Raw genomic sequence first — 54813 nt, forward strand, 5'->3', positions numbered from 1 at the left:
TTTACATACATTTCTCACATACAATGCAAAGAACTTCAAACTCCAGTAGAGCACACTTTACATCTAAAGAAAATATAGTACCAACATACGAAAATTTTAAAGCAAAAGAATTATAAAAATTTAAATGAACAGTAAACAAATTTTGTTATAAGCTGAGAAATATAACTGAGATAGGTACGAGAAATATCCCAGAAAGAGCATTCAGTTACTGCACAGCACAACACAGAACAGAAGCTAGCTTCAAGTGGTCTCCTAAGTGATGTGGTGGGGCATTGACCAATGGGAACCTATTTGTTGGGACTCGCCTCCCTGCTGAATTTCAACATACAGTACAAGCATCTGATAGCCAGCGCGGTCGAGAGTGCGAACGCCAAAACTAGGCAGCGGGCCTGCTAGAAAGTTAGTTGAATAATAGCGAAATAGAATCGAAGCAACTAGCAAACAGAAACTGGTAATAGAAGACAACAAAAACACCAGAAATTTAGTAAAAGCAACCATCAACATAACTGGCAGGCAATATGTCCGCGTGAAGTACTGCACAGAATGATGACCCTTTTCAAAAGAAATCAACTGGGTACTGGGCAGTCATTTCGGTGCAGTCTAAAAGCGCTGCCCTTACAGGGCAAAAGAGGGAGGGCAGTCTGCAGCGAGCCGTTTTGTCAGTCTGCCTGGCTTGTTAGCTGCACAGTTAAGACCTTGAAGATTTTTAGCACCGTTTTGAAGTCAATTCGAGGTTTTTTTTTTTTTAATTACCGGATTATCAGCGCAATCTGAACATAGACTACGTGCGAACGTAGTTTATGCGGAGCTTGCGTGAATAGGTTGGACTCCGATCTTTTTTCGGATAATATCAGACTCTTACTGACGCAATATAGTTGCAATATATTGACAGTTGACATCATGATCACACTAGGGCTTTGAAGAATGTTGTGTCGCTATAATAAATGACCAGATAGATCGTTTGTTAATGACAGAGTGAACATTTATCGTTTATTATCACTTGAAATTATTTTCCGTCCACATAGAGTTAGTGCTGCCTAGCTTTTCCCACTAGATTTTCACCTCAGTAAAATCTGAGGACATTTAGAGTTTGAAGAAGTAAAAGCGAGTAGTGCAGACCTGTAAACAATGAGCCACTGGTTTCGCAAGTCCCAGTACAGGGCAAGAAACATGTTGATTACAGCTCGTATTAAGAATATGGAACTAAAGTTGTAGCATATTTGTACGTTAATGTTGATATACGAATAAAAATTAAAATGAAAATCAGATGACATTCGTTAATAATTTTAAGGAAGCTTCTGAAAATATTAAGTAGCAGGAAGAGTAGTGATGACGCTAAGCTTGAATATGTCATGCAGCCCTAATTTAGATTTCCCATGCTTTCCTGAACCAAAGGCGAGGAAGATTCTATCAACGGGAACTTACATTCTCCTCGACTGCCCAATCTGAACCAGCTAAGCCGTTGACATTAATCACGTCCTACTTGGTCTCTCCGACATCTCCGCTCAAAATCTAAGAGGACACAGCTCGCCACAGGAAACTGTTAAAAACGTTGGCATAAAGCACGCAAGAAGACCCAAGAAGCACTACTGAGTCATAAACTGGGTAGACACTCCGACTCGGAGAGTGGTACGGAGTACACTTGAATTACGTAAATTACACAGACAAGTTTTCGGAGGTTCTTCCGTGATACTTTCGCAGTTTTTTTATTTTTTATTTATACTTAATTTATCTATTTGTTTTTGATTTTTTGAAACCTCATTATTTGTAACATCGTATACGGGGTCGTTCGCAGTCCTCTGGTTTGGAGCAGGTGAAAAGTGCAAATCCGAGGCACAGTAGATTCTGCAATAGTATTGGCTGCGGTTTTCGGTCTCTGCTTTCGGATGGAGGATTGTAGTGTTCCCCTTAATAGGTCAGGTGTAAGGTACATACAAGAAGTGGCCACTAGAGTAGCGCATTACGTGTGAAGTATACATGTTTTTTTAAAATTATTATTATTTCTTTTAGGTAGGAGGAATCCATCCTTGGGATCAGAAACGAATTAACTGACAAAATCGATGATACATCAGCCACAATGTTCTCCAAGATTGTTCGCCCTCGCAAATCGGATATAGAAGAGATGAATATGATACTAGCAAACTGCAGATGCATCCAAGGAAACATCTCAGAATTAGTAGCGCTTATTGAACGTTAAAATTTCCAAATAATATTAGGAACAGGAAGTTAGTTCAAACTGGAAGAGAAAAAGATCGAAATCCTAAATTCGTATTGGAATATTTACCGTAAGGATAGATTATTCGCCGATAGCAGGAGCGTATTGATTGTAGTAAAAAATTCGATAATATGCAGCGAATTCTTTTACGGATTCTGCATGTGAATGACTTTGGGTGGTATTAAGCATCAAAGGTCGGTCAAAAATGTAATAGGATGCTTTTATACACCGCCTGAGTCAGATGCTACGGTAGTAGAGTGCTTCAGAAAGAAATTGCAGAATATCGTTGGTAACATTCCTGAACGTGCAGTTGCCTTGACTTCATCTTGCCAAGCACTGATTGGGAGAGTCATGCTATCAAAACTGTTACCATCTACAATTATCCGTGTGATACTGTTCACAATATCTTGTCCGAAAATTATTTCTAACTAACCCGAAAAAGTAAAGTCTTGGACCTCCTGGCAAACCAATATTCCTGCACTTGTCGAATCAGTTAACGTAGAGGACGGTATCAATGATCATAGGGCTGCGATAGCAAGTTAGACAAAAGTTAGACAACATGTATAACAAGGGATGTTAAGAAAGGTAGGAAAATACTTTTGCTTAGTGACAGGATACTGAAAGGGTACAGTACCGCCCGAAATTGAAAATAGGTACAACATACTTCATTATTATTGTCAGAACAACAATTTTTTTTTGTAAAATAACTCAATTTCAATTAATACAGCGAAGCCGGATACCGGTGTGGGAAAGAATGACAATTTATTTATTTAATTGATCACATGTGCACTCCCACAAAATAAATCCCTACATCCAGTTTGGTGAGATCTGTGAAATGAATGAATGTATGGTCGTCTGCTAACCGCATATAGCAAATGTGAATATATGATCATCTTTGATACGATCATTTGGCCACCTTTTGTGGAACCAAAGAGATGAAACTTACCGGAGCTTTGAGCGCCTGAAATGTGGCTGACCAATACGGTAGCAAGGTGCTCCCCCACTTCGACAGAGGTGCGAGAGAACCTGAAGAATGGCCATGTTTTAGCACTCTGCCACTGGATCTTGTGCTGTTGAGACCTGTCTTAGGTGTGCTCCGTAAAGACAAAAGAGTGGAGACATGGTATGCATGTGGAATATTTAAGAGTAGTTTGAAATAATAATTTCTCTATTTCAGGAACTTTTGTGGGGAGAATTAAATGTCAGGCAGGTAATATTAATGGGATCGTAGTAATCTTCAGAAGTGACCAACGGTCACAATGAAACCACGTGTAGCAATAAGTTGAAATACTTCCGTGTGCTTAAGTTAAGCTGAATTACTAGCGTGTGTACAATAAGTTGAAATATTTAAGAAATAGCGTGTGTACCATAAGTTGAAATATTTAAGAAATGGCGTGTGCAGGACTTGAAATTAGAGACGAGTACTTCCACGTGGTGAATACTGTGTGAGTCTCAATCTGTGTATGAGACAAAGGATAAAGAGAAGTACTCGTCCATGATATCAGTTGAGGACTCGTGTGTGTGATGAATATGTTCTTAATATTACTTTGCGTGATATGATTCCGTGTGACGCTAGATTCAAACTCTGAGAGAGAAGCAAGGTGAGTATTCCGTCTATCCAGCAACGCCACTTGGCTTGCATTGCACAGGAAGACGTGCATATATCTCCAGAGTTCATAGTAGGAAAGTAGAATTACAAAGTGGGGCAGTGTCGTGTGAAACCGGGATAAATACTAATTGAAGTGGGAAAGCTGAAAGTGATAGTGTTGTGACTATTTATTGTACTGTATTTCATGTTGTAGTGTGGTGTATGTCATGTAATTTAAGTATGTGTGGTTTGCATGGGAGAGTAGCAAGATAGTTTCAGAGGTAGTGGGTTATGCGTGTTCCTTTTGTACTGCTCGGTCTGGAGGAAAGTTTCGTGATGATGATTGTGAGAGTCGAAGTGCGAGAAATAATAAAAGATCCACCATCCTATCCAGAAAGTGCACTGTAGCGTTAAATAATTACGAGACCATAAGATAGAGATTCACCAATGTAAAGCCATGCCCACTGGGCGGAATTTCTCATGTGTTATTGTTGTAGGTTATAGAATTTGTGTGTTTAGGTTATAGAATTTATCGGAATAAATAAGATAGTGAAAAGAAAAAGATTGGTGGACTTTTCCTTCGAATTGTATGTTGTCATGATGTCCCGAATTTATAATGTGTGCGCCATTCATATTCAGTGCGGTGGCCACGTGTTGATAAAAGCCGTTAAATAAAAAAGAAAGAAAATGTGGTATTGCCAGTGCGTAGTGAACACTCAGAGTTCTGTAAATTACTGATAGTCAGATGTGCGTTTCCGTTGCGTATTATTCATACAGGAGGATAATTTGTAACTTAATTGTGAGTACGAGAGTTCATGTTACTCGATAAATAAGAATGAATCCACTCGCTTGGCAGACCACTCATCTTGCAGGCCTGACTGCTTGATGCCACAGTATGAGCAAGGCATGTGGGCACCTCTCAATACAAACTGCAAAATATCTGAGTAGAGAATATCAAATAGTGCTGAGAACGAAGATGTGGGGCACTTATTAAAAAAATTCCAAAGCATCGTTCGGTATACCTTAGACAAGCATGTTCAGAGCAATCTGATGAGGGTTGGGAAAGACCCACCGTAGTTTAAAAGCATTGTAAGGAAACTATTATGTATACAAAAAGATTCATCACAAATTCAATAGAAGTAAAAACCAAAGTGACAAATAAATGCTGAACGAAGTGAAAATGAGCGTAAGGAGAGCAATGATGGAAGCGTTCAATGACTTTGAAAGTAACATTTAGTCTACCGACTTGATCAAAAACCCATTTAGTCATACGTAAAATCAGTAATCGCTTAGAAATTATCTTTTCAGTCACTCAGTGTCCACACTAGCAGATACTGAGCTAACCAATCGCGGAATAGAAAAGAAGTGAGGATCACTTAATAGTGGAAAGGCATCAAGACTGGTTTGAGATACCGATGAGATTCTACAAGTATTACGTGAGACAACTTCCTCTCCTTCTACCAGCAGTTTATCGCAGTTCGCTGGAGCACCAAAGGGTACCTGGCGACTGGAAAAAAGCCCAGATCGCTGCCGTTTCCAACAAGGTCCGTAGGACAGACGCACATAATTACGCCCGTATCGTTGACGTCAGCCTGTTGTAGAATAATGTAACATGTTCTGTGGTCAAGAACAATGTCGGTTTTGGAGAACGAAAATCTGCTTTATAAACATCAACATGGATTCCACAAACAGAGATCTTGCGAATCCTCAGCTTGCTCTGTTCCTCCACGAGGTTCGTAGCACTCTACACAACGGCGCTCGGGTTGATGCGGTGTTCCTTGACTTCAGGAAGAAATTTGAAACCAATCCGCACTGCCGCTCAGAGAAGAAAAAAAAAAAAAAACGAGCTTACCGATTATAGGATCAGATTTTCGACTGGATTCAAGACTTCCTTGGCGGTAGAACTCAACATGTTGCTCTTAACGGAACAGAGTCGAAAAATATATTGGTAGTTTCGGGAGTACGCGAGGAAGTTTGGCAGGACCGTTACTGTTTACAGTGGATGTAAATGGTCTGGTAGAAATCGTCGGGAACTCTTTAAGACTTTTCACAATGATCAGATTGTCAATAAGAAAAGAGTAACGCCAGAAGGCAGTATCGATTTGCGGAAATACCTACAGAGGATTGATGAATGGTGCAGGCTCTCTCAGCTGACCATGAACGTAAACAAATGCAAGATACTGCGCATACATAGGAAAAAAACCCACTTCTGTACAGATACACTACTATTGGAAACAATATCTACTGCAAAATGTGTAGGGGTAACTTGAGTATTGTTCACCTCCACCTCTCTGGGGCTCTTATCAGGTAGAGCTGATAGGAGAGAGAGAGGAAAATGAAGGAAGAGCGCCACTTTTCGCCATGGGATCGTTTAGTCAGCGCGGGAACGTTACAGAGATGCTCAACAAACTCCAGCGGCAGACGCTGCAAGAGAGGTGGTGTGAGTCGCAGTGAGCTGTGTTACTGAAATTTCGAGAGAATACTTTTCCTGAAGAGTCGGACAACATATTCCTTCGAAATGCATCTCCCGTAATGACTACGATGAGATAATTCGATAAATTAGAGCTTATACTGAGACTTACTGACAATCAATCTTTGCAATCTCAAGTGGGAAAGGGGAGGCGGATCAGTTAGTCAGAAGTGTTCTCCGCCATATACCGTTAGATGGCATATGGAGTATTGATGCAGGTGAAGAGTAGCGTCGTTTGGTCTCCGGTCGATTATTACAGAATAATTGCATTTCGTTTGATTTGGAGTGCATTGTATTGCTGTGAAAGTATATATACAGTATTTTATGTATCGACTGTGTGACTTGTGTAGAAGGAAACTCATCTACTGCCTTGCCACACTATATTGCACTTGGCGGCCCATGGCCATTACAGAAAACATGTGGTGATGTTACAGTAAATAACTACAGTGGCGACTGAAGAAAATGCATCGCACTGTGAATACTGTCAGAACATTTGTGAATGTACTATCAAGCGGTTCACCGTGTTCTCAGAAAATATCAAGTTAAAAAATCATGATAAGTTGACAGAAGCGTCCTCGCAAGTGCAGTCGCGTTGTGGTCTACTAATACATCTTCGAACAGAGAGCGACGAAAACGAACACATAAACTTATTCCATTCACTCGTGATACTTTTTTTTTACATTGCATTCTTTTCCTGCAAGGGTCACTTGTCGTCCTACCTTGCTCTCTCCATTTCTGTCATCATCGGCTAGTTTCTTGAGCTTTTCCGTTTTCAAATGCAATGTGATGTAGTGTTCTCGGTCAAAAATATCATGTTGTGCTTAAATTAATTGTCTTTGTCATTAAATAATTATGAAAGTAATTTTCCGTTGCAGCTACATACCAATGTTTGTGTTATCTGCCGCGTAATTCGTCTCATCGTAATTGTTACAAAGCAGTCGTTGAATTACTGTAAATTAAATGCGTTCTCTACCCCTCTTATTTGTATGTCATTTTTTCAATAAAACACCTAATTACGACATATTAACGTTTACATATGTCTTTGTAAATAAACGCAAGTCCCTGAAAAATCAGACAGTAAGAAAGAATAAAAAGTAAATGATCAATTTTTGAAAGAGCCTAATGCTTCTTTTGTCATGAGATACTTAAAATTAAAACTCAGTGAAGTTCATTCAATTAAAACCTGAAGAAAATCTCTCTCTTGAGTTAAAACTTGACAGCTGAAGGAATTCGTGGCCGTGCTGTTCCATCTCAGCATTGCAAAGGGCTTATATGTAAGCGCATTCTCTCTTTCTTTATGGCCGAATATTAAAGTTCTTAAGGATACAGATAGAATAAATAAATGAATAGTTGTACTAGTAAGTACTAGAACGCTGTGCTCCTATATATTTAGATACATATCTCTTTATATTTTCGATTCTTCCACAATTTGTCATGCGGTGTTGCGATTCGATATTTGAATTCCAAGAGCTCTGATTTGTCGATGCTCATTCTCTAATCTGACTAGGTAGAGGTTAACCATATCAGGCTTTGGGATTGGAAATTGGTTTGATCTTGCCAGAGTTCCTGTTCTGCTTGATTTTGCTGTATCGCCGTTCTCAGTATAATATGAAGTCTTCCCTGAAATTACTGCCATACTCTGTAGACTGTACAGCATGTAAATTTCTGCGTCAATTTGTCATCTTTGTTGCATTTTCCAACAGTTGGGCAAGTAGGTGAATAGTACATGGCCTACCTCGTGCTGCAAGGATTATATTGACAATCTTGTACTGTGTTATAAGTACAATAATACCTACTTTACTCTTCAGCATCAACTTTGCATTCAGTAATACTGGGTTTTATATCGAGTTTGTGTTTTCTATCAGTTTTATTTGCTAGCTAAGACCAATACACTGATTTATGGATAGGTCCAGCAATGAAGAGTTGGCTGATACCTCGTATGCGGTTCACTGAACACATGTAAGACCAGTACAATGACGTTTTGCCTATCGGTTCCTGCAACGACACAAAGAAATCACAGGTGTTTTGTATCTGTACATGGGTACCTACGAGAAACCGCATCTTGCATTTTACAGAATTTTACACTGTTGTGAAGATATTTTCACAGAAAAAAAGGTAGTTGTGGTAAGGAACCAAATAAATCGGAATTGCATTATTACTCTAAATGGAACCACCTGCGACCAAGTTTCCTAATACTAAAATTTCAGAAAATTACCCTAAAAATCATCTAAATTTCAGATTCGACACGTACAGAGCAGCTACCAAGTCATTACGTCATGTTTCCACATGCCCGTTGAGTACTCTAGGATCATTGCGTTGTATCGTATTATCTGTGTGTCCATAGTTACTGCCTGAACTGCTTAACCATCATTAGCTTCCAATACAGATAAATATTCAACATAGCAGTCTTTCTACAGTACTGGGTGACTGCGCCACTTACGTGATTTCGCCGCCTACCTCCTGAAGTTTGTTGTTTCCTGTTCGAGGTTTCACGATTTATATTAGCTTAAGAAGTAACAGTGTTTTACCATTGCTTAACTACGATTTAGGACAACTACAGGACTGGAGTAATGGAAAGAAGGAATAGCGAAGCATATATTAAATATATTCTGTTTATGATGTCTTTATTAAATAACGATGAGTCAGAATGAATGATACATCACTGACATTTGCCCTTCTCAGTGCACCTTGAGGATGGGAGCAGCGACAGCAGGGGCGGCGTAGGCCAGAGGGGCGTGGACAGCGGGGGCGGCATAGGCCACGGGGGCAGCGTAGGCCACGGGGGCGGCAGCGACGGCGGGGGCGGCCAGGACGCGGGCCGTCTGCGAGATCCTGTACGTGTTGGCGATGGAGGAGGCGGCGGGCGCCACGGCCACGGGGGCGTGGGCCACAGCCACGGCGGGGGCGGCCACGGCAACAGCGGGGGCGGCGTAGCCTCCCAGGTAGCCGGCGTGGGCGGCGGCCACGGCGCACAGAAGGATCACCTGCGACAACGCGTATTTCAGAGCTCGACAGGAGGCCGTGTTGGCAGTGGTTGCAAGAGGAGCTATTCACTTGCAACATGGTGGGACTAGAGCTACAAATACATGAAGATAGTCGTCTGTGTAGAGGGAAGCCAATCAAAATAAATCGATTGATACGCGACCTCGGCTGTGATCTGTGCATTACATCACCAAAATTGAATGTCTTGATTATGAATGACAATTACTGTAAGAGGCAAGAAACTGCATTGAACACAGCTGTTCAAGCTTTTATTTCGTCTACAACTGTGGATTTGTTCCAATGGTATCAGAAAGGAGAATTAGAGGCAGTAACCTTAAATAAAGATAATGTGCACCACACAACTGAGGTAAGTTACTCGATAGAAGAGGGATGAAGTAAATTAAGTAAAATGTAAGTAGGCCTGCTGAATACAGAATTTACAATTTCTTATATATATAACAAGTTATCTATACTGTTTTTTATGGTTGTGTGAGTGTGGATTGGGGGTTGAGGGGTGTAAGGAACGGTGCTAGAGAAACAGAGAAAGACAAAGACATAGAGAGAGAGGGGTGGGAATGGCGGATAAAATAGAGATCAGAATATTTCTCCAGCAAAAGAAAAATCCTAAAAGTACTTTGAATACTTTCAATGTCGTAAAATTGTGACACTCTGAAATCTCTCTACTACATCATTTCATTTGGAGACTAACTAGATGATATCAGCTCCCAATTACAGAACGTGAAATGTGCTTGTCATGTTATAAGTATTGTCACCAATGGAAAACTCACTAAAAAGCAATTAAAATCATTGTTCTCCTAATAATTTTACAACCAGAACATTCCTGAGTTATTAACTTCTAGAAATGTACTTCCCGTTCATAGCGTTGTGGCTGTACGTGAATCGTGGACGAGGCAGAATACAGCTTCCAATTTTCGGGAGTGTATGAAATTATTGGCTGCGCCTACTCTTCAATACGGACAGCATTTTCTCACGGAGACTTCGCCACTAACTGTTCTAGGTCCTACAACCATCATCATAGCTACTAAGCCGCTACTGTCAATCTGTATAACTTGGCCCAAAGGACGCTTTGTAGGAAAATAAATCATCTGGTGAATAGCGGTTTTATCACTCGGATCGCATTGCATGAAATGTTTCGCCATTCCCATTTTATTATTCTGCAGAAGCATCAAGACTTAGACAAACAACAGACTGCGATCCGATCCTGACATCCTGCTTTTATATAACGCTAGCTAGCGTAAGATATCAACTGAACTCCAGGAGCAATACATACCGACACATTCCACTTGCTACACCTTGTCTTTTGTGCAATTCTTCGTTCTTGCAACTACTCCTAAACAATTTTAAAGTTAAATACTATGGAAAGATACTCAAAGAGACACCCCCCCCCCCCAACTTGATTCAACTATCCTCGCTCACAGCAGGAAAGACGAAATATCTGTCAAATTGAAATTACGTGTTAGACGGCACGAAATTTGAATTTTAGAATAAATAAAGTGGAAATCATACAACTAGCAGGTAGAGCAGAAAGCGATAAAGAACGTACCGTAGTGCACTGGCGCAGGCATTGCACTGTGCACCAAGGCTGGGTACATTAATTATGTAACTTTACTCCTTTAGGAGGTGATAGTTTGGATTCCGTAGAAATGTTGGAACACGTGAGGCAATACTGACCCTACGACTTATCTTAGAAAATAGATTAAGGAAAGGCAAACCTACGTTTCTAGCATTTGTAGGCTTAGAGAAGGCTCTTAACAATGTTGATACTTTCTTTCAAATTGTGGAAGTGGCAGGGGTAAAATATAGGGAGCGAAAGGCTATTTACAATTTGTACAGAAACCAGAAGGCAGTTATAAGAGTTCAGGGGCATGAAAGGGAAGCAGTGGTTGGGAAGGGACTGAGACAGGGTTGTAGCCTATCCCCGATGTTATTCAATCTGTATATTGAACAAGCAGTAAAGGAAACAAAAGAAAAATTCGGAGTAGGTATTAAAATCCATGGAGAAGAAATTAAAACTTTGAGGTTCGCTGATGACATTTTAATTCTGTCAGAGACAGCAAAGGGCCTGGAAGAGCAGCTGAACGAAATGGACAGTGCCTTGAAAGGAGGATATAAGATGAACATCAACAAAAGCAAAACGAGGATAATGGAATGTAGTCGAATTAAATCGAGTGATGGTGATGGTATTAGATTACGAAATGAGACGCTTAAAGTAGTAAATGAGTTATGCTATTTGGGGAGCAAAATAACTAATCATGGTCGAAATAGAGAGGATATAAAATGTAGAGTGACACTGGCAAGGAAATCGTTTCTGAAGAAGAGAAATTTGTTAACATCGAGTTCAGATTTAAGTGTCAGGAAGTAATTTCTGAAAGTATTTGTATGGAGTGTAGCCATGTATGGAAGTGAAACGTGGACGATAAATAATTTAGACAAAAAGAGAATAGAAGCTTTCGAAATGTGGTGCTCCAGAAGGATGCTGAAGATAAGATGGGTGGATCACATAAGTAATGGGGAGGTACTGAATATAATTGGGGAGAATAGAAATTTGTGGCACAACTTGACTAGAAGAAAGGATCGATTGGTAGGATACATTTTGCGGCATCAAGGGATCACCAATTTAGTATTAGAGGGTAGCGCGGAGGGTAAAAACCGTAGAGGGAGACCAAGATATGTATACACTAAGCAGATTCAGAAGGATGTAGGTTGCAGTAGGTACTGGGAGATGAAGAAGCTTGCACAGGATATAGCATGGAGAGCTGCATCAAATCAGTCTCTGGACTGAAGACCACAACAGTTTAAACTTTATGACTAATCTTCATTTGTACCGACTATTCAATAGTCTGTTGGGTGTCGTAATTTGTTCTGATAGAAAGAGTGCCATAGCAGAGGTAACAGTTGAAGAAGCAAGAGAAGGGAAGTAATGGCCTGAGTCACTCGGAAGTGTGTGTCATCGCGCAGGCAACTCACCAGCTTGTACATGTTGTGATGGGAGTTGTTGTCCGGCGAGAGCAACAGGTGCCGCAGCCAGGTTCGCCGTCGGTATATATAGCGGGCGGTAGCTGTGGGGCCTGCGAGCCACGCCCTCGTCCTCTGCCCGCGACACGGCCACAGCTCCCTCAGACGGTGCTCTTGATCCACTTTGCGCTCTGGTTCAGCGTTTGCAGATTGCGAATCCGAAGCTGACCGCCGCGGCAGACTAGGTCAGCCCACCGCGTCTGTGTTAATTTGTAACTGTACGCCCACCTTGCCCTTGGTCGCGTGCTGGGTATACCACAACCTCGTGACCGCAGAGAAGTTAGTGGGCGTTACTGATGCTAATGAGGTCTTTGGACGTGTTCTGTTGGCCATACTTGCGACATGATTGTGATGCATAAGTTGAAACGTCCCCTTTGAACAATTATACATAAGACTGTGCTTAACCTGACACACAATATTTTTAGCGCAACGCAATCTGACTTTCAAAATTTCCTACTAAAGAATGGCCCTGACAAACATTAAACTATACCTTTCACAAATCACTTACCTCACAAAAATCTTCGCTGCTCAAGCTACTGCAATACAGCGAGCGCCACTACTGCCAGCTAAATAAAGGATTCAAACTACTGAAGGCACTAACTACTGATAGGGATAGTTAGCAAATGAAAGATATTAATAGAGAACAAACAATGTATTTACCTTGATATCATCACAAGTCATAATATATATATCAGTTCATGACAAATTAGAAACCTCCGCCATCTCTCTCCCCACATCCACCACTGCTGGCGGCTCACCTCCAACTGCGCAACGCTACGCGCTGTTCACATCCAGCTGCCGCTGCCCAACACTACAATGACAGACAACAATGCAAACTAGCGACAGACTGCACACAGCACAGCCAGTGATTTTCATATTGAGCGCTACGTAACGTTGCCAATAAGAAAACATAAACAGCCTACTTACATAGCCCCCATGCTCCCCACAAAAATTTTTACAAATTGGATGGGGCAGTGGCCAATACAGATTTGAAAAAAATTTTTCATAATTACAATAACAAAGAAATCAAATGCACACACTTATTGATACAATGTTGGTCAAAAGCTAAAAATTTCTCACAGTCCATAAAGACAGTCTTGATCATTCATCACAGTGAAACTGCCGTTTCTTTTCTCAAAGTCTGAGCAGTAAAAGACAATGCACACAGAAGTAGTGGATTTCCATGCAGTCTTGAAGAAGTAGTGTTGTCCTTCCAACGGAAAGACAGTGCTGACTCTCGACATGCTGACAGGTAATGGGCCACAATGGAGCAAACCCACAGCAGAGTCATTCGAAGTTTTGATGAATATTGGTAGGTAGGTCATCACAGAGCAGACCCACTGTAGTCCTGGTAGAGATTACGGTATTGGTGGGCCACCAGAGGTGCAGACCCACTGTAGTCCTTGTAGAGATAATGGTAATGGTGGGCCACCAGAGGTGCAGACCCACTGTAGTCCTTGTAGAGATGGCCAGCAGCCATCTGTTGCGATTGTGCAGGTGCACATTCACCATCAAAGAGTCTTGCAGAGAATATAGCAAGTCCATAAACCACCACTTGTGCACTCACAAAGTTTTTGGAATTGTCCTTAGAACGAGCAATGCTGTTATCCAGTCCCTTGCTGAATCATTAACACACATGCAAACACTATCAGTCCCTACTTCTCACATATTGTCCATATACTATGACCAACAGAAACGTGTGCAGTGAAATGTAACTAACAAGTTAATAATATCATGAACTGGTGACAATTACAATTTTATAACATAAGAATACAATAACAAAGGTACAAAATACATCATTAAAGAACATAACAATACAGATAACATTTGTAGTACAGGCTTTACAAAAGAATAGATATAGACATATACATCAGTGTTACAGGAATTATGACATGAGTACATACATAGAAGATCCGAATAATTACTGAAACATCAACTTCACACATGAGCATTTAAACAGAATAAATAATGTGTAAGCATATTTATAAGGTAAATAACATATTATGAATGCCAATTATATTTGAGGATAACAGTATTCCTCATCATAGTGAATGTAGCTTAATATTAATAGAAGAAAAAATTCTATGAAACTGCACAGAGACAGGAAGAAAACAAATACACAAGGGTACACAAACATATAGTGGGATAACACAAAAGGGAAAGGATAGGGTTCGTTTTCAGTGTAACATGTGGTACTGCAGTCCAACCCAAAACTTCATATATCTTTCCTCTTATTTCATCCTTTGTTTCCACCCAAAAAATTCTATCTAAGCATGCTTTCTGTATTTATATGTTCATACATTTCTTACCTCAACATTTATTTCCAAGAAAATCCTACCTAAACCTGTTTTCTCAATGCATTTCTTTACCTATTCTCCATAGTCAGTTTCTTATATAGTCTACCCCCTCTTAAGCTAACTTAAATCTACTGAGCTCAGATGCTAAACTAAGGGACGAGGCAATGCAGCATCACATAACAATTAACACAAACAGCAATGAGAAAAAAAATGGAAATTTGCAAAGCAAGCTACAGTAAATCTAAATTAACAAGCAATGCAACATTACAACTAATATGAGCCAATGCGCAGTAAACAAAAAATTAAATCTGGCTTAGCAGAGTAACACAAATTAAAATTCAGTAACACGATGCCTGGCAAACAGCAGTATCTTATACCTAAACATGACATAGCTCAAGCAGAAAAAATAGTACACTAAAGATAACCATGCAGATAAGGGAAATGTATAATCACATCTTAATATCTATGTAATTAAAGTGGTGCACCACAAGAAGTTATTCTACCAAAAAGTTACCAATTACTTGAAAAGAAAATTATGAATGCAGTTACTAGTTCCTTCTTATTGTTCTTTCCTTTCCAAGTGCTCCTTTTTTAAAGAATGTGGATCATAAAATAATTATTTAATAGATCTGTTGACAGAAAGTGTTCACATTAGCAAATGCATTTTATTTTATAAAAGCAATGCTGCAACACAGCTGGAAAACAGATGTCAAATGAAATAAGCAACTATGAAAAGCAAAGCATAAAAATATCATTCAGTAGTCATGTGACATTTCATAAGTTAGTAGGAATTCTCTCAACTCTCATAGAAAGACGCTTGTCATAATCAGGTGTGCAGATGTAAAAATATTTCTTGTCATTTTATTAGGCATTTCAGTAAATATCGTAAATTAAGAGCTAGTGTAATCATATGTTTTCAAGTTCGACCGTGTCGTTTTTGCGATGCTTTCTCTAAAGGAATGACAATGGCCAGGATAATGGCCTTCCCTTTCCTTTTTTTTTTCTTCCTGTGCTCTGAAAGGCACGCGCTAATGACTTTTTCTCCAGGCGTCTGACACAGCTGGGTGCCCGCGACGCATTACGTGCAGGTGGTCACTTAACTTTCGTACGGAAATATTTACGACAGGAGATTCTGCTAGCAAATGATAAAAATATTTCACAGGTCAAGAATTAGCGTTGCAAATCTGTAGAAACAAAACCCTATAAATATAAGCGTCAAAAAAAATTCGTCAGCATTGTGATACATTCATGCCTGTACACACACATTTCATAACTCTTAAAGTACGATTCTTGGTTTCCAACAACCTTTTCATAAATCAGAGTCCCTAACCCCTACTCCTTATTCCTTACCTTATTACACATATACATATTCATATTCATCAACACGTCTTCAATATTTCATCATAATAGCTACATAGCATAATCAGATTCCTCATATAGCATCAGCTTATTTATCATAAACATACCTCAGCAGCATAATACACATCGTCGTCGTAAAAATAACATCATAACACCTCAGTCAAATCTCAAAATCGTCGTAGCTTCCTCCAATAATTTCAAAACCTAAAAAAATTCTCTGCTCATGTCAAAAGTGTCAGCTGCCTCAAACGTACTTTAAAAATCATGATCTCATACCAAATACATCATTCAAAGCTCTCATAGTATCACAATGATTCCGAAAAAATATGAACAGTTTACAAAGTACAGACAAAATACAGTTTCATAAGTGTGAAGTTATCCAACGGTGTAATTACGTAAACATGTGTCTCTGACGTAGTAAAAAACATGTTTATCTCTCAGTTAAATGATCAGATAGCTGTGTAATTTGTGTGTTAGAGAAATATGGTACCAATGTGTAAAGTTGTATAAGCAAATACCATATTAGCTAGGGCTCCTTGTGCTTGCCAAACACATGGTACACAAAGTAAGCGTGTACCCCCCTGAGGATTAATGTAATTATACCCTCAGGTGTTACAAATTACAGCAATGGAATGAAATGTATCACGGAAAACTTTCTTTGTAATTCAAAAATCTTTAAAAATAAATGTTTTAAGTACAAAATTAATCACTGAAATGCGTGTCCTGCAGCGCTAAATGTGCATAATCTCTGTGAAAGTGTCGTAGTTATTTTCCTCCAAAAGCTAAGTTCTGCAGAAGCCAATGTACTTACCTCATGATAAACAAAAGTGAAATGCTTTGCGTAGAGATATCTTAGTTATTACGCTTATTGTTGTGATGATGAAAGTACTGTGCTGTAACGTATTGTTGTGCTATGGAAAAGGCTGTCTCCTTGTAGCTATACCACAAAAGTTACTAATAAAACATGTTTTGATTTCCAGAAGAATTCAGAAAACTGTGCAGATATAAAACAGATACACCGCACAAGCAACATTGTAAATTGTCACTCATTAGTAGCGTCATGATAAAATCGTGTAGCTGTCACATAAACTAACCACTGTGCCGTATGGTATCTCACAGAAAGTACTTTAAATCCGGAATGTATTTTCAAGTAAACCAAAATGTTGCATTAAAATCTCATTAGCAGTACTGGTAAATGTTCTAAGTATGTGAGCCTTATAGTCGTTACGTAATCGTGCAACAAACAAGCAAGAATGTACACACACAGTAACACTGTGACGTCTGTTTACTATAACGATGCATTCGTCATTTCTGTTTAAATAAGTTCTCTTGGTTCTTGATTGGATATTTAACTTCAAACATTGTTGCATGGTAACAGTTTCTAAAGCATACTAGTAACGTGAAGTGAAACGTTTTATGGCAAAGACAAAGTTAAAAGCAGATTATCTCTCAGTAAGCGGTTTTACATGTGAAGTGTGGTGCAATCCTTTACTCTTCCTAGTACGCAGACTTTCAGCTTCAAAGCAATTTTCATGTTGTTTACATCGGTAAAGAATGCTAAATCTTTTCTCAAGGCTAGCGTCTTTGTTATTTTTCCCTGAGCCAGCGGCCGCACGCAGCTGCCTGCGGTGTGAGTCATTGTCTGTTTCTTTGTTGCCGCGCGTCGTTACTGGGATTAGGAGACCTAACTTCCACAAATTCGCCTTGCCGAGAGGGCCCAGCTCTGTTTAAAGCTCGCCAGTTCTGATGGAATTCAGGTCTGTCGTTTTGTCGGTAGTTTACACAGTTTCTTTCGTGTCGGTCACGTGGTGGAGAATTTCTCCCTGAATCGTAACTGTGCGTCGAGCTGTTGCGCCTGAATTTATTCTGCCTCCCTTGATAATAATTGTTTTGGTTTCCATATTGTCTGTTTCTATGGTTATCTCTGTCATATTCATAATTACGGAAGTGCGATCTTTCTCTGTAACTATTATTACTCTGCCAACGGTTGTCATACGGGTGGTGTCTGTTTTGGTCACGATTTGTGTTGTGAGAATAGCCTTGTCGTGTAAAGTTATTACTTCTTTCATCGCGGAATTGCGACGGATGTGACCTGTAATTGCTGTGTTCCTGGTTTCGCGTTCCGCGATTGTCAGTGTCAATTTCTAATTCTTGTAAGAGTCCCTGAAATGCTTCAATGTCGTCTTTGCAACGTCCTGCCAAAATAATATGTCGTAAATGTTCAGGCAGTTTGATTAAGCAAATGTGGATGAGTTCTGAGGGGCTGTATGGGTTTGAAAGATACTGATTCTTATGCAACATGTCTTCAAAATATTTCATAAGACTGGAAAATTCAGATTGTTCGAAACGTTTCATCATTATGATGCTATGTTTTACACGGTCTTGTGTGGCTTGAGACCAATATGCTGAGAGGAAGGCATGGTAAAACTCTCCTTCACTGTGGCAATCGTGAATTACCGATCGCATTCTTACAGCTGGTTCATTCTCTAAGTAGCCACACATAAATTCTAATCTGTGTTCCAACGACCAGTTGGGAGGAAAACAAAGAGAGAATTGATGGAGCCATGCTTGTGGATGAATGTCGTTGCCAGAATTCTTAAATGTTTTGAATTTACGTGTAGTAATGAACAGCTTATAGTCAAAATCATCATGTCGGCGAGTCGCATATCGGTCATTGTTAGGTCGTGTCGGCCGTTCCCTCTCAAAATTCGGTGCACATTCCCAATTTCTTTCATTACTTCCGAAATGCCCTGTGTTATTTTGTGTCTGTTCCGTATTTGTATGTCCCTCTTCCCGTATTGGGGCGCGAGTGTCCTCTGAAATACGTAATTCTTGTACTACTTGTGCCAACTGATCTTGCACTTCCCGGATTTCTCTTTTGTACTGTGTATTGATTTGATTTTGATTTTGTTTGAATTTTCTAATTTGTTCATACTCTTCTGTGTCAGTGAAGGCTACAGGTGTTGTGTCATTCAGATCATCATCTACCTTTGTAGATAAGTTAGTGAACTGATCTGAAAGTTCGGCTACTTTATCCGATAGTGAAATCATTTCCTCTGTATGTTTTTCTGAACCAAGTTTCAGAGTGTCCATTTGTGTTGCAATCGTGTCTACTGTGTCTTTTAAGTTTTCTTGACTTTTTGCAAGTTGCGTAACCGAATCGGTAGATGCAACTGCGTCAATTTTAGCTTGCAAGGTGTTGTGATTTTCATGAACAATAGTTTGCAGTTCTTTTATGGCTGCTTCGTGATTCTGTAATGCATTTTCATGACGCGAAAAAATAGGTTGGAAATGCTCACAAATTTGTGTTTTTACGTCGTTACAGACTTTTTGACATTTCGATTCAATGTGATGTAACTCAGCAGTTAAATCCTCACGTGTTCGTTCAAGAGTTTGCTCCAATGAGTCTAACTTTTGAAGCTTTTGCTGTGTTTGTCTCTGATTTTGTTCCATTGTGTCTAACTTTTGAAGCTTTTGCTGTGTTTGTCTCTGATTTTGTTCCATTGTGTCTAACTTTTCAAGCTTTTGCTGTGTTTGTCTCTGATTTTGTTCCATTTGTTGCATTAATTGCAATAATAATGTATTAGTGTCTGGAATCTGTTTCTCTACACTTTTCGGCAGTGCATTTGCACCGACAACATTCACATTTTGACAAGCAGAAAATGTGTCTTGACTTATTTGAGAAAACGGTGATGACCCAAAACCTGAATCTACAGTATTTGCGAAATTGTGTCCTGTCATTTCGGATTCCTGAGGCGAGCTGTTGCCGACCGATCGATCGATAATGCTTCCCTCTTCACTAATTGTTTCACTGACCGTGCCATTGTTTGCCGCCCGCTCCATTTCCCTATGCACGATTACCAAATTACTACTTTGAACATCAGTTAATTCATTACTCTGCGGCGCTAACACACTGCCTTCGTCTTCACTGTCATTTCTCAGTTTACTTTGGAGCCTAGTATTACGTTTTTCACACGCCATTATTGTCACAGTATTTCACACGACAACACAGAAAAACACAATTTGAAGAGCAAAATAAAATAACGTAGCAATGGAAATAATGTCTAGTTAATTGCAGCTGCGAAATACTTGGTGCAAATCTACATGCATGCCACAACTGTTTTACTCTACAACAATGAAAACTACAACTACAAAGGAGATTCTCTCTACAATTACGCGCTAGCAATAAACAAAAGCTACACTAAATACACAAACTACAAGAAAAAAATCAGAAGATTCCAGTGAGGTATCCTAGGCTAAGGGTCGACATATGAAACGTCCCCTTTGAACAATTATACATAAGACTGTGCTTAACCTGACACACAATATTTTTAGCGCAACGCAATCTGACTTTCAAAATTTCCTACTAAAGAATGGCCCTGACAAACATTAAACTATACCTTTCACAAATCACTTACCTCACAAAAATCTTCGCTGCTCAAGCTACTGCAATACAGCGAGCGCCACTACTGCCAGCTAAATAAAGGATTCAAACTACTGAAGGCACTAACTACTGATAGGGATAGTTAGCAAATGAAAGATATTAATAGAGAACAAACAATGTATTTACCTTGATATCATCACAAGTCATAATATATATATCAGTTCATGACAAATTAGAAACCTCCGCCATCTCTCTCCCCACATCCACCACTGCTGGCGGCTCACCTCCAACTGCGCAACGCTACGCGCTGTTCACATCCAGCTGCCGCTGCCCAACACTACAATGACAGACAACAATGCAAACTAGCGACAGACTGCACACAGCACAGCCAGTGATTTTCATATTGAGCGCTACGTAACGTTGCCAATAAGAAAACATAAACAGCCTACTTACAAAGTGATATATACTTGATTCCTCCTTTCGTTACATCTACTGCTCCCAAATGCGCCTTCGCTCATTTCTTGCAGTACTTTGATCTCCTTCCAGTTTCTGCACGATACTTGCAATTGTAGACACTTGTGAAAAGATATAAGGGGCACCATCTTCCTGTCTTTCACAATCAGCTACAGCGGTCAGTGTTGATGATTAAAACTGCAGTAACAGGAGAGACGGCAAATAACGAAATTGTGTGCATTGCGGATTTGCATCTACATCTACATCATATACTTGTCGTACCACTAACTGATGTCCCCTTCCCTATAATAGTCGCAAGTGGCGCTTGGGAAGAAGGAGTGTCGGTAATCCTCTGTATAGCTCAAACTTCTCGAATTTTCTCGTAGTGGTGAATTCTTGAAAAGTACTTGAGAGGAAGTAATAGGTTGTTCGACGCTTTCCGGAAATATTCTCTCGAAATTTCAGTAGTAAAGCTCTCTTGTGATGCACAAAATCTCTCTTGCAGCGTCTGCCACTGGAGTTTGTTGCCGCTCTTCGTTAATTTTTCTCTATCTCTTCTATCACCCTACCTGGTAAGGGCTCCAGAGAGGTGAACAATACTCAAGTTACTCCTACATATTTTACAGTAGGTACTGTTTCAAGCAGTAGTGTAGCTGTATGGATGTGTGTTTCTTTTCCTGTCTGCCCACTATGTTACGTTTATTTAAGAACATGGTCAACTGACAGAGCCTGCACCATTCATCAGTCCTCAGTAGGTATTTCCGCAAATCGGTACTCTCTTCTGGCGTTATTACTTTCTTATAGAGAATCTGATCATTGTGAAAAGTCTTAAAGAGTTCCCTACGCTTTCTATCAGAACATTTACATGCACTGTAAACAGTAACGGTCCTGACACACTTCAATGCGTAACCCCAAACTACCTTTACATTTTTAGATTCTCTTCCGTTAAGAGCGATATGTTCTATCGCTAAGGAAGTCTTGAATCCGGTCGAAAATCCGGTCCGATATTCGGTAAGCTCGTATTTTTTTTTTCTCTGAACGGCAGTGCGGGATGGTGTCAAATGTCTGCCTGAAGTCAAGGAACACCGCATCATCCCGAGCGCTGTTGTGTACAGTGCTACGAACCTCATGGAGGAACAGAGCAAGCTGAGATTTCCAAGATCTCTGTTTGTGGAATCCATGTTGATGTTTTTATAGAGCAGATTTTTCTTCTCCAGAACCGACATTATTCTTGACCGTAAAACATGTTCTTTTATTCTACAACAGGCTGACGTCAACGATACAGGCCTTAATAAGTGCGTCTGTTCTACGGCCCTTCTTCGAAATGGGAGTGACCTGGGCTTTCTTCTAGTCGCTAGGTACCCTTCTTTTCTCCAGAGCACTACGATAAACCGCTGGTAGAAGGGGAGCAAGTTCTTTCGCTTGCTGTTTGTTGAATCTCACAAGTGTCTCATCCGGTATTGATGCCTTTCCAGTAGAAAGTGACCCTATCTTCTTTTCTATTCCGCAATCGGTTAGCTCAACATCTGCCATTCCGACGTTCGTACGATAGTTGAAACGAGGAACAATATTACGATCTTCAGCGGTGAAACAGTTTCTGAAGACCGAATTCAATATTTGGTACTTCTCTCTTTTATCTTTCGTTTCGGTGCCTGTATGATCACTGAGTGACTGAAAAAGTGATTTCTAATCTCTCACTGAAGTTACGTAATACTGAAAGCATTTTTATACAGCCGTTCATGGCTTTCATGTTGCCAAACTACGGTATCATGTCACTTGACCACATTTTTTCACGAGTGCTTTGAAGAACATTCTGGACAGTTCTACCGATAGAACTGGCCATCCAGATCACCCGGCAATTATCTCATCGGCATTTATGGGACATAATCGAGTGGTCAGTTTGTGCGGAACATCCTGCGCCGGCAACACTTTCTCAGTTACGCACACTATAGAGTCAGCATGACTCAACATTTCTGTAGGGGACTTCCGAATTATTTAGCCGATGCCATACCGAGTTACTGCACTACACTGGGCAAAACGAGGTGCTAAACGATATTAGGGGATATCCCATGACGTTTGTAACATTAGTGCAGTGTCACTCTACATCTACGACCACATCTACGTTACTGCATTGCAATTCAGAATTAAACTCGTGACGGAAAGTTCATCGAACCCTGTTGAAGTTATCTCTCAACAGTTCAGTTCTCGAATAGCGGCGGAAAGAGACGAACACTTAAACATGCTTTCTCTCATTTTATTACAATGAACATTCCTGCATTTGTAGTCGGCCGCAAACAATATATTTTCTCATTCGCAGGAGAAAGTCACTGATTAAAATTTATTGAAAAGATCCTGCCATAACGAAAAACGCTTTTGTCATAATGATTGTCACCCTCAATTGCCTACCATGTCGTTGAAACTCTCACCCCTATTTAGCGATAATACAAACCGAGCTGCCCTTTTTTGGACCCTGTCGATGTCTTAAGTCAGTCTTGTCTGATGTGGACCCGACACAGCGCAGCAGTACTCAAGAAGAGGACGGTCGCATGTTCGAATCCCGCCTTGGGCAGGTATGTGTGTGATGTCCTTGGGTTGGTTAGGTGTAAGTAGTTCTAAGTTCTAAGGACTGATGACCTCAGATGTTAAGTCCTATAGTGCTCAGAGCCAATCTCGGTTGATCTGATTCCAAAATGTATCCCTACATCAGTGTTGTGTGTTACTGCTATGGTGTTCCAGCACAGGAGGTTCTGCATAAGGGAGAGCTGAATACACGGAAGAACGAGAATCCAGAAACGCTTTGTGTTGAATATCTGTCTCATGAGTCACCTGTACTGTATTTTTGCCTTTCGCGGACAAGTGTTCTACCATCTGAGCTACCCATGCACGACTCACGCCCCGTCCTCACAGCTTTACTTCCGCCAGTACCTCGTCTCCTACTTTCCAAACTTCACAGAAGCTCTCCTGCGAACCTTGCAGAACTAGGAGAGCTTCTGTGAAGTCTTTAGGAAAGGATTCCTCATGTAAAAAGAAGAAAAACTTTCTAGTAAACATGAGCTCTAAAATGCATACCTTAAGACCTACGGGCGCTTCTTCATCTTCGATACTGTGAAACATATCTCTTCTACTAAAACCTCTTTGCTTTCCATATTCTGGGAAAAGGTAGTATGAAGCAAAGCAATAACAAATGTCCAGTAAACAATGGCTGTAAAATGCATATGTTAACAACTATGAGCAAGTTCAATAGAAGTGTTTCACAATAGCCAATATCAACAAGTTCTCGCATCTTTTAACGTATACGTTTTAGAGCCCATGTTTATTGGATTTTTTTCTTGTTTCGTTCCATACTGCTCTCTTCCAAAATACACTCCTGGAAATGGAAAAAAGAACACATTGACACCGGTGTGTCAGACCCACCATACTTGCTCCGGACACTGCGAGAGGGCTGTACAAGCAATGATCACACGCACGGCACAGCGGACACACCAGGAACCGCGGTGTTGGCCGTCGAATGGCGCTAGCTGCGCAGTATTTGTGCACCGCCGCCGTCAGTGTCAGCCAGTTTGCCGTGGCATACGGAGCTCCATCGCAGTCTTTAACACTGGTAGCATGCCGCGACAGCGTGGACGTGAACCGTATGTGCAGTTGACGGACTTTGAGCGAGGGCGTATAGTGGGCATGTGGGAGGCCGGGTGGACGTACCGCCGAATTGCTCAACATGTGGGGCGTGAGGTCTCCACAGTACATCGATGTTGTCGCCAGTGGTCGGCGGAAGGTGCACGTGCCCGTTGACCTGGGACCGGACCGCAGTGACGCACGGATGCACGCCAAGACCGTAGGATCCTACGCAGTGCCGTAGGGGACCGCACCGCCACTTCCCAGCAAATTAGGGACACTGTTGCTCCTGGGGTATCGGCGAGGACCATTCGCAACCGTCTCCATGAAGCTGGGCTACGGTCCCGCACACCGTTAGGCCGTCTTCCGCTCACGCCCCAACATCGTGCAGCCCGCCTCCAGTGGTGTCGCGACAGGCGTGAATGGAGGGACGAATGGAGACGTGTCGTCTTCTGCGATGAGAGTCGCTTCTGCCTTGGTGCCAATGATGGTAGTATGCGTGTTTGGCGCCGTGCAGGTGAGCACCACAATCAGGACTGCATACGACCGAGGCACACAGGGCCAACACCCAGCATCATGGTTTGGGGAGCGATCTCCTACACTGGCCGTACACCACTGGTGATCGTCGAGGGGACACTGAATAGTGCACGGTACATCCAAACCGTCATCGAACCTTCATTCTACCATTCCTAGACCGGCAAGGGAACTTGCTGTTCCAACAGGACAATGCACGTCCGCATGTATCCCGTGCCACCCAACGTGCTCTAGAAGGTGTAAGTCAACTACCCTGGCCAGCAAGATCTCCGGATCTGTCCCCCATTGAGCATGTTTGGGACTGGATGAAGCGTCGTCTCACGCGGTCTGCACGTCCAGCACGAACGCTGGTCCAACTGAGGCGCCAGGTGGAAATGGCATGGCAAGCCGTTCCACAGGACTACATCCAGCATCTCTACGATCGTCTCCATGGGAGAATAGCAGCCTGCATTGCTGCGAAAGGTGGATATACACTGTACTAGTGCCGACATTGTGTATGCTCTGTTGCCTGTGTCTATGTGCCTGTGGTTCTGTCAGTGTGATCATGTGATGTATCTGACCCCAGGAATGTGTCAATAAAGTTTGCCCTTCCTGGGACAATGAATTCACGGTGTTCTTATTTCAATTTCCAGGAGTGTATGTAAAGCAAAGACCTTGCATTAAAAAGAGATTTGTTTCACGTTACCGAAATAAAAAAAGGGCTCATAGCTCATAAGGTATACATTTTAGAAGCCATATTTACTAGGCTCCTTTCTTCTTTTTATATGAGGAGTCCATTCCTGAAGTTTTTCCGTCAAATTCTGAAAGGACGTGAGAACCTGCCCACCTCCGACTGTGCTTAACTATACAATAACGTGAAACGAGATTTTCACCCAGGCAGTCAGAAACAAACTATAGACTATAATGTAAGCTTTCAAGGTTGATACTGACATCACTTAAAACTTCCGGGCCAACAGGCTGTGGTCGATGTATAAAACTTTCTCCTGATGTTTTCTCTTGAATGTGGGATACATCTTCAGAGGTAAAGTGACGAATTGCTACTAGAGCTTGACGAAGCCCCGAATATATGTGCAATGTAGAGAACATCACAGTCCATCACTTGACTTCAGCTATGAGATTATCTCTGGTAGTGCCAACATTCTCGATTGAAAGTACGAGGGTAATCCCAAAAGTAAGGTCTCCAATTTTTTTATAGGTACAGAACTCTGTTTGTGTGGCTGTTGGTCACACTGTTATGAAGAGTGCTTCACATGCTGTGTGTAAACATGCGCACGCCGCGCTGAGGCACCCAGTCTTGGATTGGCAGCCGTTGAGAATGGAGCTCCCGTTGGATGTTACCGCCAAGTGCGTATTGCACGCAGTTATTCGATTTTTGAACGCAAAGGGCACTGCGCCGATTGAAATCCATCGCCAACTGACGGAAGTGTATGGTGAGTCGTGCATGGATGTCAAAACTGTTCGTAAGTTGTTTAGAGAGTTTGCAGCTGGTCGGACCGAAATTCATGACGAACAAAGCAGCGGGAGACCGTCAATTTCTGACGAGACAGTGTTGAAGGTTGAGCAAAGCATGCGTGAAGATCGGCGGATCACCTTGGATGATCTCTGCACGTTGGTTCCTGAGGTTTCCCGAAGCACCGCGCACAGAATTTTAACGGAAACATTGAACTACCGGAAGGTGTGCGCTAGATGGGTGCCACGCATACTGACTGAGGACCACTTTCGGCAACGAGGTGATGCTTCCAGCGCATTTCTTCACCGCCATGCAGCCGAACAGGATAACTTCCTGGACTCAATTGTCACGGGTGACGAAACCTGAGCATACCACTTTACACCTGAGACCAAACAGCAATCACGCCAGTTCGTAACTTTCTGAACAGCATGGCGGCGAGCTGGTATGACATCGGAATACAAAAGGTGCCACAGCGTCTACAAAAATGCATCGACGGAAATGATAATTATGGCGAAAAATAGCTAAATGTTCAAGCTGTAAACTGATATAAATCATTGTAGAAATAAACGGGGCTATGTACTTATAAAAAAATAGGAGACCTTGCTTTTGGGATTACCCCAGTAATCGTTCTTCGCCATTACGTTGCAATGTTGACATCCAAAGTTTGTCTAATTTAACACCTACCTCTTTTCTGTTAAAATTACTGCGGTGTTTATAAACCTCAATAGCTTCTCTACAGACGGCCAGTATGGCCGAGCGGTTCTAGGCGCTTCAGTCTGGAACCGCGCGATCGCTATGGTCGCAGGTTCGAGTCCTGCCTCGGGCATGGATGTGTGTGACGTCCTTAGGTTAGTTAGGTTTAAGTAGTTCTAAGTTCCAGGGGACTGAGGACCTCAGATGTTAAGTCCCATAGTGCTCAGAGCAATTTGAACCATTTTTTAGCCTCTCTACACATACAGACGTAATAATGAAATGTTTTCGATATGACACTCGTCTCCAGTGAATTTTATTTCATGGTCATCCTCTTGGTAAAGATGTTCCGCTACGGCCGATTCATTCGTATGTCCCACACAGGAATTTCTCCTGTGTTCATTCAGGTGGGCGTTAAAACTTCTTTTTGTGGTACTTGTATAAACCAGTCTACAACTACAGGGAATTTCGTATATACCCTTGTATAGCCGAAGGATGTATTACATCTTTTGCCAATCTTAAATATTCTTTTACCTTCCTGTTGGGTCTGAAGGCAGTTTCTGCGCCATACTTACTTAACACTTTCCCAATGCGATCTGTTATCCTACTGATGAACGGAAGGAAAACTTTCCCTTTGGATGGCTGTTGTTCCTCGTCGATCCTGATTCTCTTCCTAGGGCTAAGTGTCATCTACTGTCGACATTTAAGAAGAACCGTTATTCCAACAAGGACATAGATCGAGCGCATCGCTCTAGGGAGAGAACCAGAATCGACTAGGGATGACGGCCACCCAAAGTGAAAGTTTTCCTTTCGTTCATCAGTACGATTACGGATTGCATCGGTATAGTGTTAAGAAAGTATTGTGTGGAAACTACCTGCAGACCCACCAGGCAGATAAAATAATGTTTAAAATTGGCAAAAGATTTTCGACATCTTTTGGTTACAACAGATGTATATAAAATTCCTTATGGTTGTACACTGGTTTACACAGGGTGTTCAAAAAAAGGTGTCGAATTCTTCGATAGGTGATAATACTCATCGAAGCAAGAAAAATGAGTCTAACAAGCATGGGTCCGAAAACATATGCATTCCGAGATAAAGACGTGTTAATATTCGCAATCAAGCGTCGCGCAGCCCTCACTATAAAGCCATAATCTGTAGGTAGTGTCATCCACTGTAGTAGTAGCCCTTGGGCGGCTTGAGCGAGGCATGTCATCGACAGTTCCTGTCTCTCTGTATCTCCTCCATGTCCGCACAACATCGCTTTGGTTCACTCCGAGACGCCTGGACACTTCCCTTGTTGAGAGCCATTCCTGGCACGAAGTAACAATGCGGACTCCATCTAACCGCGGTATTGATCGTCTAGGCATGGTTGAACTACAGACAACACGAGCCGTGTACCTACTTCCTGGTGGAATGACTGGAACTGATCGGCTGTCGGATTCCCTCCGTCTAATAGGCGCTGTTCATACGTGGTTGTCTACATCTTTGGGAGGGTTAGTGACATCTCTGAACAGTCAAGGGGACTGTGTCTGTGACACAATATCCACAGTCAACGTCTATCTTCAGTTCTGGGAACAGGGGTGATGCAAAACTTCTTTGATGTATGTATTAGAGTCAGACTGGAAAGGTAAAGCCATCACAGGCGCAGTTCTGGCGTTATGCTTGATAGTGCAATACTTCTTTTTAAAAAAGATAAAGACCAAGACTGCTTCATAGGATCAAGTGTAACCTATAAGCACAGAAGGGCAATAAACAGTATATACAAAAACCAAGGGGGAACATTTGGAGTGGAATACGTAGACAAAAGATCGCAGAGTAAAATGGACATAAGGCAGGGACGCAGTAGTTCTTTACCAATGTTCAACCGATACCTTAATTAATAAGTTATGATGAAAATAAAGCAAAGCTTCAGGAGACGGACTAATATTCAGGGTGAATGTATACCAATGGAAATATCTGCCGGTGATATTGCTATTCTCAGTGAAAGTGAGAAGGAATTAAGGTACCTGTTTAGTGTAGTAAGCAGTTTTATGAGCACAGATTACCTGCTGTGAGTATAACAAAGAAAGGCGAAAATAATTAGGAGTAACAGAAATAAGATTTTCGATAAACCATCAAAATTGGGACAAAGTGCCGGAATTCTGTTACTTTCGAAAAAAATAACGCATTACGGACGAAGAAAGAAGGGTGTATGAAGCCTATTAGCACAGGCCAAGGCAGCATTCCCCTCTAAATATGTCTACTATTATCGATCATAGTACGTAATTTCGGGAATATTTTTCTGAGAATGTATGCCTGGAGCGTAGAACTCTATGCATGTAAATCACGGACTCTGTATAGTAAATAAAAGAAGGGAATCGAAGCGTTTGAGATGCGTTATTATAAAAGGAGACTGAAAATAAAGTGGCCTGATAAGAAATGAGGAGGTTCTCCGAGAAATGGCGAGGAAAGGGATACGTGGAAAACACGATTAGGAATTAGGAGAAGGGACGGAATCATAGGACTTACGTTCATAATGGAGGAATAACTTCCATGGTATTGGAAGCAGGCGTAGAGAATAAAAGCTGTGTAGGGACGTATGCAAAAAGTCATCAGGGATTTGGGTGTAAGTGATTGTGTGCATGAAGGGGTTGGCAGAGGAAAGGAATTCATTCAGGGCTGCATCAGACCAGTGAGAACACTGACGACAATGATCTGTATATTCATTGATGTGGCTTATGGTCCCTGTCTCTATTTTACTTATCTTTTTTTAGATGTTTGGTGTGAGTAGCATAAGATCATTCTTTTAATTTGGGAAACCACGCCACGGAATTCAGGAAATTAGAGCAAATACGGAGACTTACAAGCAGTCGTTCTTCCCACGCACAATTCGTGAATGGAACAGGGAAGGGGGGATCAGATAGTGGTACAATAAGTACCCTCCGCCACACACCGTAAGGTGGCTAGCGGAGTATAGATGTAGATGTAGATGTAGATACACTCATCTTATTGTACTAAGTTATGTATGTACAAGTTAATTATAAGTTAATATTGTTTATTTAAGGAGTCCCCGTAGACATGTCGTAATGCGGTGAGAAATGTTCTACATTAGACCGCAGAAAAAAAAGAAAAGGCCATGTAATTGGCAAAAGTCAACAATATGGAGTGTCTTCTGTACTGAACATGGTGTCCTCTAGCCGTTGCATGCATTATTTAAGAAAGTCTTCTTAATGATCAACACGACTTTCTGGAAATATATCTGAATTTACCACGTACAGAAGGCAGGATTTGTTACCAATTGCCAGCTGATGTATATATGAGGAAAAAGGAGTGGCTGTCTGCAAGAGGACTTCATCCGAAGCAGTTCGTTGGCCTGTAAAAATTCTTCTTATCATCACCAAACACGTGACGAAAATCAAAATTAATGCTAATTGCTATATGACAATTTACTGGAACTTCATTGCACTATCCTCATGTTTATGTAGATCTATGGCTCTCATTCTGTACGTAGTGTGAAGAAATAGAAATCTCCTCCTGTGTGATACACTCAAATTCTTGTTAGGTTCACCTCGTTGGGAGCTATAAGAGAGTCAAAATGGGAAGGACCACGTAAATTACTATAATGACCAAGCCATAAAATTTCTGTACGATGAATGCGTTGTACGCAGAACGCGATAAACGGTAAACGATAGATATATTGTGACAGAGGAAATTCTGTTAGTTATCTACGACATAGCGCAACATTTTGATAAACGGCACTTCTAATGGCAAACAAGATTCTAGTACTGGTTTCATTCGAAATTTTAAATCAATACAAACTGAAGGTGGTGGTAGCAGATATCTTCTTTAGTCGTGGTTGCCCCATACGGCACGAAACTTGATAGGAACGCACTTCGCGCAACGAGAAAACATCTCTTTCTCATCAAATATATTGTTGAGGCAAGTTCAAGGGGCTCTTTAGCGGCATATCAGACTGTAGCTCGATGAATAGCGTATCTGTTCCGCCTTAGATCATACATCTAATACGGGAGCAACGCTGCGTGTACAGATACTTTCATATCCCTTTTAACAAAACAGTATTTACTTTATTGATCGGTAGAATGCCTGTGTTTATACAGTGTAGGTACCTTTACAATACAATGTCCATGTATGCATGTCTGAATGACACTGTATCGTGAAGGTAAAGACACTGTATAGGAACATTGTAGCCATCAGTAATGTATCCGTGCCTCGACAGGCTAAAATGACGATATATTTGTCTCCCTGTGCAGTATCAGGAATTATGAGAGAATAAGAGTTGGCATATGGAGGTTTGGATCGGTCCTGAGGGCGTGTTCAGAGAGTTGAAGTGATGTAGGGGACCGCTCACACTAAGCGGGAATTCAGGTTCGAGTCCTGGTCCGGCACAAATTTTGTTGTGTGGTTAACAGCTGACGGCAATGGATAGCCGCAAAATGCGAAACTGTTTCGTAATTGAAACTTCCTGGCAGATTAAAACTGTGTGCCGGACCGAGACTCGAACCCGGAACCTTTGCCTTTGCCTTTCGCGGGCAAGTGCTCTACCCGCGAAAGGCAAAGATTCATATCAGCGCACACTCCGCTGCAGAGTGAAAATCTCATTCTATTTCGTAATTATTTATTTTGGTCTATAGTTGTACTTTATAAATTTGCCTACTGGCTACCTGTTTTAGTACCAAGTCCCATAATCAGGCCAGCTTATGATCCAAAAATCACAGCACATAGTGCAAATAATTCTTTAATAAACACTCACAATTTTTTTCATTAACACCAAACACATGATGTAGATTGCGATATTAAAATACAGACATCTCCTATGATCAACACTAACCGACTACAAGACAAAAAATTAATTCCTGTAGTCAGGGACAATAAACAGTATCAGCTTACTAATCGACAAAACATATCCATCAGTGATAAGGAATGAGGAGCTTAACTTGGGGAACGTAATCGATGTTGTAACACCATCCCTCTACCCACAGACTGCTCAGTGGCTGTACCTCAGATACTAAGAAGGTTGAGCGGTGGTTAAGATACTCGCTTTAGGAAGGACCGAAGTTGAAAATCCTATCCAGCGATAGATGAAAGAAACCTAGGTCTTGTGTGGTTTCCATATACTCGTATAGCCTTACGGCAAGTGCCAGACTGGTCCCTTTGACTAGGACGTGACCGAATCCCTAGAAAATTCGTCTCTGTTCTGAGATTGAGATCCATCTCTAATGACCTCGTTTGCCGACTGGATGTCAAAGCGCCTTTTTGTTTTGCATCATGCGTACATGAAATATACTAGGTCTACAACTTTGCTTCCACCATTTTTTCTCGAAGTTCGGGGTTTTATTTTGAAAAACTTATAAAAAATTGTGATTCATAGTATTGACCATCGCTGGTCACTACATTCTCCCATCTTTCGGATAGCATACGAATCCCGTGGCGAAAGAACTGGGCGTTTTTTGTGGGTATCCATGAATCGATTCAATTTTGCACTTGTTCATATGATTCTAAGTGCTGATCAGCCAGACTGTATGCCACTGATCGAAAAAGGTGGTAGTCAGAGAGCAACGTATGGAGAATATGGTGGGAGGGATAGAACTTCTCATTTCAACGTTTCCATGTATATTTTGACGGGTTTTGCGACATGGGGTCGAGCACTGACCTGCTGCAAAATTGCTTTTACGTGTCTGTCGCTGTATTGTGGCCGTTTGTGCTTCAGTGCTGGGCTCGAACGCATCAATTGCTTTCGATAATGATGTCCTGTGACTGTCTTCGTCTGTTTCAGTAGCTACGAAAACGTTCTGTCTTCCACCGCCATGCCGATCTTCGACATCAAAACCACCTTTCTTAAGGCGTTCAAAACATTATCTGCACGTTCTTCCACTAGTAGTTCCCTCACCATTGGTCTTACCCAGCATTTTAAGAGACACAGCCGCAGGTTTATTCAGGTTAAAGCAGAAAATTAAAAGTTCCAGCAAATGCCGAGAAATGGGTACGTAAGTTGACGTACTTGATCGAGAATAACCTTACGATGCGATCACAAATCGACTAATATTTTTATGGCTTTATGTTTACAGATGCCTAAGCTTATTGTATTACACCTATGACCAACCACCTGAACCCCACTTGCCGCTACTGTCGTCTATTGCAAAACGGCGGAAGCAATGTTGTAGACCTGATAAATTATATTATAAATCATCACATTACGGAAGGGATCAGCTACACTACACCTGGATAAGTCAAACGGAACGAGACCAAGGACAGCATAGTGCTGCGAGAGCCTGGTGTCGGACTGCGAGTGCGAGTGCCGGAGGCCGCCTGACCCACAGAGGGCCGGTATATAAAGTGGCCAGGCGGGCGAACGGCGTCAGTTGCCAGCAGACGACAACAGACGCCCTACCATCATGTACAAGCTTGTGAGTAGCACGACCCAGCCAGATAAGCGAACGCACAGGGCCTCTAGTGTACTGAGCCTGCTGGACTACTGGACTGCTAGAAGTCCGGGTAACTGAGAGTAGGTGTCGCGCACCGACGATTCCGTACGAACTTAATTACGCATATAGACAGTCCACCGATCCCAGGAAACGAGAATCTGGACAGTTTTTGCCTCTTATCGAAATCGATACTAACACGATATCAATCCAGGGAATTTCAACCCTTTCGAGAATGTTTTGATTTTAAGTAACTCATTTTTTGTTATTTGCATTTGCTGTTGTAATTTTTCATTTATTTTATTAACTTTTGAGTTTTGTTAACATGCTACGCTAACTGGCAGTTGCACATGCGTTGACTTTCTCTGATCGAGAGAGGCGGCATAGTGGTTAGCACACTGGACCCGCATTCGGGAGGACGACCGTTCAATCCCGCGTCTGGCAATCCTAATTTAGGTTTTCCGTGATTTCCCTAAATCGCTGCATGCAAATGTCGGGATAGTTCCTTTGAAAGAGCACCGCCGACGTCCTTCCCTAATCCGATGAGACCGATGACCTCGCTGTTTGGTCTCGTCCCCCAAGACAACCGAACACAACTTTTTATGCACTTGTCCCTGTTATGATTACTGATAAGGTTTGACCAGAGAGGAAAAGGATACAACCGGTCATAGGGATATTGTTGTTACTAATATGTCTAATTGTTCTATGGGATGCTTCAGTGGATACCTTATGGGATACTGGAACCTCAACTCAAACAATGGAAGCGCAATCCCGTACTGATCACCAGCATTACTCTGCTTCGAAACATTACGGATGCTGTACATGTCGTAGGAACAGACTGTCAGCACGGTAGTAGCAAAACGGCCTTACTCCTACGAACGCTAGATTCAAAGGCATCGTTTTCATTGCGGCTGGTGACTTCATTTCATCGTAGCTCAGCCATTTAGCAAGAAATGTTTGTAAATTATTTACAGAAATCTTCCTCTTGAATCATTCTACCTATTTCTAGAAACCAGGTCAAATTCCGTGCAGTAGTTCCTGAGATTTTTATCAGATTACGAATTCCATGTAAATTTGACACTTTGATGCTTGCCAAACTTGATGATTCTAGTTCAACGGGAAGTACGGTATAGGTTTTCATGAGTGAGTTTTCGAGTATCAAGCATGTGACATAAATGGACGATTCTTTTGAGTGCACTGACTCAGAAACGTTTTTCTTACATCACCAAGGGTCCGTAGACCCCAGTACGTGAGATAAATCTGAACTTGATACCTGTACTGTTCCTGAAGGAAAGGGTTTTTACTAGTCGGACAGAGAGACGGACAGACAAATAGCCGGACACCAGTGTGATTCTATAAGGATTCTGTTTTTAACGACTCAGGCACAGAACCCTAAAAATCATCTTTGTTTGTGACGAACACAAGTTTTATAACACACTTTATGCAAACAATGAACATTAGCCACATTTTTCCTATTGCTAGTTATAAAAATAGTGTAAACTCAGACCTTTATCAACACATTAGTCTTCAAGGGCTCTCCAGCCGGACGGTCAGGTCCTTCCGTATATCTAGATCATTCTGAACTCTTCTGGTATCTACAACGTATTTAGAAGCAGTCACTCGCGATTAATCTACAGCTAGGCCGTCTCTTTCATTCAAAATTACTTCATTTTATCACACTGACCTAATTATCAAGTTATAATAGCCATAAAAGAAAAGAAATTGTAAAATAAAACAAAACCTTTGTATGATTAAAGATAACAATTGCATTATAGAAATATTTGAGGAATAGTATTGCGAGTCAGAACAATATACGTAAGTTATTCATACAGTTCTCTGAAACATGGGACTTGAAAGTCACAATAAATAGCAGTCCTACATATTTAGATGGTTTATATGAAAGGTCATGAAGAAATTACAGAAAATATGGCAGAAGCACATAGTAAAACATTTCTTCTGCAATTTACCCATGACATAATTGGAATACAAAAGCACTCAAATTCGTTTCAAACACCGTCTTGTACATACCTTGGCTTTATATTATGAACATAGATTAATGAAGCTAAAACCGTAAATTTACAGATAATGTATTTGTCCCGTTATAGCATCATTCAACTTAATCTGGGGTCTTTAACGCAATCCTGTTGTGTCACAGGTGATCCTTCTGTGCGCCGTGGCCGCCGCCCACGCCGGCTATCTGGGAGGCTACGCCGCCCCCGCTGTTGCCGTGGCCGCCCCCGCCGTGGCTGTGGCCCACGCCCCCGTGGCCGTGGCGCCCGCCGCCTCCTCCATCGCCAACACGTACAGGATCTCGCAGACGGCTCGCGTCCTGGCCGCCCCCGCCGTCGCTGCCGCCCCCGTGGCCTACGCTGCCCCCGTGGCCTACGCCGCCCCCGCCGTCCACGCCCCTCTGGCCTACGCCGCCCCTGCTGTCGCTGCTCCTCTGCTCAAGGTCCACTAAGATCGACGCCTCTAAGTGACGTGCCAAACCCAGTGGCTCATCTTTATTTATTAAAGATTTCGTAAACCAGCTTCATTACATTTCTGCCTACCTTTCCCTTCCTTCTACTGTTGGAAGTTTGAGAATCTGGAACTCCTTGTTCTGGTTCTACTGGAGAGCGACGTTCAAACGTACTGAGAAACAATTGATTCAACGATGCATTCATACCTTACACACAGCTGTATAGTAAATGATTTTTTTAAATGCTGAAGGATAAAATTTCAACGACCTCGGGAAAGATCAGCTTGGATTCAGCAGGAATGTAGGAGCACGTGAGGCAATACTGATTCTACAACTTCTAGAAGATACGTTTTATGTTTTGACAACGTTGACTGTAACACTATCTTTGAAATTCTGAAGGCAGCAGCGGTAAGACACAGGGAGCGAAAGGCTCTTTACAACTTGTACAGAAAGCAGACAGCTGCTATAAGAGACAAGGGGCATGAAAGGGAAGCAGTGGTTGAGAAGCGAGTGAGACACGGTTGTAGCTTATCCCCAATATTATTTAATTTGTACATCGACCAAGCAGTAAAGAAGACCGAAGAAAATTCTGGAGCAGGAATTAAAGTCTAGATGAAATAAATAAAAACTTTGATGTTTGCCAATGACATTGTAATTCTGTCAGAGACAGCAAAGGACCTGGAAGAGCAGCTGAACGGATTTGATGCTGAGGGAATTAGATTAGGAAATGAGACACTTAAAGTAGTAAATGAGTTTTGTTATTTGGGGAACAAAATAACTGATGATGGTCGAAGTAGGGAGGATATAAAATTTAGACCGGCAATGGCAAGGAAAGCGTTTCTGAAGAAGAGAAATTTGTTAAAATCGAGTATAGATTTAAGTGTCTGGAAGTCTTCTCTGCCGGCCGGAGTGGCCGTGCGGTTCTAGGCGCTACAATCTGGAGCCGCGTGACCGCTACGGTCGCAGGTTCGAATCTTGCCTCGGGCATGTATGTGTGTGATGTCCTTAGGTTAGTTAGGTTTAAGTAGTTCTAAGTTCTAGGGGACTGATGACCTCAGAAGTTAAGTCCCATAGTGCTCAGAGCCATTTGAAGTCTTCTCTGAATGTGTTTGTATGGAGTATAACCATGTATAGAAGGAAACATTGAAGTTAAACAGTTTAGACAAGAAGATAACAGAAGCTTTCCAAACGTAGTGCTACAAAAGAATGCTGAAGATTAGATGGGTTGATCACGTAACTAATGAGGAGGAACTGGAGAGGATTGACGGGAAGACAACTCTGTAGCACAACGTCACGAGAAGAAGGGATCGGTTGGTAGGACACATTCTGAGATATCACGGAATCAGAAACGTATTACTGGAGGCAAGTATGATGATGATGCTGATTATGATGATTGGTTTGTGGGTCTTTCAACTGCGTGGTTATCAGCGCCCGTACGAATTCCCAACATTTGCTCAGTTCAAACTCGCCACTTACATGACTGATGAGGACAACACAAACACCCAGTCATCTCGAGGCAGGTGAAAATCCCTGACCCCGCCGGGAATCGAGGCAAGTATAGGTGGTTGGGGAGTTTCGTAAGTCGTAAAGGGACACCAACACACTAAGAAGATTCAGAAGGATGTAGGTTGCAATAGTTTTTCGGAGATGAAGAGGCTTCAGCAGGATAAAGTAGCGTGGAGAACTTCTGACTGAATACGACCGAAACAACAACAAAATTTCAACTTATGCCGGGATGAAGCTATGTGAAATGAGATATTAATATTGTCAGCGTCTTAACACTTCTTCGTTTTGGAGAAAGCAATGCACATTATGAAGTTTAAATGGAATATTTTTGTCTCTATTGTGATCCCCATAAAAACTTGGGTTGTTATTTCCAGGTCTGTTTTCACTTCTGGGGTTATGGTTTACTCACACATAAAATGCAAGACTTTCTTATTCAACAACTTTCTTATACCCGTGTGCTTGGTGAGCACATGACGATTTAGCTGATATTTTTTCAAACCTTGGAAGCTATATTGCTTATATTATCTACCCCCTTCTCAAACATATCAATAAACAGCAGAGGGAGCATTTCAATCTGAAGGTAACTGGTTGCTGTCTTCCTAGCAGATGATGTTTCAATCAAGAGTATTTGAGCAGTCATGAAAGGAAATAAGGTGCATACAGGTCTTGAGCATAAAGTTATACTAGAAGGAAAACCATGCTCTGGTTTTAATGAATATCGCTTTATTGGTGACTGGTATCCACCGAGATTAAAATTTTTAAGTAGACGCAGAAGAATATTATAATACAAACATCTTGCTAGAATGGGCTAACATGTAAAACTTCTTTCCAAGCTATCATTTTTGCCAAGAAAAATTTACATCAAAACCTACTGTACTGATTTCATACATTCCCCGCAGCTTGTATCAACAGCAGTTCCTCTTTTCCGGCATCCTTTACTGAAAAACTCGACGTAGGGAACCTTCTTGCTACGATCCATTGCTGTGTCTAAATGTACTGGTTCAAATGGTTCAAATGGCTCTGAGCACTATGGGACTCAACTGCTGTGGTCATAAGTCCCCTAGAACTTAGAACTACTTAAACCTAACTAACCTAAGGACATCACACACATCCATGCCCGAGGCAGGATTCGAACATGCGACCGTAGCGGTCGTGCGGTTCCAGACTGTAGCGCCTTTAACCGCTCGGCCACTCCGGCCGGCTCTAAATGTACTAACGCCGTAAATTGTACCTTATGTGAAGATGCGTATAGAGCTGTGCGTTTCATAAACTGAAAGAGTACATCCTAGCGGTTTGGGCTCGGTGTTTCGCTGGTTGTTTGGGAAGATGCGTACTTACCTCGTATCTTCTAAAGCTTCTCGCCGCCCCCACTGGATTTCCTCTATTCTTAGGTCGCCGCTACAAACATTACTCATTAACAGTGAAATTAAATGCTGATGTTGGAATTGGTACTACGGTCACGACAATGACGTTCCAAGTCCTTACCTTATGAAAAAGGAATGCAACCTTATTTATTCGACCAAGTGAAATAAGGCAACACTTGTGTCTGGTGATATCCGGCACGCTAGCTCAGTGTTTTCCTATGTTGAGGACTTTGATTTCCTGTACTACCATGGACTTTTCCTTGGTCGGAGGTGCACTCCGACTTGTGATGCCAACTGAGAAGTTACTTAAGTGAAAAGTATCGTCTTCAAAGTGTACAAAAGCCATGGTCGGGGGAGACGCGCTAACCCTTGTTGGAGGACATAAAGCAATCAACAATTAGTAACAGACATTCGCAATTCATAAATTAATGTACTGTTCCCCAGGCCTGATCGTATTACCTGGAGCACCGCAAACATTGAACATGAATTCACTGTCTTTAAATTCGAATATTTTAATCAAATTAATGTTTCCCAAGGGAAATTTATCATTTCTATTACTTTCACTTACTTTAAAATAACTAGTCCTTCTGTTATACTTTATCATGTCATCGATGCTGAGTGGTGACTGTTACTAGACAGAAATTGTTTCCACTTGCCTGCCCGAGGCACACTCTCGTTACAGCTTGGCCACCTCCACCTATATTCGTAGCAGTGAGCTAATTAATTTGTTATTCCCTGCAGATTAATTTTTAATAAATGAAACTGCAATTATAAAGCATCAACATCAGCAAAAAAAAAAAAAGATTCCAATGGCTCTAAGCACTATGGGGCTTAACATCTGAGGTCATCAGTGCCCTAGACTTAGAACTACTTAAACCTAACTAACCTAAGGACATCAAACACATCCATGCCCGAGGCAGGATTCGAAACTGCGACCGTAGCAGCAACGCGGCCGGCAACATGAGCAAAGGTTTCAGCATTGTTACATTGGTTTTCCAGTAACTCAGACGTTAAATGTTACTACTTGACGTAGTGGACCTTGGTGCCATTTCTGATAAAGGAGATCCTCCGATCTGCCTTTGTTCAAGGACAGAGTTCTCTACTCTCAGAGAGCTTTCCCACGCTTCGGGTCCTGGTGTCGATCATCTATTACTTCAGGAGTTGATCATCTGTCCCTCAGCGAGCTCCCACGGCTACAGCAGAGAATACAGTTCTATTTGTACAACATATCACTCCCCGCAGTATGGAATTAGCGCTACGAGTTCCGCCGCAGTTGTTTGATATACATGGCTAGATTAACAGTCTTAAGGTAATGGATAAGAGACATACATACAGTGCTTCACAAAAGAAAAGTGGGGCGCCGGGGAAGGGCGTAGGAAACGAAATGAAATTTCACAGGCTGTGAGGGTATATGATATTATTGGAGTGATTACAGAATCGAGTCAAATAAACAAAAAACTTGGTAGCATAAGCCCATTCATCAGTATGACAGTGCATCATTTTAGCCTGGATGGACACACTGACTCAGTTGGGAAGGGTAACATACAGACTTTGTAGCCTCTCCTGAGTCAGGCCGGCCAACAACTGTCGTGACTTTTATTGACCAAGGAAAATCACCAAACAGACGTACGTTTTGAAAAGTTATTATACTTAGACAATCAGTTTTTACGGCATCTCAATAGTGCCATCTTCAGGCCCCATATGCACTTCATGTGTAGCCATTCGAGTGTTTCTTTCGAAAACTTGGCAACAGCAGCGCTGTCAAGTTTTCGAAAGAAACACTCGAATAAGGAATTCACGGCATTCAGGTACTGATGGCTCCAGTATGCAAGTATCGATACATCTAGACTGTCTATACATGAAGTGCGTATGGGACCTGAAGACGGCATTATTGAGATGCCGAAACTGGTTGCCTCAATAAAATAACTTTTCAAAACATACGGTTGTTTGGCGATTTTCCTTGCTGTCCCACATCCACATTGGATCAACAGAGACTGCTGTGACTGGTCCTTAATACCCTGCATACTGGGTCTGGGATGGAGCTGACGTACTGACACATGTTCCACATGGGGAGAACTGCGGATCATGCTGCCGAGGGAATACCTCAGCATCAGGAATACAGTTCACTGAGACACCTGCCACGTGTGGAGTAGCATTGTCTTATTGAAAAATGGTACCTCGATGCTGTTATATGAGAAGTAACACATGAGGACGGAGGATGTCTGTGACGTGGCATTGTGCCAGCCGAGTTCTCTCAATAATCATTTACATACCCGACGAAGGTATGTATGTGTACGAAAACGTGAGCATTTACAAAGACTTCTGTCTCCTTAACTCCTCTTGTCAGGCAATGTATCTCGAGAGGGAATGGTATCTTGCCTTGGTGTAAAATAAGTGATCACACGTGGTCAATGGACCAAAAATGTTAAGTGTTCTCGGATTGAAATATTATGATTATAGAGGGGACAGATGCTTGCCAATCAACATCACTCTTTCATGATACGCTGTAGAAAGCTATAAGATTACTATGTGGCACATCATTTAAATTCCTAGTACAATTACATACAGACGAACGTAGCACTGATTTTTAAATGGAACAAACAGTGTTCGTACTACTGAGTAATGCAGTACACATCATCTGCACTTACACTGAAGTTCAGTTAAAATTAATTTCACAACCAGTAACATATCTACGAAACTGCATGCGTCTTCGAAGGAACAGGCACTGCGTCGACTACAGACGTTACGAAATATTCGTACATTAACTGTATTCGCAGTTTCGAATATGGACAACCATCAGCTGTATAACTGATTTACGACAGTTAAAATTTACGCCGGACTGCGACTCGAAGTCTTATGGCGACAGGTCGCCTCACCATTTAACTATCCGAACGTCATTCACTGTCAGACCCAAACTCCAGTATGTCGTCAGCCATGTGTCTACAATCTGTACTCGTACATCCATTATGTATACAACCGTACAGAGGACACATCTTTCTTGAAGGTCGGGAACTGACGCACAGGACGACTTACTACGTATTGCAAAACAAATCGGAAAGCAAGCCTGCGTAAAGACGAACTTCGAGGCCGTCGCTCAGCTGACATAGCTCCTGTGCAGACATGATCTTCTGGTTGAAGCTTTAAGAAATTAAAAATGAAATGGTAAGGCTACCACTTGCAATTAACTGGGAACGCTGGCTCACATCCTGGCCCGGCACAAATTTTCACTGTCTTAAATCAATTATACTGCTGATGATTGTCCAAATTAGCAACAGGGAATACGTTTAATCTATTATCATAGCTTATTTGTGAAAGTGTCAAGGCATAATTCTCCCGTTCACGTTTCTCAACATCTTCAGCGAAACGCTTACAAAAATAATCAACTCAGGGTGATGTAGGCGAGAAAGTTAAGTCGAGTTTCATGTGAACGAAGGAGACAGCGTCTGTATCTCTAGAAGTCTATCTGGATGCAGAAGTCATGGCTACAAATGCGAGTACAGCACTGATCACGATAGTTTTCTCCGCTTCAAAAACAGATGAAAATGTATTGTATATATTCCAATGGAATGAACAGATTGATGTGGATGAAATTAGTGAACATTCAACGACATGAGATGATACCAGCGCTAAACATGCTCTGCAGCCTGTCGGAACGATATAGGCTGATATAATTTCACGTCATTGAATTGTCATGCATTTCATCCTCGTACATTTATTCACTTCATTTCCCTGCATTGAATTAATATACGTCCCTTGTGGCAGGATAATCACGGCCCTCCACAAGTTCCAGTCACGTAGTGGTGATATTTCCAGATACCGCGCGATACGACTTGTGATTTTAGTGTTTGAAAATCATAGAGGGAAACATGAGTGACAACGAAATTTTGAGTTAGGCTTAGAGGCAGGCACATCTAGCTTAATAGTTCAAATGTTCAAATGTGGGTGAAATCTTATGGGACTTAACTGCTAAGGTCATCTGTCCATAAGATTACACACTACTTAACGTAAATTATCCTGAGGACAAACACACACACCCATGACGGGGCAGGACTCGAACCTCCGCCGTAGCTGAATAGTTAATACTGTTAATAGTAAGCAGCAAATCTGGGTTCGAGTCCCGTATTATCGCAAAGTTCAATTTCTCACTGCTTAAAAAGAACTGGATTTTTCTCGGGAACCGATAAGATGTCCTACCTACCATGTTGTCGAAGGTCTTTTAACTATGTTTTAGACAAATGAACCTATACAGGGTGGTCCATTGATAGTGAAGGGGCCTAATATCTCACGAAATAAGCGTCAAACGAGTCAATTGATGTTTCAAAGTACTGCACTGAAAAGGTGTTTGAATGTTGTGCAGGTGTGGTTAAATTTAGTGGAGCTAAACTTATTACTGTTGTTATTTATAGATCCCCAGACTCCGATTTCACAACATTTTTGCTAAAGCTAGAGGAGGTTCTTGGTTCACTTTATAGGAAATACAAAAAGTTAGTTATATGTAGTGACTTCAATATTAATTGTATAAGTGATTGTGCAAGGAAAAGGATGCTGGTAGACCTCCTTAATTCATATAATCTTATGCAAACCGTATTCTTTCCAACGAGAGTGCAAGGGAACAGTAGAACAACCATAGACAATATTTTTGTTCATTCGTCATTATTAGAAGGGCATTCTGTTAGCAAAAAGGTGAATGGCCTTTCAGATCATGATGCACAAATTTTAAGTCTAAAAGATTTTTGTGCTGCAACACATGTTAAATATAGTTACCAACTTTTTAGGAAAGCTGATCCAGTTGCTGTACAGACTTTTGTAAACCTTATCAAGGAACAAGAGTGGCAAGATGTTTATAGTGCTGATACAGTAGACGATAAATATAATGCTTTCCTCAAGACTTTTCTCGTGCTCTTTGAAAGTTGCTTTCCGTTAGAACGTTCAAAACAGGGTACTAGCACAAACAGGCAGCCTGGGTGGCTGACTAAAGGGATAACAATATCTTGTAGAACAAAGTGGCAATTATACCAAAACGTTAGAAACAGTCAAAATCTAAATGCAGCAGCCCATTACAAACAGTATTGTAAGGTGCTTAAAAAAGTTATTAGGAAGGCAAAAAGTATGTGGTATGCAGATAGAATAGCTAAGTCTCAGGATAAAATTAAAACCATATGGTCAGTCGTAAAGGAAGTGGTTGGTCTGCAGAGACTGGTCGAGAATATAGAATCAGTGCGTAGTGGGGATGTCCGTGTTACTGATAAGTCGCATGTATGTACAGTACTTAATAATCACTTTCTGAATATAGCAGGTGAACTAAATAGAAACCTAGTCCCAACAGGGAATCATATAGCGCTCTTAGAAAAAAGTGTTCCGAGACTGTTACCTGAAATGCTCCTCCATGATACTGACAAGAGGGAGATTGAGTTAATAATTAAATCTCTAAAGACCAAGAACTCTCATGGATATGACGGGGTATCTAGCAGAATACTGAAGTATTGTTCCACGTATGTTAGCTCAGTACTTAGCCATATCTGTAACTTTTCCTTTAGGAGTGGTCGGTTTCCTGACCGATTAAAGTACTCGGTAGTGAAGCCACTTTATAAAATAGGAGACAGGGATAATGTTGACAATTATAGACCTATTTCTATGCCATCGGTGTTTGCTAAAGTTATCGAGAGGGTTGTATATACAAGGTTACTGCAGCATTTAAATTCACATAATTTGCTGTCAAATGTACAGTTTGGTTTTAGAAATGGCTTAACAACTGAAAATGCTATATTCTCTTTTCTCTGTGAGGTTTTGGACGGATTAAATAAAAGGTTGCGAACGTTAGGTGTTTTCTTTGATTTAAGGCTTTTGACTGTGTTGACCACAAAATATTACTGCAGAAGTTGGAACATTATGGAGTAAGGGTAGTAGCTTACAATTGGTTCGCCTCCTACTTTAAGAACAGAAAGCAGAAGGTAATCCTCTGCAATATTGAGAGTGGTAATAATGTTCAGTCCCAATGGGGCACTGTTAAATGGGGCGTTCCCCAAGGGTCGGTGCTGGGGCCACTGCTGTTTCTTATTTATGTAAATGATATGCCTTCTAGTATTACAGGTGATTCAAAAATATTTCTGTTTGCTGATGACACCACTTTGGTAGTGAAGGATCTTGTGTGTAATATTGAAACATTATCAAATAATGTAGTTCATGATATAAGTTCGTGGCTTGTGGAAAATAATTTGATGCTAAATCACAGTAAGACTCAGTTTTTACAGTTTCTAACCCACAATTCAACAAGAACTGACATTTTAATCAGACAGAATGGGCATGTTATAAGCGAGACGGAACAGTTCAAGTTCCTAGGCGTACAGATAGATAGTAAGCTGTTGTGGAAAGCCCATGTTCAGGATCTTGTTCAGAAACTAAATGCCGCTTTATTTACCATTAGAACAGTATCTGAAATAAGTGACATTTCAACACGAAAAGTAGTATACTTCGCATATTTTCATACGCTTATGTCATATGTTATTATTTTTTGGGGTAATTCTTCTGATTCAAAAAGGGTATTTTTGGCTCAAAAACGGGCTGTTCGAGCTATCTATGGTGTAAGTTCGAAAACCTCTTGTCGACCCCTATTCAATAGTCTGGGAATTTTGACATTGCCCGCACAGTATGTATTTTCTTTAATGTCGTTTGTTGTTCGCAATATTAGCTTATTCCCAAGAGTTAGCAGCTTTCACTCAGTTAATACTAGGCAGAAATCAAATCTGCATGTGGAATGCACTTCCTTGACTCTTGTGCAGAGAGGAGTGCAGTATTCTGCTGCATCCATTTTCAATAAGCTACCACAAGAACTCAAAAATCTTAGCAGTAGCCCAAACACTTTTAAGTCTAAACTGAAGAATTTCCTCATGGCTCACTCCTTCTATTCTGTCGAGGAGCTCCTGGAAGAGCTAAAAAATTAAGCAAATTCCAGTGTTACATTCTTGATTTTCTTTATTTAAACTAACGACTTGTCGCCTGAATATGTTTCTTATATTTCATTTTATCTGTTTCTACAATCGTGTTATAATTTCATGTATTGACTCGTTCCATGACCATGGAGACTTCTCCTAAATGTGGTCCCACGGAACAATAAATAAATAAATAAATAAATAAATAAAAAACTACAAAGAACGAAACTCGTCTAGCTTGATGGGGGAAACCAGATGGCGCCATGGTTGGCCCGCTAGATGGCGCTGCCATAGGTCAGCGGATATCAACTGCGTTTTTTTTAAAAATAGGAACCCCATTTTTTATAGTACGTAAAGAAATATGAATGTTTCAGTAGGACCACTTTTTTCGCTTTGTGATAGATGGCCCTGTAATACTCACAAACGTATAAGTACGTGGTATCACGTAACATTCCGTCAGTGCGGACGGTATTTACTTCGTGATTCATTACCCGTGTTAAAATGGACCGTTTACCAATTGCGGAAAAGGTCGATATCGTGTTGATGTATGGCTATTGTGATCAAAACGCCCAGCGGGCGTGTGCTATGTATGCTGCTCGGTATCCTGGACGACATCATCCGAGTGTCCGCACCGTTCGCCGGATAGTTACGTAATTTAAGGAAACAGGAAGTATTCAGCCACATTTGAAACGTCAACCACGACCTGCAACAAATCATGATACCCAAGTAGGTGTTATAGCTGCTGTCGCGGCTAATCCGCACATCAGTAGCAGACAAATTGCGCGAGAATCGGGAGTCTCAAAAACGTCGGTGTCGAGAATGCTACATCAACATCGATTGCACCCGTACCATATTTCTATGCACCAGGAATTGCATGGCGACGACTTTGAACGTCGTGTACAGTTCTGCCACTGGGCACAAGAGAAATTACGGGACGATGACAGACCTTTTGCGCGCGTTCTATTTAGCGACGGAGCGTCATTCATCAACAGCGGTAACGTAACCCGGCATAATATGCACTATTGGGCAACGGAAAATCCACGATGGCTGCGACAAGTAGAATATCAGCGACCTTGGCGGGTTAATGTATGGTGCGGCATTATGGGAGAAAGCATAATTGACCCCCATTTTATCGATGGCAATCTAAATGGTGCACTGTATGCTGATTTCCTACGTAAAGTTCTACCGATATTACTACAAGATGTTTCACTGCATGACAGAATGGCTATGTACTTCCAACATGATGGATGTCCGGCACATAGCTCGCGTGCGGTTGAAGCGATATTGAATAGCATATTTCATGACAGGTGGATTGGTCGTCGAAGCACCATACCATGACCCGCACGTTCACCGGATCTGACATCCACGGATTTCTTTCTGTGCGGAAATTTGAAGGACATTTGCCATCGTGATCCACCGACAACGACTGACAACATACGTCAGCGCATTGTCAATGCACGTGCGAACATTATGGAAGGCGAACTACTCGCTGTTGAGAGGAATGTCGTTACACGTATTGCCAAATTCATTGAGGTTGACGGACATCATTTTGAGCATTTATTGCATTAATGTGGTATTTATAGGTAATCACGCTGTAACAGCATGCGTTCTCTGAAATGATAGGTTCACAAAGGTACATGTATCACACTGGAATAACCGAAATAAAATGTACAGACGTACCAACGTTCTGTATTTTAATTAGAAAACCTACCTGTTACCAACTGTGCGTCTAAAATTGTGAGCCATATGTTTGTGAAAATTACAGCGCTATGTATCACAAAGTGAAAAAAGTGTTCCAACTAAAACATTCATATTTCTTTACGTACTACACGAATATGTGTATGGGGGTTCCTATTTAAAAAAGTAGCACTATCTTGACCTATGGCAGCGCTATCTAGCGGGCCAACCATGGCGCCATCTGGTTTCCCCCTTCAAGCTAGACAAGTTTCGTTCTTTGCAGGTTTTTCGTTTGACGCTTATTTCGTGAAATATTTGGCCTGGTCACGATCAATGGACCACCCTGTATATCGGTAGTTTGCAGATAAATTTTGACAAAATATCACCATGAAGCAAAGATTAGCAATCAGTTCCTAAGATAGAAAAATATAATGCTGAGCACCGTAATATCACACCTCACGGTGCCTATGACATAACGCAACCAGCTTAGTTTCGTGGTTTTTTAAACATCATTTTCCATCACTATTCTTTTTGGTCCGTATCTTTGGTTACCAACTAGGAGGTCACTTGAAGAAAATATATCTTGTGCGAGGTCGTTTTCACTTGTCGCGGAGGAAAGAAGAAAAATTAGTGAAAAGTTTCTCTCTGACACTCGAATCACGAGGATGCAAATTCAGAAGCGCTCTCATGTTTTTCAGCGTCGAAATATAAATGTCAACTGGAAGTAATGCTTTCAGAGCGTTAAGTTTTATCTGATTAACTAAATTTTATGGTAATTCATACTGAATATTGAAAGATTCACCAATTTTTCTTAATTCTATGTTTTTTTATAGCTGAAACCTTTTATTTCAAATTAAGATAAAAGCAGTAATATCTGAGCTCAGTAAATTGATGTGATGATTTATTGTTAACCAAGAGTTACTTTTATATAAGAATTACCATTGTACCAAATTTCCTTAAGAAGAGAGGGAAGAAAGAAAACTACTCTAAGAAATAACGTTACTGTTGGAAAAAAATATTTCTTTTCTGGGTAACCCGCCCTTTGCTATCCGGGACCATTTCAGTATATTTAATAATCTTGTAGTACTTCTGGAAAACAAAGCACTAACTTATCACAAGTACTGGTAGTCATGTTATGCAAATATTTTGCAGGGAGAACGTATATGAATATTATGTGGAACGATCACATTGGCTCAGCTGTAGATGAAACTAATGCCAGTTTATGATTAATCCGTAAGACCAAGTAAATATTCATCATCCACCATACACAGGGGGCTTAGCATACCTGTGTGATGGCGCTTGGTTTGGTTGTACCCAGACTGAAACCAGGTAGTGGAAGATTAGAGATGGTTTCGAAAAGCAAATAATCCCCGAGCCATGTGCCAGTGTTTTGATTAAATTACAAACCTCTGTGCAGTGTCTCCTGGAGTGGGTGCATGTAATGCTGTTGATAATAAACTGTCCATCGATGGAGACATTAAGCTCTGGTGTCATCTTGATGCTGTTCGAGAGGATGGCTATGTGCTGGCTACGAGTTTTACCCTATCTTTGAAGCCACTTTATTTTCCGACTGTGACTGTCTCAAAAATAATGTAAAAATTTTTAACTACAGCTACCAGTCACAAACTTTGTTAACTAACGTATTATTTATTTATTGTGCGCCATGTTTCGAGGGTATACCTCATCATCAGGCTATATGGCATTACAATAACAGTGTCACAATAGGATCATGCTGACGTTAAACAATTTTTCTCATAAATGCTGTGCTTATCCTCTGGAAGAAAAGAGAACCTAGTAAGAGGTGGTGTCACTTTGTAAGCTGGACAGATGTTTGCATGAAAGTGTTTTATAACAGTCACTCACTTTGTTCTTATGGCGTGGCAGTCTCGTTGTGACGAGCTGAGGTGTTTCCATTTCTGTGGATCTCTTGGCTTTCTAGATCACCGTTGACAGTTTTTCACAAATGTATCAGTAACTTGGAAACACGATCACAAAAACAAATCTGTAGTGCAGTGGAGAAGATGGTGGTCAAAATACAGCTGGTTTCGATTTGACTATCGATTTGGCGATCTATGTGGTGTCTTCTACACGTCTTGTTATTGTATTACAGATGTAGGTTGACGAAATACATTACAAATTAGCACCTGTTAAATATTATGGTATAAATGATTATATGAAAACTATTTATTTGACACTTTTCTAAGATATTGCTGGGGCTAGAATCACATGACTGTGAAGTTATGTATCTTTTATTCTAAGAGTAATGTAGTGAAATTGGAAAAGAAATGTGAATTTTGGAAGACTGTCATTTCATTCTGGCAGTTCTACCGCTCGAAAATGTTTTTGATGTATTATTTCTATCTATGTCACAATCTTCTATTTAAACTTGGTTTACAACTCGTATACTTAAGCTTAACCCGGTTCTGTCTGCGTTATCTGAACCTGCTTGTAATTACCCTGTTAGTAACGGCAGTTATTCCTGGAAATAGTTCCGCAACCTTCTGTTTCACTTTTCTAATCCCTGTTACATCGACTCCTCTGCTAACTCTATATTCAGAATCAATTTGAATTCTCATGTTTAGCTCTTATGGAATGTGCTTCATAAAGAGACGAATAACCTGAAGTTTCGCTATGTTTAGTTTTTATCAATTATACAGTCTTCACTTTTGTGCACTGTAACTTCATGCCGGCAATTATTATTGATTCTTTGTTTCAAGTACAATATTCCCCTTGCAGGGTCAAAAGCGTTTAACAGCATCTCCGCCTTACATTGAGGAGACTGGTGAAGCCTGACATTGTCAGGGAGGAGAGGCGGTCTTAATGTAGTTTATTATACAAAAATATTTTGAAGTAAAAAAATTTTAGTGCCTAAACAACATTTTGCTTTTACAATTAAAGTACGATAACTAGTAAACTACGATAACTAGTTTCGGTTGCTATCTACACCCATCTTTAGATCGCTCAAAATGTAATAAGGCAGTGACTATCCACTGGAAAACATCATTAGCTGCAACTATCCGATGACATGTATTCGTAAATACGAAGAGAATTACAGTACGTTGTATATAGCTGTGAGGTTTGTAGATCGTGCAGCATGACGGTAATAACGAATGAAAGTTGCCAGTTGCGTGGGTAAAAGTTGCATCAAAAGCTCGTAAATTGCAGTTGTATAGCAGGTATTATACTGAGAACAGTATATGCTACGATTCCAAAAATTGTCAGCTCTTCCGTAGCCTGGAGTACAGAAGAATGATTCTTTGTTGCGTATGAAGTAGTTATTTTTATGGACATAGGTTAAAGAATTAATAAAAAATGCCATAAGCACACCATCGTGACAAGACATGTCAAATATAATAAATTTAGGAGATTACTGTTGCAAATTACGATGACAGTTTCGAATATCGTCTGACACTACAGTATTTTTGCTTCAAAGTATCAAATGGCATTAACTATAAATGATTTATACTTTTTTGTAGAAAATTTTGATGTACAGCTCTTCAACACGTTTAAATTTAAATTACCTAACTCTTAAACAAACGGTCCTATGAAACCTACGATAGAATGAAGTGTGGCTAAAGTTATTGGTAATTCCTTAGGTGTACTCTTATTTCTTTATGAAGCTCGTAGTATGTAGTAATTTGTTAGTCGGAATGAATACTTGTATGCTTCCCATCTATGTATAAGGTTCAGAACATGAACTATCTACCACAGAATCACTGAAGCACAAACAAAATTTTAACGGTATACAGAAATACTTATGAGGGCTTCAATCGTCCCCTAGACTCTTATTCATATACTTCATACGAATGACAATAACAACGACAGTGAGGCGTCTTCGATTGCAAATACAATTGATACCGTTTCTACAAATCAACAGTCTATAGCACTGATGTTTCAAAGCCACTAGAAACGAGTACTAATTACTGAATTGCCTGCGTTCTTTGCAACTGTTGTTCTTTATCCCATTTCGGGACCATATTTGTAACAATCTAATGGCCAACACATAACTTTAGTCGAAAGTTTCATGCGTTGTACATAACTGTAGCTCAGCTAATTTGGAAGAATATTATGTACCGTTGTAAAAATTTCCCGTTGCTGATAATGGTACCTCAGTTTATGGTTGGTTCATTTAATTCAAACAGATCGCAGATACGCAACTATGTTCTCTTACAGCCCTTGTTTTTATGCAATCTGCGTTAACGAACCACTATGCTCTGGCGTAACAACAAATCGATACACCGAATGAGCTTTCACACGACACATAACGGCGATCTGCAGCAGGGACCGCAAGCAGTAGAGCAATTGCTGAAAGACTTCCTCAGAGGCTTCAGGCAGGGAGGAGATGAGAAGGGAGGCTGTTGTGTAACAAAAAAGGTAAATTACCCGCTGGAAACAGGAATGAGTTCAAGAAGAGACTATTTTGTAATCTCCTGAGGAACAACCACCAAGTGTGAGCGAGCACCTGGAGGGCAGATGAACGCGTGATACGAATTACATGCTCTTCACCCGAGGCAGTGGGTGTTAACACTACAGCTTCCACGCCTGGGGTTAGGTAAATGCATTTAATTTGATTCCCTGGTATATTCGTGGCATGTAGTTGGCCGTTGGAACAGGCGACATTTCCGGGAAGAGCTTAGGAGTGTTTCACAGGGACTGCTCCATGTGACTGCCTCGATGTTCGTTGCGCAAGGTGTATCTGCGACACATGCTTTCATACACACGGTACACAAGCCCAAGTGCGCGTCTGTGGAGCCTTCCGCCAGCACTCATAACCGCTAATGTACCACATTATCTGAGACGTTTAGCAGGACGAAAATGATATGTGAACGGGCCCTCCTCTCATTTTGTGTGCGTACCGTGAAGCGGAGATTTGAAAGCGATTGGATCCTCAAAGTTATTTTGTATCCAGACGGTAAATTTCTGAACATGGGTTTCTCATCAAAATTTTACCTACGATGTCCCCACTACAAGTAGATGCCAGTAATGGTGTTCGTAAAATATCCTGTATACTCCGAAAGCAACAGTGTTGAGCCTGGTGGAGGGAACTTTATACCAATATTATAGATTTTTTCTGTTATTTTCCATTGATACCTAGCGAGGTGGCGCAGAGCTTAACACTGTGAACTCTCATTCAGAACGACGGCCGTTCAAATTCTGTTCTGATCACCCAAATTCAGGTTTTTCATTATTTACCCAAATTACTTATAGCAAATGTTGGGATGGTTCGCCGGCCGAAGTGGCCGTGCGGTTCTAGGCGCTGCAGTCTGGAACCGCGTGACCGCTACGGTCGCAGGTTCGAATCCTGCCTCGGGCATGGATGTGTGTCATGTCCTTAGGTTAGTTAGGTTTAACTAGTTCTAAGTTCTAGGGGACTAATGACCTCAGAAGTTTAGTCCCATAGTGCTCAGAGCCATTTGAACCATTTTTTTTTTTTTGTCCTTCTGAAAGAACACGAACAATTTCCTTTCTCATACATAAAACCACCCGGGCTTGTGCTCCGTCTCTAATGACCTCTTATCGAGATGACGTTAAATTCTAATCTTCCATCTTCCTTACTCTGTCATGTATTGGGCGAAGGAGAAACGACGTTTTATACAACAAGACAATAGATCTGTTCGGCGTATGTTGTCTTGCCTATTTGATGAGGACTGCAACTCTGGGACAATATTATGCAATTCGTCACACGTTTTCCATTCGATTCGCCCTACAAATGCATTACATTTCCCCAGAACCTTCCAACAAATCTACATATTCCATTCGTCTTCCCTAGAAGTGAAAGATCTATTCATTTCATATCGCCTCTGTCCACCTTCATAGAGAGCCACCATTCATTAGCCAAACGAAAACTTCGTCCAAGTCTTCCATTTCCTTTCAGTCATGTAACGGCATAAGTTTCCTGTAGAGAACAACATCGTCAACCTACAGTCTTATATTGTTGCTGAACCTTTCTGTTAAATTGTTTAAGCATATTGAGAACATTAAAAGTCTTATGATTCTAGCAGCAGTTTTTCGTAGGTCTTTGGAGCAACGACAGGTACTTGGCGGCTGGAGAAAAGTGCAGGTCATACTCGTTTTCAGCAAGCGTCATAGGACAGATGTTCACAATTATACAAATGATCTAGTAGAAAGCGCCGCAAGTTCTTTAGGATTGTTCGCAGATGAGTTGTCTGTCAGAAAGTAGCAATGCCAGAAGACAGTATCGAATTGCACAGTGACCTGCAGAGCACTGACGAATGCTTAGGCGCTGACAGATGACCCTGAACGTAAAAAAATGTAGTATATTGTCAACACTTTAGGAAAGAAATCCAATACTGTACGGCTACAGTATTGATGAAAAATTGATGTAAACAATATCTACCGTAAAATTTCTAGGAGTGATTGTCCAGAACGACTTTAAGTGGAATGCTCCCATAAAACAAACAGTAACAAAAGCACATGCCAGGCTGAGGATGAGCCTTAACGAAATGTAATTATCCACGAAGAAAGTTCGATAAATTCTTGAGTATTATTCATCAGTTTGGGATGCTTACAAAATAGCATTGTTTCGAGAGGTGTAGAAGATAAAACGAGGGGCGCCACGTTTCGTCAGCGGATCAGTTTAGTCGGCACGAGAGCGTTACAGAAATGCTAAACACGTTCTAGTGGCACACTTTGCAAAACAGGCCTTGTGCATTACAATTGAAATATCGAGAGAGCACTTTTTGGGAAGAGTCGGAAAACATATAAGTTCCTTCCACATACATCTATCCAAAAGACCAAGACGAAAAAGAACGAGAAATCACAGCTAATACAAAGGCTTACCAACACTCATTCTTCCCACGTACCATTCGTGAATGGAATGCGGAAGGGGGAATCTGTTAGTGATACTAGGAGTCCCGTTATTCCGCCTCACTTACACTATGTCGGCGATTGCTGCGCAAAAAATTTCTCCACTTACGCGTACACCACCATTACTCTACCACGCAAACATATGAGTTACACTCGTCTGGTATGAGACGTTCCCTGGAGGGGGGTGGGGGTCCACTGGGGGTCGAACCGCACAATAACCCTGGGTTCGGTGTGGGGCGGCAGAGAGGTGAAGTGGACTGCGATAGTCGTGGGGTTGTGGACCACTGCGGCTGCAGCGGGGACGGAGCCTCTCCGTCGTTTCTAGGTCCCCGGTTAACATACAACATACCAGAAGTACCCTCCCACACAAACTGTTAGATTGAGGTACATGATGTAGATTACACTGCCTTGGGGGACACCTGATGTTTCATTCTTTTCTGGGGCACATTCGCCATCCAATATAACGTACTGAGTTCTGTTAGTCAAACATCCATCTTGCTATGCCAATATTAGCGTATATTATTCTTTCGCCCACAGCTCATACTCGTTTTATGGA

The 54813-nt window shown here is 41.2% G+C and overlaps 2 protein-coding genes across 2 annotated transcripts; one reads left to right on the forward strand and one right to left on the reverse strand.

The window, feature by feature from the left end:
* Nucleotides 1–8951: 8951 nt before the first annotated feature.
* Nucleotides 8952–12277, reverse strand: LOC124606177 (cuticle protein 38-like). The gene is made up of 2 exons (XM_047138144.1): nucleotides 12244–12277; nucleotides 8952–9257 (listed from the first exon to the last, which is right to left on the reverse strand). Exons 1-2 carry the CDS (start codon nucleotides 12253–12255, stop codon nucleotides 8952–8954), a joined length of 318 nt encoding a protein of 105 aa, XP_046994100.1. The 5' UTR covers nucleotides 12256–12277.
* Nucleotides 12278–33465: 21188 nt separating this feature from the next.
* Nucleotides 33466–35953, forward strand: LOC124606178 (cuticle protein 38-like). Its single transcript, XM_047138145.1, has 2 exons — nucleotides 33466–33477; nucleotides 35648–35953. The coding sequence occupies exons 1-2, from the start codon at nucleotides 33466–33468 to the stop codon at nucleotides 35951–35953; spliced, it is 318 nt and encodes a 105-aa protein (XP_046994101.1).
* Nucleotides 35954–54813: the final 18860 nt, after the last annotated feature.

Source organism: Schistocerca americana, chromosome 3 (genome assembly GCF_021461395.2).
Source record: "Schistocerca americana isolate TAMUIC-IGC-003095 chromosome 3, iqSchAmer2.1, whole genome shotgun sequence".
Taxonomy (NCBI): Eukaryota; Metazoa; Arthropoda; class Insecta; order Orthoptera; family Acrididae; genus Schistocerca; species Schistocerca americana.